At 31.2% G+C, this 72,089-nt stretch overlaps 5 protein-coding genes across 10 annotated transcripts; 3 read left to right on the plus strand and 2 right to left on the minus strand.

Annotated features, from left to right (window-relative positions):
• The first annotated feature begins 16,473 nt into the window (after positions 1-16,473).
• Positions 16,474-20,593, plus strand: LOC148203081 (uncharacterized). Its single transcript, XM_088108695.1, has 9 exons — positions 16,474-16,559; positions 16,952-17,185; positions 17,409-17,640; positions 18,242-18,392; positions 18,685-18,907; positions 18,990-19,081; positions 19,409-19,544; positions 19,739-20,070; positions 20,286-20,593. The coding sequence occupies exons 1-9, from the start codon at positions 16,513-16,515 to the stop codon at positions 20,534-20,536; spliced, it is 1,698 nt and encodes a 565-aa protein (XP_087964821.1). The 5' UTR covers positions 16,474-16,512; the 3' UTR covers positions 20,537-20,593.
• Positions 20,594-21,614: 1,021 nt separating this feature from the next.
• Positions 21,615-25,371, plus strand: LOC124819803 (uncharacterized). 3 transcript variants are annotated; one of them, XM_047291383.2, is made up of 3 exons: positions 21,615-21,771; positions 22,578-23,529; positions 24,427-25,371. In XM_047291383.2, exons 2-3 carry the CDS (start codon positions 22,640-22,642, stop codon positions 24,905-24,907), a joined length of 1,371 nt encoding a protein of 456 aa, XP_047147339.1. In that variant the 5' UTR covers positions 21,615-21,771; positions 22,578-22,639; the 3' UTR covers positions 24,908-25,371. The 3 variants fall into 3 exon arrangements, with proteins under 3 accessions (XP_047147339.1, XP_087964372.1, XP_047147338.1); XM_088108246.1 differs by lacking the exon at positions 21,615-21,771 and adding an exon at positions 21,819-22,212; XM_047291382.2 differs by lacking the exon at positions 21,615-21,771 and adding an exon at positions 22,285-22,475.
• A 1,444-nt stretch (positions 25,372-26,815) lies between these two features.
• On the minus strand, positions 26,816-31,261 carry LOC124819805 (protein ABIL2-like). Of its 4 annotated transcripts, XM_047291389.2 has the most exons (11): positions 31,161-31,261; positions 30,942-31,074; positions 30,151-30,282; positions 29,860-29,942; positions 29,607-29,757; positions 28,206-28,305; positions 27,967-28,059; positions 27,826-27,868; positions 27,648-27,739; positions 27,338-27,483; positions 26,816-27,246 (listed from the first exon to the last, which is right to left on the minus strand). In XM_047291389.2, exons 3-11 carry the CDS (start codon positions 30,253-30,255, stop codon positions 27,076-27,078), a joined length of 984 nt encoding a protein of 327 aa, XP_047147345.1. In that variant the 5' UTR covers positions 30,256-30,282; positions 30,942-31,074; positions 31,161-31,261; the 3' UTR covers positions 26,816-27,075. The 4 variants fall into 4 exon arrangements, with proteins under 4 accessions (XP_047147345.1, XP_047147343.1, XP_047147346.1 ...); XM_047291387.2 differs by having other exon boundaries at positions 30,942-31,226; XM_047291390.2 differs by having other exon boundaries at positions 30,916-31,226.
• Positions 31,262-33,334: 2,073 nt separating this feature from the next.
• LOC148203082 (uncharacterized) lies at positions 33,335-37,838 on the minus strand (the record flags this gene model as incomplete). Its single annotated transcript, XM_088109725.1, has 8 exons — positions 33,335-33,561; positions 33,637-33,747; positions 33,838-33,879; positions 33,978-34,193; positions 35,415-35,474; positions 35,574-35,630; positions 36,887-36,955; positions 37,605-37,838. Coding segments are annotated over 8 exons (843 nt in total), but the record flags the coding sequence as incomplete, so codon positions are not given.
• Positions 37,839-53,922: 16,084 nt separating this feature from the next.
• Positions 53,923-55,611, plus strand: LOC148203083 (protein RKD4-like). The gene is made up of 3 exons (XM_088110666.1): positions 53,923-54,104; positions 54,290-54,815; positions 55,174-55,611. Exons 1-3 carry the CDS (start codon positions 54,007-54,009, stop codon positions 55,336-55,338), a joined length of 789 nt encoding a protein of 262 aa, XP_087966792.1. The 5' UTR covers positions 53,923-54,006; the 3' UTR covers positions 55,339-55,611.
• The last annotated feature ends 16,478 nt before the right edge of the window (positions 55,612-72,089 follow it).

Consider the following 72,089-nt stretch of genomic DNA (forward strand, 5'->3'; position numbering starts at 1 on the left):
ATTACAATGCAATAAATATTCATTCTGTATCAAATTTACTTCCATTGGAGTTACTAAATAAGTCATTAATGGTATATATAGAAGTTTTAGAGAAAAAAAAATCAGAAATAGACAGAAAATATTATAAAACATAATAAATAAATGAATAAGTATCTCTTACTTCTAGAAATAATTACATTATTTATTATTATGATGGAAGGAAAATTATCATTTTCAAAAATAATAAATTAATAAATAAATATATTTATTGAGGAAAGAGATTAGAGTGGGGTAGTTTTCAAAAAAACTAGTTTTATAAGTTTTTGTAAAAAATAAAAAATGTGATAGGCAAAGGAAATCTTAATATTCATACTTATTTAATAAGAGGTGAGAAAACGTTTTTCTAAGACAACTTTCATTTCCCAATCAGATCCACGTGTAAGTCCACATATTAGTAATTTTCATAGTTATTAAAAGGAATTATTTGACTTGGTTTAGCCCAACACTCGATTTGATGGACAACTCATCTACTAATGACTTTCATACAAATGACTTTAGTTTGGCCCAAGATTAATTCTTCTACATTAAGAAAATAAATACTAAATAATATTAACAAAAAAATTCATTAATAAAATAAAATTTATGAACAAATTTTATTGATAAATTTTAAAAAATTTAATTATTGACAAAATATCTATTAATAATAAATTTTTCATTGATAAATTATATTTTATTATTGACAAAAATATTAATCGATAATAGATCCACTACACAATTTGTTGATAAAATTCGTTGATAAAACTATTTGTAATGATTTTTTAAATTATTTGATATTTTTTCTGTAATTAAATGTTTTTTGAAAACTCATTAATAATTTAATTATTTGAAAATTTATGAATAAATTCGTCAATAATTCAATGTTTGTAAACTTGGTCACCATTAAGAATTATATTTTTTAAAAATCTATTGGTATGTAAATTTGTGAGTAAAATGGACATCAAACTTTTTTTGTCAAAGTTTGATTAAATATTTTTTTTAAATTAATTGGATGTGACTAAAAAGAAAAAGAGAAAAAGAATGAGAAGAAAGAAAAAGTGGAAGTAGCAATGATAGTCATGGAGGTGATGACGGTATTAATGACAACGACAATCATGGTGGTGGCAACAATGCAAGATAGCGGGAAGTAACGATGACCAATGACAAATGAGGAGGAGGAGGAAGAAGAAGATGAGAAGGATAAGGAAGAAGAAGAAGATGAGAAGGATAAGGAAGAAGAAGAAGAAGAAAAGGATAAAGAGAAAGAGGAAGAAGAGGAAAAGATTGAGGATTCATTGTCAACATTAACGATGAATGAGATGACGAAGGAAAGGCTGGAAGAGGAAGGGGTAAAGAAAAATAATGTACTTCCCCTCCATCCTATTGGAACAATCAGTACCGATATTACGTAGCGAAAATAATAAAACTCAGAGCACGATTTGGATTGTTAAAAGCAAAGAGCTTGTTCAGTCAATTTAAAAAATGGTTCCTTTAATTTTCTTTTAAACATTTTATCAAACAGTTAATGTGCAGAAAATGTAAAGAGTGTAGGAAGTAGAAAAAATCACACAAATGATTTTTATCCTGGTTTAAATCAAAAGATTTTACGTCCAGTCGTTAAACACTATGAATAGTGATTAACTTTTTCACTAAAAACAGTTTTACATATTACAATATAGTGAATGAAATAAGAATGATAAAATCTTCCTTCGACGAACGAATTGGAAGGAAACTTCCTTCGACAAACAAACCGAAAGCAAGCAACGAACACTTTCCTTCGATAGACGAACCGGAACAGTGCAGCAGAAAATCTTCCTTCGACTAACGAACCAGAAGAAAACAGCTTTGCCAACTTAAAGAGAACTGCTCCGACCTTTGACACACAAAGCGTAAGCTTCTCCTATTTACAAGACTTGACAAGAGCAATGAACTAACACTTGAGAACTTCCTCAGATCACACTGTATTCTCAAATGACTTAGATAAATCCTCTAAGGGTTTTAGACAACTATATATAGCCCAAAGGTATGAATTTAAAAAGACACAATATAACTACCAGTGATAATCAATTATTGTAAGTACTAATCGATTATTCAAGTCTGTTACAGGGTTTTCAAAAAAAAATGATAATCAATTATCCTGAGGAATAATCGATTATCTGCAAGACTTCGGCAATTCTTATCCAGACCAGGATAATCAATTATCTGCGAGAGCAATGGTGTTTCAAAAAGGCTCGTGATAATCGATTATTACATCAAATAATTGATTATATGCGCATATATCCTAAAGACGGGAAATTTCTAAGTGTTTACATGTTCAAAGTTATTCCTAATACATTTTCAGTATACAAAAGTGCTTTTAAATAAATTACAACTTTATTTTTCGAATTGTTCTCTTACAGCATCATCAAAATCATTATTTTTTAAAATACCAATACACCTTATTGATAACACATCCGAGGGGAGAATAATATTAAATAAATATAATATTTTTATAATATCTTGCAATATGTATATATTACAAAATAGCAAACCATAATAATGGAAATACAATTACAAGCAAAATATGTTAGGTCTCTCATTAAATCATTAAATTCATAATTTACATAGGCATATATAAAATCAATGATATTACTAAGGCATAATTTGTAAATCAATGATATTATCAATTAATTACCTTAACTATCTATAACTGGCTATAAATACACTAGTGCAGAATTGGCCTTTAACGTCACCTCGTAGACGTCGGACCACAAAATAACCAACATAAATTATTGACCGGTGGCATTTTCGTAAATAAGTTAGACATATAGACGTGTGTTAGGAGGGGCCCTGACGTCTATAATATTATAGACGTTAGGGCCCCTCCTAACAGACGTCTATATGTCTGATAGGTAGATGAAAAGTTCTTTTTTTCTGCCTTATAGATGTCTGATCCCACCACCCTGGCGTCTATATATGCTTATAGACGTCGGTTCCCCTCGTAACAGTTGTGTATATGTCTGACAGGTAGATGAAAAGTTCTTTTTTTCCGTCATATAGACGTCGAATCCCGCCATCCGACGTCTAAATGGCCTAACAGGGTAGGTGAAAAGTTGTTTTGGACGTCATATTAGTGAGGGCCCCGACGTCTAGGCGAGAATAAACGTCGGTTCCCTAGGTTTCCAACGTCTTGTTTGCTGTTAAATCAGAAATCGAACCCGCGGTTACACGCACTTCATCGTATTCCTTCTTGCCTTTTCTCTCTGCGACATTGCATTTCCATATGCGTTTTGTCTCTTTTGAACCGTTTAAACATACTTTTACTCCGATTAAATTAGTCTTTGATTGATTATCTTCCATTTGAACCGATTAAAATGAGCTTTTGTTGTGTTTTGGTGCAGTTTTTCTCGTGTCTTTGGGTAGCGTAGTAGCACATTCTCCCTTTGCTAGTTTCCTCGTAAGAAAAGCTTGCGTCTTTTGGATGTCTTATAGCGTTTCAACCCAAAACCAACCTTGGATCCTTGCCTAGTTCTCAAGTCACCATATTCGTTTTCATTGCTGGTTGGAATGGAACTAGGCAAGGACCCAGATTCGGTTTTCGGCTGAAATGTCATAAGAGGTCCAAAAGACGCAACCTTTTCTATGACGAAACTAGCAAAGGAAGAAGGTGCTACTATGCTACCCAAAGACACGAGTTCCAGTAGACGTCGGTTAATGTCATGTCTGAAGCCTATAGTGCCCTTAGACGTCGGTTAATGCATGTCCGACATTTATAAAGATGTCGGACCTGTGGAGTCCGACGTCCCATTAACGTCACCCATAAAGACGTCGGATCGGGATCTGATGTTAAAAGCCCAAAATAACAAACGTCTAAAGCCCTTTCTGCACTAGTGATATGACACATTCTCACAGGAAATACTAACTTTCAATCTCATATACTTTTCTATACTCATTTTCTTATGATCTTATTAACTACCCGCGTATATTTATTACCTGCGGATAACGGGTAACAGGTATTTTAATACCTGCTCCTAAACGGGTCGACTGCGGATATTAAACTATCCGTCTCATGGGTACCTTCTACCCGCAAAAATAATAAAAAATATTGATTTTTATTTTTTAAACTAAATTTAATTAAAAATAAAATTAATCTCTATTTTATTATGTTAATTATCCATGTCTGACCCGACTTGTTGTCATTCCTAATCTCTCAATGTCACCTTAGAAGACCTACATTCTTTTCTAGAAAAAAAACAACAAAAAAGAAGAAGGAAAAAACTAAATTATAATATTTATTAACAACCAAAATTCGTCGTTAATTACTAATGGATAATAATTGACGAGTTTTGATTATGGGTTATTATCAATAATACTTATTGCTGAATTTTTTTCATAACCAATTATTGACAAATAAAAAAGTTCATCGATAAAATTTATCGATAAACATTTTAGTAATAAATTTTTTGTTCTCAGTACATCACGATAATTTTTCCTATCATAACTATGCTTATTTATAGTGTTAATGAGTTAAATAAAGTGACTTACTTATATACAAATTAAATTTTTAGTTTCATTTTTTATCTATTTTTTCTAATATAAAATTTGGAGCTAAATTCTAAATACTCAGCCCAAAAATTTAAAAAGTCACTTTTTGACTCAATTTAGACGTCTGATCCCGTCACTCCGACTTCTAAAGTAATTTAGACGTATGTTGTGGGGGGAACCGACTTCTAAATACTCAGCCCAAAAATTTAAAACGTCACTTTTTGACTCAATTTAGACATCTGATCCCGCCACTCTGACTTCTAAAGTCATTTAGACGTCTGTTGTGGGGGAACTGACTTCTAAATATTCATATATGTCGGCTCCCCCGAATGGACGCCAAAAATAAATGAAAAAGTTAAAAAAAATAAATTTTATTCTACTTAGACGTCTGTTATGGGAGGATCCAACTTCTAAATCCATTTAGACATCTGTTGTAGGGGGAACGGACTTCTAAATACTCAGTCCAAAAATTTAAAAAGTCACTTTTTGACTTCATTTAAACGTCTGATCCTGTTACTCCGACTTCTAAAGCCATTCAGACGTCTATTGTGGGGGGGGATGGACTTCTAAATACTCAGTCCAAAAATTTAAAAAGTCACTTTTTGACTCCATTTATACGTCTAATCCCGCCACTCCGACTTCTAAAGTCATTTAGACTTCTGTTATGGGGGGAACCGACTTCTAAATCCTCAACCCAGAAATTTAAAAAAGTCACCTTTTGGCTCCATTTAGACGTATGATCCCGCCACTCCGACTTCTAAAGCCATTTAGACGTCTGTTGTGGGGGGAACAGACTTCTAAATACTTAGTCCAAAAATTTAAAAAGTCACTTTTTGACTCCATTTAGACTTCTGATTTCGCCACTCTCACTTCTAAAGCCATTTAGACGTCTGATATGGGAGAAATTGACTTATAAATGTCTGCATTAAAACACCGCGAACGTGAGGTAGCCATTATGTGCACTTACTGTTCATTATCTTCCTCGCGTTTTCTCTCCACGGGCTACTTTTCAGGTCTTTTTTCTCACTTTTGCATCGTTTTAAATTAATTTTACTCCGATTACATTATTCTTTGATTATTTATCTTTCATTTGAACCTATTAAAATGTGTTTTCGTTGGGTTTTGGTGCAGTTTTGCTCGTGTCCTTGGGCGGCGTTATTGGGCGATGATTTCTTACGTTTTGCACTCCTCTAATTCCCTCCACTACGTTTTTAAAACCATCCAATACAAAAAAAATGTACAGTCCATTCTCTTCAACTAAAATATAAAGTTGTAAACTTGAATCACAATGAGCCAGGAGCAACCCGAGAGGCCTAAAGTAGAGAAAGATCTAATCAAATATGGCGACGTTTTAGACGTCTGATCTGTTCAGGTCTGACATTTATATAGACGTTCGATATGTACAGGTCAAATGTTTATATAGACGTCTGACTAGGGTTCGACGTCCCATCAACGTCACCTGAATAGACGTCAGGTACGAATCAGACGTAAAAAGCCCAAAATAACATACGTCTAAAGCCTTTTATGCACGAGTGTCACTAGCTCACTTAATTACATTTTTTTAAATAAAAAATTGCAATTTGTTTGTAACTCAAATTTAAATAATTTCACTCTAAAATTATGTTAAACTCCAAAGAAGATTCAAAATAAAAAAAATATTTAACATAAAACTCAAATGTAATTCAAAAGCAAACCCAAAAAGTGAATAAATAAGTTTATAATATTGATAATATTTGTGTCACTTATCCATTTATAATATGTTATTCATTTAGAGTCTGAATGGATAAATTTATAATATGTTGCTCTCTTGAAACATCTTTTTCTTTATTCTCATTTACAATACAATAAAAAATATCAATTAATAACATTGAAACACAAAATAATAAATAGATAAATTAAACTAGGTGGGTTGGTGAGTCAACCCGGCTCACCACAGGTTCAACCCGAGTGAGCCTCGTTCGAAGTGAGTCGAGTCGAAAATTGACCCGTATAAAAAAATTTCATTTTTTTCAGACCCAACCCGGCTCACCACAGGTTCAACCCGAGTAAGCCTCGTTCTAAGTGAGCCGGGTTGAAAATTGACCCGTATAAAAAAATTTCATTTTTCAGACCCAACCCGGCTCACCACAGGTTTAACCCGAGTGAGCCTCTTTCTAAGTGAGCCAGGTTGAAAATTGGTCTGTATAAAAAATTTTCATTTTTTTCAAATCCAACCCGGCTCAAACCCATGGTGGACCGGGTTGGCCAACGGATTCTAATCCATTTTGACAGTACTACTTAGACGATCTATTCTTTAGACGATCTAACCTTAACATATGAATGTTTCGCTGTTTATAGTCGTCAATAATTTTGATTTACCAATATTGGTGATTATCAATGGATTTTAACGTCGATAAACTTATTCTTTCGTTGTGATGTGTGTAAAGGAATTTACTTAAGTGATAAGGTAACCTATTTTAAGTATTACGGTATTTAGTTCCATAACCATTATAAGAATTATATAATATCCTAAGTTATATAGATTAAAGTATAAAATCGTGAAAGGTTGATAGAAGTTTCTCCATAACACTTTGTTCAATGTGTACAAGGAGATTCTTTGGTGACATGAACTTTTATGGATATCTAATAAGTTTTCTTTATGGACCAAGTATTAGTTTAAGTTTTTTAAGAAGTAGATTTAAATTTAACTTAATTTTACAAAATTGATTTTTTAAGGTGAAGTTTGCATTCCCTTTTACATACGATAAATATACTTTATTTTTAGTCGATATAAAATTTTCAATATAAACGTAAGATTAGATATATTAATAAATAATCACATAATTATCCATATAGGTTAAAAACGAATAAATATTTATAGGTTAAATTTATATTTTATATTAAACTGTATTTAAAATAAAATCTATTTGTTTTAAATTGTTATAGAAATGTTTTCAAATTTTACATTTACATTTATAATTTTTTTTAACCAACTACATTATTTGTATAAAACTTTACAAATTGTAAAAATATATAATTATTTCAAATATAAATTCAAATAAAAAAATAATATTAAAATATGATATAATAAAATATAAATACAAATAAAATTAAACGTACAATATAAATTTTAAAACCAATTCATATATGACATAGAAAATGACATTTTAAATAACTATTTGTGTATTTGTTCATTAAATAATTAATTATTATAAATAACTATTTGTATTTAAAAAGTATGACATAGAAAATGACATTTTAGAAGTGATAGTGGTTTAAAAATAGGAAAACTCGATTATTTTATATTAAAAGGTTTTATATAAATAGTTTTTTTATAAACGAATTTAATTATTTTAAAACACAATATCTATCTAGAAATCATTGAGTTTTTTTACTTCATTCTAAGAGTTCTTCTCCTTTGCTCATCTAATTGAAGAATCTATGATTGATCCTTTCGGTGAGCTCTTCAATTTGAACAGATCAATTTCTCTCTTCACATAACTTGAGTTTCAACTATTTTTTTTGGCCATTTTCTATTATTTGTTGCATGTGAGCTTTCTTTCACTTGCATGCGCCTTTTAATTCATCTATATGAGTCTTTGTTGATAAGTGGTTTTAATAGGTATCCTGATTGTGTTTATGTTGTTCCTAGGTGTAGATAAGATGCCTTGTAAGCTTGAAAGGGGTTTGAGTTTCTTTTGAGAAAGTTTGTGCCCTTCTTTGATAAGGGAAGCTAATTGCAATTGTTTTTAAGTTATATATATCTTAAAAATTTATTTTGTATGATTGAGTTGTATGATGATGTTTGATATGTTGAATTCAGTTTGTGTTGGATATTTGTTATATTGTTTGTCTTAATTGAATTAGTGTTGATTTAGAAACTTTTAGATCTGATAATTTGAGCCAGTTGGTATGTGCCCTAACATTAAAAGTTTTTTTTTACCAAAGTACTAAAAAAGGAATACCAATTTGATCATTTAAACATGTTCCTTTTTCCCGAAATCACATAAACTTATTGGCCAATGTTTGGTACAACATTGAGCGGTGGTAGGCTGATACTGAATGATAGTTTATTGTGCAGGTCTGGGACATTTTAGCTCCACACCACTGAGCGTAGGAAAATGTGAATGCTTTGGCATTGCGTGGTAGTATGGCACTACTGAACGTCATCTTTCACTGTAGGTCTAGAGCATTTATGTTCTTGGACGCTAAGCAACAAGAAGTTGTTGTTGAGCCTAATTTTTTGTGACAAGAATGGCACTGGGCGTTACCTTTCACAAAAGGTTTGGAGTTGATCTCAAAATTGTCATTGAGTGTTAAGACAAGATCGTCTAGGAATCGTTTATTTTGAAGTTTGACATAATTGTCTATCGAAATAATGTTGATCATATAGACCATTCACGATAACTTACTAAACGTTATATGACTAAACAATATCATAAACGTTATAGTAAACAAACTATCTTAAACACTATAGTAAACAAATTATCCTAAACGTTATGGTAAACATTATACTATTTAGATCCGACGAATAGATCTTTTGTCTGTTGTGTAGTCTCTCTTTGTTTGTGTAGATCCTGTCAAGGACAAAGTGCTTTATTCAAAAGTTGTGTTGATTCAAATAAATGTTAAGAGATATAAAAATATTCTAGGAATGTTTCCTTTCTGCTTTTTGTCTGATTATTTATACAACAACATAGTTTTTCTCTACAAAAGCACATTAGCATATGATAATGTATAAAAGGCTACATCAACTCTATCAAAAGTCAATGCTCTAGTGTAAGAATCTTTATCGAAGTTATCTATAAATTGAAGACTACATGAAGAAAAAAATAACAATAATAATTTATTACACATACTTTTACGCTGCTAAAACTCTCTCTCTCTCTCTCTCTTTCTCTCTTGGTTTGCATTGTCTAGCTTTGAGAAATATTTTGTGTAACAAGTTTTTCATCTCTATGTTGTTTTAATCATATCATCTATAAGAGAGTTATTCATTTGTACTTGGTTTTAAACATACATTTGTTTTTGGGTAATCAGGAGTGATTCAAAATACTCGATTTGTTTAGCTTAGGGGCACTTAAATGGTATTTAGCCAATTGGGCTGTTGTAAACCATGAGTGGTGAAACTTGTTTCTAATTTTTTGAAGTTAGTGGGATCCTTTAAGAGTGCTTAAAGGAGAATTCGACATAACTCACGTTGAGTGAACCAATATAAAACAAGTTTTTATCCCTATCATCTTTTTACTGTGTTTCCAAACGCTTTCAAATATATTTAAGTGTTTAAACACTGTCTCAAATATTTGCAAAAAAATTTCACATTAATCATTTATTCGGATAATTAAGTCTAGTATGAGTTTTCAAATGTGATATGGTTAGTTCTATGAATGAGTGATGTATAATATTTTTGTGTTTGTTTTATCAAAACTCTTTTTGTACATTAGCTTATCTTTTCTTTTGTGTTGTTTTGTTTGTGTTTCTTTCTTTTGCGATGATCACCTTATCGGGGTGAGCATATGAAGGATAGGTGTTGAAGCATATATGATAAAAGACAGTGATGTAACGCAGTTTTCTTCTCGATCGTCTAATGATTATCTTTAATTGTTTTATATATATTTATTATTATGATTATTTCTTTTTAGATAATTGTATTAATACCATATATGTAAGTTTGAGACAAATCTCTTTTGTTTTATCAAAGATAATTGTGATTTTACAGTTATTAAAGATAAAATGGTAAAATAATTATTTTTAATAATAAAATAATTAAATTTAGATTAATGGAATAAGATTACTTAATGAGTAAAATTAAAAAAAAAATGTGTATACCCAATAAATAATCCTCATATATATTTATTTATTTATTTATGTGTATGTATGTTTTTTTAGTTTTAAGTTTCATAATTTTTCTTTTTTTTATTACACACTTTTTCCTCTTCTCTTTTAATTATTTGACTTGTTCTATATCCACAAAAATATATTCACATCTTATTTATATATTTTCTCTTGTCACATTTATCTTTTTATTAATTTTTAATATTTTTATTTATTGTTTAATTTTTTTTCGAATAAAAATATTTACATTGAATTTCAAGTGCATAAATCCTTAATAACTTTGCTCTTGAGTAAGTAATATCTTTGTCGTTCTCAAAGTTAGGATTTTTTATGAAAAAATGTTATAGGATGACCACATCTTTCCCGCTTCATATTGACTTTATTTAATCAAAATTGAGATTTTTTTAATGTTTTCTTTTAATAAAAGGTGATGTCAACCGCAACTTTTATCAGCAATTAATTATAAGTCGTATAGTCTTACAATTAAGACTAGAAAGTAATGCAATAGCCACCCTTGTTATAACCCCAAAATAAGCACATATTGTAACAAGCATGAGTATTTGGACAAAATCCCCCATTCTTGCAAACTGTGTTAGCTGATCCTGAAATCAATTCAATCTCATTACAAATTACTTATATTCAAATCATACTTTGATAGTGAAGATCAAATAGTTTCTATTCGTCATTTCATGAGTTTTACAGAAGAATAAATAAATACTGCGATTATTACCCGAAGCTAAAAGAAGAGCTAAAATAAGTAAAGATGAAGATTGTGTTCTCATGTTTTTTTAGATTAGGAATGTGTATTTGTAGGACTATGGCCTTCGGGAATTGGTAAGAAACAACCTGCGTAAGTCTCAAGCTTTCGTTTAACTGTCATTTATTTCAAATTTAAATCCATATTTATAATTAGAGATTCTCTTTATAATTATTTTTTTTATTCTTTTACAATTTTACTATTTATGTTTTGCAATGGTTCTTTCCATTTTTTTTTTCTTTTTTCCTTGCAAATATAATTCAATTTATTAATTTACGACTTATAGAAAACTACTCACGGTAGCTATCTTATTATAAAATTAAAAGTACCTTAATTATATGATTACAAATTTATTAATACTTACAAATTTAATGTAATATTTATTAATATTTTTATAAGTTTTATTTTTTTTAGGTTTAATAGGTTCGGAGGTCCCTATATTTGTGGGTTTGTTTCAATTGGGCCCTCCAATTTTGAAAGTGATCAATTTGGTCCCTAATTTAACAAAATTGAGTCAATAATACCCTTTCCGTTAAATGTAATGGACGGCGTTAACTTTTTAAACATGTGGTATGTTGAAGCATCCTTCAAATAAAACTGTGCAACCTGCATCCTTCAAATAAAACTGTGCAACCTGCAAGCCACATGTTTAAAAAGTTAACGCCGTCCATTACATTTAACGGAAAGGGTATTATTGACTCAATTTTGTTAAATTAGGGACCAAATTGATCACTTTCAAAATTGGAGGGCCCAATTGAAACAAACCCACAAATATAAGGACCTCCGAACCTATTAAACCTTTTTTTTATTTTAAAAAGAATAGACGTGGGCGCAGTCGCATGTTTCTACTCTTGTGCGTACATTATTATTATTATATACTCTCTCTCCAGTTTTAAGAGTTATATTGGTCATTTAATAATATTGGAGTCTCTTTTCTCAAGAAAATTATACTTAATATATGTCAAAGATATATTAAAATATTATTTTATATGTGTATATATATATATATATTAAAATATTAAATAAAAATAATAAATTAAATAAAACTTCGTTATTTTATTTTATAAAACTTCATGGATGAACTGATTTCTTTATTTCTTCATCACTTTCTTTTTCTTTCTTCTTTTTTTTCTCTTTTAGGTTTAATAATTAAGAGAGTCTTTATTTTTATTTTTAATGACTTTTTTAAATGGAACTCTCACTTATTTTTTATTTTAATTGAATTTTTTTAAAGTTAAAGTAATTAAAATTTCATCATTAATTTCGTATTAACATTGTCAAAAAGAGTGTCACAAGAGTGTCACATTGAAATGTATATTATTTTCTTGAATTTTTTAAATATTTTTTTAATTATTTTTTATTTTGTATATTTCTTTTAATTGACATGTGTCAAACTGATATTGTGTCACTTGACAATCAGTGTAACATGACAATGATAGTGTCACGTGTCATGTTAGATCACGTGTCATTGCATTAGTTTCAATTTAGTTCATGTATTTTTATTTTGTCCCAATTTGGTCCCTATATTTTTATGTTGTCTTAATTTAGTTCTATTTTTTAAAAATTAAATAATTTCATCCCTTTCCAAATTCAAACAAAATTTAATTTGTATATAAATTTTTACAATTTGGTCCCTATATTTATTTAATTATATAAATGTTAATTAATGACATTAAATTTCATTTTCTTAAAATAAAAAATTGGAGAAAATTATGTGAAAATTTTAATTAACGTAGAAGATCATAACAGAAGAAACTACTTTTCCACAAAAATTTTGTCCTAATTTTTATTTTAAAAAATGGGAAATTTCACATATGAAATTTCATTTTCACATCGATAAAGAAATTAATAACATGGAATTTATTTTCTTAAAATAAAAAATTGGAAAAAATTTTGTGAAAATAATGTTTGTGGTCTATTAAAGAACATAATTAAACATTTATATAATTAACTAAATATAAATATAAATAAACTTAATCTTGTTAAAAATATTAAATAAAAATATTTGGTTAAAGATTTATATACAAATTAAATTTTGTTTGAATTTGGGAAGGGATGAAATTATTTAATTTTTAAAAAATTAGACCTAAATTGATAATATAAGAACAAAATTGAGACTAATACAATTACAGGTGTGGTCTAACAATGACACATAACATTATTAATGTCATGTCACATGTCATTGTCACGTGGTAGAGTGTGAGCTTAACATGTGGCAAATTTAAAAATAAAAATAAAAATAGTTAAAAAATATTAAAAATTCAAAAACATCACATACTGACACATGATATCTTCTTTAATGATGTTAGTATGAAACTATATTTGATAAAAATAACTAAAAATAAAGACTTTCTGAATGATTAAACCTTACTTTTATTATTTTAAATTTTATCTTTTTTCTGATTACATTTTTGTAACATTTTGTAATAGTTGAAAGATTCACTAATTGTATAACTTGAATAGTTTTCTTAAAAATTATTGGTATTATGTATTCTTCTTATTTAACTTAGGAGTTGTTTTAGAGTGTTAAATATAAACATTAAATAAGAGAAGTTATCTTAGACAATTGTGGGGATAAATTTTTAATTAGATTCTTTTGTTTGAAGGTTTTGTAGAGAAATAGTGTTAAATATTGAATCTGAATAACTTTTGTCCAGAAAGCTATTCTTCCATCTTTTGTTTGCATGTAAAATCAGAAAAACTTTTGTTACATGTGAGTCCAGTATTCTTCCATCTTGCATAGAATATGAAAATCATGTATTGTGTGTAAGTTGAAAGTTTTTTTTTTTTTTAATTATAGGTAGAGCTTGAACAAATATAAGTGGTATATGTATGATTGGAGTCCTTCGGCATGCTAATTAATAATGGAGTCTTCACTTGCATGTTAATTATCTTTATAAGTTTGCTTCAAAGTATCAATTTCCCTTAGTAGATTAATGTAAAGTAAATTTATTGTTGCGCCTTAAATGATTTTATGATTTGAGATAATTTCATTTTTTGGAAGTTTATAAGTGTTGGTGTAAAAAGTTTCGTAGTGAATGCTTTGTTTAGATCACTTAGTAAGTACTACGTCTTATCATTCAATCAATGAAATTAGATATGTTAAGCAAAAGGTATAATTGGAGTCAATTTACTGGGTGATTCATTTAAATGAATCACTTTAACGAGTGTTTCTTTCAATACCCTCCATCAGACATTCATGCAAGACCCTTACATGGGAATAGGAAGATTTTTTTGTATTTTATTTACAAGGAAATAAGACGAAACATTAAGAGAAGTATTTTTTATATTTTGTTTTAGATTTAAATCCTAATTTGGTTTTATTTTGGTCTAGTTTGTTCAATTTGGTCTTTATTTTATTTTAATGTCCAATCATATCCTAATTACGTGACACTCTAGCTTTTTCATTTTTTCATCACACTCTCACATTTACACATCATCACCTTCATTATATCTCCATCATAAAAACTTCATTCGTTTCCACAATTTTCATATGCAAATTTTAATTTTTGTTTTGCTCCTCAATTTTAATAGTTTTGGATTGTACATTTAGGGCGGAGAGAAGAAATTGGGAAAAATTTAGAAATGCCTAAAAGTTCAAGAAATGTGCATATTCTACTAACATCAAATTATGTTTCTCTAAATCACCCACAATCATAACATTTTATTCAATCACAATGATAGGAAGAGGAAGTGGAAGGTGTGCCCTCGGATTACCCCTCTCAAAGTGTGCCCCTCATTTAGGGTTTTAAGATTGCTCATGTTTCTCTATTCAATCTCTAAATCACTCACTTCCTTACTAGAGTTCCCTAGTGCACTAATTGAAAATGGAGAAAAAATGGAGAAGATAATGACTGGTTAAGTGAAAGGTGTTTAAGAGGATGAAAGTGCATAAATAATTGACAAAAATGGATTATTGAGAGAAAAAATAAGAGAGAAATCTTGCGTGGAGAGATGGAGAGGAAAAAGATAATGGAAGTGAATGGGGTGATAACCGATGAAATGATTAATGATTTAATGACCGAAGTGATAATGGAGGTGAGGAAGATGATAATACATGAAGGTGAGCGTGTGATGAATAAACGAATGAGGTAGAACGTCATATAATAACCATGAGTCATGTTGTACAACACTATACAGTTAATTATTTAGATGATGTTAGTAAAAATGATTAAATTGAACAAAATTAATAGAAATTGAGACTTAATTGACTACTGGAACAAAATGAGAACCAAATTAAACATACTATACCACCAAAATAAGAATCAAATTAATATTTAAGTCTTTGTTTTAATTTCTTTTGCATTCTTCTTATAAATCTCCTTCCATAGACTGATATTTGTCAGTTAAGATGTTAAAAAAAATATTTCTCTTGAACTTTTGTAATAACTCCATCTTCTTGTAACATAGATATTTAATAATTTGGGATCACATCATCTTTCTCCTCTTGAAAAGAATAGCATCTTAATGTATGATGTGTAATTTTGTAGTCACAAATTTGTCAACCATGGATGAATGTAAGTATTAAACAAAGATATATATTATAATAAATATTCTCCGGTTTCACTTGAGATCTAAATCGCATGATTTATGATCGATAGCTTATTCATATGTTAATTGTTGTCGATCTAATAATTACTAGGAAGATATTGAAAACATAAACAAATTTAAAGGGATAGCATAAAAAAGAACATAAAAACATATACTTAACGTTATGATTATTTTACAGAGAAACCCATTCATATGTATATTTATATAACTTAGTGTGTTAACAAATTGAGTTGTTGGACGGACTTTCTATTGAGGTTATTTCTCCTGGTACTTTTTTTAGGGCGATACACCTCACACCATCCAGTTGCTGCTGATTTTCGATTTTCCAAATGTAAAAAAGCATCTGAATTTAGCTTGAATTGTTTGACTTTGGGGTGAAATCTACCTAATATCACTTGTTACTTGCTCAGAATAATTAGACAAATGCTACGAATATTTTGGTGGCCTGAAGGAAGGGTCTGATCTTACTTTATACCCCTAATTTTTTAGGTTTTTTAAATAGTTTTCTTAACAGTGACTTTTTGAAATGTTAACTTAAAAAAAAATTGGAAAGTAATTTCATAAAATGTAATCTCTAAAATTTTAAAATTTTAATTCCGGAAAGTTTTTAATGGAAATTATTTGTTTAAAACTTAGGGAATCAGTTATCTTTAACAGAACAACAACCATTGTACTATGTGAGATAGTGTACATTAATAAAGTTGGGAGGTGTAAACAACAATTTACTTTGAATTTAATATCTAAGTGGAGGCCCAAAAAGTAATAACTAGCCCACAGAAAAAAAAAACATGCGCTTTATCCGTTCTTGGCATTAATTGTTAAGGTTTGATCCCAGGAGGAGGAGGTAGACGATGAAAGGTTCATGTCTTCTTCCTTCGCACTCTTTCAACGGAATCAGGTTTTCTTTCTGCTCTTTCCATGCTTAAGTTGTGTTTGTGCTAATGCTCTGCTTCTCCCAACTATGCTACTTCCGTTCCTTGCCACTTCTTTCTTCGCTGCAATGAATCACCTTAGGATAACAACTTCAACTTTATTAATTGAAACTTGTGCACTTTACTAACTCAAAACATACAATTAATGAAAGAAATTAATATTGTTCAGTGCAGAATGTTGTCTTTTAACAATTCAGGTGAGTTTTCGGCTAGGATACATGTTTAATCTGAGTGCAAATAATGGTTTCTGGTTATTTTATCCTCATTTCTTTGGTTGCCGACTCTTCGTTTTAAGTACATACCAGATTGCACTAGTTTGTGGTGGTTTAGTTTAATGCCTTCTGCTCTCTATTATTAGGACAAGCAAAGAGCTTCCGCATATGCTATCATTGTGTGAGTTGAAAAGCATATCATGCTTCTCAGTTTGTAATCAAAAGCAAAATTACAGTCAAAAGCTTTACATTATTCCAATTAAGACTGCTTCTGCTCGGGTCTGCATCTCAAGATCTTCAGTTGGGTCATTGGAATGTGGTGGGACAGGCCCTCATAGTGATGCTTATTCAGGATTTTCAGCTCCAAATGACCATCAGAGGTGGGTATTGGTTCAAATGATATTGTCTTTTCCCTTTCTTCTACTGTTTATGCTTGTATTTTGAAGTATTTCCAAATTTCAATTTTGTTCCTTAATTTTCTTACCAATACATTGGAAATTTATCGTCTAAGGATACAGCATCTTTGTTCCATCTTTATTACTTTAATTATTCGTTTTTCTAATTGACAATGTCCCTTGGCTTTGGAAATTTCACATTCTACAGGATTGGCAGTTTAGAAAGAGAATTGGAAGAATTATTTGATGAAGTGAAAAGAATGATCAGGATGGGAAATAAAAGTGATGCTATAGACCTGCTAACTGCCAATTACGAAGCAGTCAAAGAGAGCCTGAATGCAGGTACTAAAGGCATAGAAGAAGCTGCAATTTTGGATGTTATAGCACTAGGTTACATGGCTGTTGGAGACTTAAAATTTGTTGGATCTTTGTTGGATATGGTATTTCCCCCTTTCCTTCTGTTCTTGTTCATTCTTGTCATTTTCATAGCTTGTCTAATTAGGTAAACTAAATTATGTCTGCATAGTTGAACTCTCAGATTCAGCATGACTTTTTTAGTGTTCTAGAGCATGACTTCGGCATACCAATTTATGAAGAACTGACACCACCAGATTTTACTATAATGAGATGGTGTAAGAGTACAATGAAGAAGTCAATTGTCGGTTTATTTTTGTTTTCTAACATGAGTTAATTAATTTTTCATGATTTCTGGAGCTAGAATGAATAAATGGTCATTTCTCACCAAAAATGCATGCAGTTAAATTATCTTCTATCACTCTTCTTGGCTGACATTCTTGTATGAGGCTATTTGTTTCCATTAGTGGGGTTAGTGGATACTAATTTTATATTGGTATCACATCTTTGATTCCCTTGTACTGAAATAGTTTCCTGTGTATGTCTTAGTTTGTATATACCCAGATGAAAATCGAAAATAATTAAGTTTCTCATTTCTTCTGAAATGCTAAAGTGTTACGTTTGCACACCTCTTTCTGTTGTTCCCTTTTCTGTGGAGTGCATTCTTATATTTTCATTTATGGCCAGATGAAAGAAATTATTGACAATTTGAAGGATGATGCACCTCGTCTGGATTCAATACTTATGCATATGGGAAGTATGTATGCAACATTGAACATGTTTGAAAAATCATTGGACACATATCAGAGGGCTGTCTACATTATGGAGGGGACCTACGGTGAGAACAATTTTCAGTTAGTAATGTTAGTTTTATATAGTATTAGATTTTATTTACCTGTTGTGAAGGACTCTGACTGTGGTTATGTTGTGTTGATTATCTGTTTGATTAGAAATCTGGAGCTATTTTCTTGAGATATTTTAGTTGTGCGTGTCTAGTTAGAAGTTATTTTTAACCATTTCAATCTCCAGATACCTTAGCAGAAATTATCTTCCGTGAAGCCAACTTTGCTTCTAAATTCGCTTTTGTCAAAATGTTGATATTCTCAATAATATAATGTCTTCTTTTATAGGTAAGGATAGTACTTTACTTATCACACCTTATTTGGGTATGGCAAAAGTTCTTGGCTCTTTCGGAAAAGCAACAAAAGCAATAGAGATTTACCAGCGTGTGATCACTCTTTTGGGATCAAGTAGAGGTGCCCAAAGTAAGGATTTGGTCCTACCTTTACTTAGCCTCGGCAATCTTTTACTCAAAGAAGGGAGAGCCAATGATGCGGAAACTCATTTTACTAGGTTAATTTAGTTTCTCCTTCCATACCCAGTGCATTATTGACTCTGCTTTCTTCTATATTACTTATATTTGTTTGGTTTCTAGAGTTCTCGACATATACACTAAATTATATGGACAAAATGATGGAAGAATTGGAATTGCTATGAGTTCCCTAGCCCGTGTGAAGAGTGCCCAAGGTAACTTTGGAACTTGCACATACAATTTATTTGTTCTTGTATATCCCATTTATATTTATATCCCTTTATTTTGCTTTCTCTCCGTGTCGCACAATCAACTTTGTGTTGATTTGAATTTCTTTCATGTATGGTGTATCCGCAGAAGTGGTGGAAACACCTACATTTAAATTTATTTGGTCTTAAGTTATATATGGAAATTACTTTGTTGATGTTATTTGTTATTTAGATGTAAACGCACGCATGGTCCTTGGTTTATTTTTTTTATTTTGTTTTGGAATTGGAGAGTTGAAACCTATGTGCTTGATGTGAGTACGATAAATTTTGCAGGAAAATCAGATGAAGCAATACAATTGTTTAAACGTGCTATTCAGGTCATGAAGGACTCAAATTACTTGTCACCAGATGACAGTATATTGGAAAAGATGAGAGTGGATCTAGCTGAATTACTTCATGCCGCTGGGAGGTAACCCTATCACCTTTTGTTTCTATATAATGGTTTTGCTATGTCACCCTCCTAAAATCCCCTTCTCTCTAAAAAGCCAAAAAAATAAAAATAAATAAAAAGGAAGCAAGGAAGAAAGCATAAAGGAAAACAAGATTAAAACGTCAAAGCTGGCTGGTTTTGAATTGAAGCTTTTTGTTTTGTTTAATTCAAAGAGGACAAGAAGGTAGAGAGCTATTAGAGGAGTGTTTGTGGATCACTGAGAAGCACAAAGGAAAGGAGCACCCAATCCTGGTGACACACATGATAAATCTTGCAACTTCGTATTCACGGTCAAAGAATTATGCAGATGCCGAGCACCTGTTAAGAAGAAGTTTGCAAATCATGATAAAGCAGAAGGGAACTGATGACCAGTCCATCAGCTTTCCTATGTTACATCTTGCAGTTACACTCTACCATTTGAAAAATGATGAAGAAGCAGAGAAACTTGCCCTGGAGGTTTTACGCATCCGTGAGAAGGCCTTTGGAAAAAATTCCCTTCCTGTTGGTAAGCCTTCCCTTACTTCATTGAAAGCCTGGTCAGGCTCAAATTAATATGATCAAGTTATTCATTATTCAATTCATTCAATTAATTGTGTTGAATTTCACTGATGATCGTAGTAATACAATTCTTGCATCAAAGGGAAAACTGAGGCTTAATTTTCCTAATTATTTTAATCTTTTGGGATGAAATTGATATTTACCATATGTTATGCATGGCAGGGGAGGCTTTGGATTGTTTGGTGTCTATTCAAACCAGACTTGGTAAGGATGACAGTGAATTACTCGGGTTGCTTAGAAGGATCCTGAATATCCAAGAAAGAGAATTTGGATATGAAAGTGAGGAGATTTTGGTTACGCTGAAAAAAATTGTATACTACTTGGATAAATTAGGGAAAAAAGATGAAAAGCTTACCCTTCACAGAAGACTGTCTGTGCTTAGGAAAAAGTATAACCAGATGGTTAATTATTAAGGGGGTATTATGTGATGATTATGATTATTTTTTGTTTATTTTTCCTTCGTGCTTGAAGTATTTTTCCAAGTATTTCCATGTTGCTTTCAGGTGAGAGGAACGTATACGGATGGTTAATCCCTAAGTGCTTCTTTTTGGAGCTTAATCAACATTCACATAATTCAGACTCTCCGAGTTTAACTGAGTAGTGTGAAACAATTTTACTCCATCTAATTACAAATTATTTTTTATATATTAAAGTAATTGATAAGCATGCGTTTGATTTAGAGAACTTAACAGATTTTTTGAAGATGAATTTGACTCGTAAAATGCAAAAAGTAGGTGAGGAGTGTGGAGATAAAGTCCTGAGTGGATATTGTCCTATACGAGAGTGACGTGCAACTAATTAAATGGTTAGGATGCAAATCTAACCATCGTTTTCTTGATTAGGAAAAATGGATAACTGATTAAATAAAATGATTGAAATCAGTGGGTAGGTGATAATGATCCCATTTTCTGAAAAGGAAACAGAAATAAGAAACAAGTAATGACATAAATAATTGTGGTACATTTATAGAGAAAAAGTATTTAATGCCTTAAAATGTAAAATATATTTAATATTTAATTCTTACCATAAAAATATAAAAGTTAAACTAAAAATGTTGAAAAAGGGATTAAAATTATTGACAATAACCACGCAAAATATTTTCAAAGAAGAGTCACAAGGGGCTGCGCAGGTGTCACGGTTAGAAGCCTTTGCAAACTTCGTTGAGAACGATGTTGAGTTTCCGAGAAAATCTGGACACTTGGACACGTGAGAGAATAAAGAAGTTATGCAAAAAAAATACAATTTTTATGTTTTTTAGTTTGATTTAATAATTTTAAAATCAATTATATAATTATAAGAAAATTGAATCATCATAATAGTAGAAAAAGCAAATATATTTATTAAGGGCACACCAATTGATGTTAGAGACGGAGTGGAATAGAAGGATGAGGGAACAATAATTCAAAAAGCATAGGATGGGACTGTGACAAGGGAACAAAAAAGAAAGATATTTAGGAGCATGGTGTAAGTAACACAATTATTGATACTCTTGTTATTTTTCCTTTGACATGGTGGGAATACAAGGACCATGCTTTTACATCAGTATTACTCACAAATGCAAAACACGCACTCTCTTGGACAGGTGTACAAGCAAAGTCTCAGACATGTTTCGGTGTTACAAGGAAGCTCATTTCTGATTATAATCAAGGCAAGTTCTCTCTCTTTCTCTTTCTCTCTGTCCTTAGATCAGTTAACTGAATATTCTTGTCCTTGCTTCTTTGGGATCTCATGTAGTTTGTACTGTCCAGTTTCGCTGGACCTTTTATCTTCTTTTGTTGGGATTTATGCCAGATAGATCTTTTTTGTTTCCCTTTCATGGGGTTTCATAGTTTGGGGGTGTAACTGGCAAGAGAATTCGAGAAAGTTCACATCTACGTGATGTTCTGTCTGAGACACTCAGTTCTTCCTGAAAATTTAAGCGGAATTCTGCACACCCAAAACCAACATGTTCCTTGTCTGTCAATTAACCACCCAAAGTTTTTTTTTTTAACTGTTGCATTGGTTATATTACTTACCAAAAGCTACTTAATGATTGTGGGTTTTCATGACTCCAGTTTAAGGTTCTTGGACAATTAGTTTTCTTGGGAAGGTTTGTTCTTGTTGGATTTCTTTTCCTCTCATAAATTTTTGTTGAGTCATTGACCTTTTGGTTTTCTTGCTTTCCTGCTTGACTGGCGTTTGAAGATGAATGTTCTTTCTCTGTTAATGACAGGGAAATAGAAATATGATTAATAATCAACATTCTATAATGATTTTTGTGGGGATTTTGGCAACGATTTTTAGAGCTGGTGGACCTAGTTTTCCTGTATTTCTTCTGCTTTTACATACCTTTTCAGCTAAATTGAAAGATTGGTAATTTGTTGGTCTCGTACAGTATATATTTAACATTTTTGCAACCTACATAGTTTGTATGTAATGTTGTAATGTTTGGAGTTTGTTTTACTGAATAAACAGATGCTGGATCCCTCAAAAGTTGCCTCTTAAAAAGGTAATCTTTAAGAGACTAGTTGTAAGCAATGGCTTCAGCAGAAGGGAAGGCACCTTATGCCGCTAAGTGTTTTACTCAAGATTTCCGGATTCCCCTAAATACTTCGGACCATCCTTCACCAGTTTCAAAAAAATTAGTATCTGATTGGATTCCTTGTGATTCTACTAATGACCAAATTCATGCCAATTCAGTTTGCATGTCCCATGATCTGAATTCTGATCAACTACCAGAAATGAAATGGTGGCTACATGTGAAGAGTGATGTGGGTGATGAAACAAATTATAATTCCTACGAGTCTGAATTTGGTGCATTCTATGCTGAATTGCTTAATAGAAGTGTCAAGAGTGGGACAGATCAATTGGTCAAAGACTTCGATACTTTGTCTGATTTGGAAAGTGATAATTTATCTGTAGAGCACCCGCGGCATGTCTCTCCTACATGTATGAAAAACAGCAATGCAAGAATGCCAAAATTTGAGGCTTCACTGAATACTGATTTAAATCTTACTCCTAAGAAGAAAGATCAGGGGGAACTATGTTTTTCAGACAGTCGTTTTATGGATTGTGATATTTCCAATTTCTTGGTCTCTGAACAAGTTAAGATGACATCATCTGATATAGAATCACATTTGATGGGAGATGAGGAAACTGGCCCTTGGTGGCGCACTGCTGGAAAAGATGAATTGGCTTCCTTGGTTGCTCGGAAGTCACTTGATCATATTGAGAATTGTGATCTCCCTCATCCCCAAACTAAGCATGTTAGTCAGAGGCCTCCCTACCCTAAAGGTGTTGACCATGATAAGATTCTACCATCATCTTTGAATCGTAAAACCGAGTCTGGTTCTTCTGATGCAGATGGTTATACAACGGGAATATCCACGTCTGACTGCTCATTTCAGGATTCAAGTAAGCTTTCCAGGTAATGGATAGCGGCATACTCTACAATTTTTATTTGTTTTCTGCATTCTTTGCCATGATGGTCAGTCTATTTTGTAAGAAATTTGATGTTTTCTCGTGTTTAAAATATTGAACTTCCTAATTAATTATTAAGTATGACTAGGGTTAAGGATAGTTATTTATAGATGCTAACTACATTGAGGTACCTTGTATGCTTGCTGTTTCCAATGCAATAGGGACTGAAGCTAGTTATCGATTCCAAACTATACATTTTTCATCAAGATAGTACGTATTTCTTTTATATATCAGATAAGGATCACGAAGATGTCATCCCATAATTACTTATGTGGACAGGTTTTAGATTTTTTCTTTTATTCGATGGATGTTTGGCTCTGACTGATTGCCCTTACCGATTTCAAAGTAGTTTTAGTTATCCATCTCATGCTATCGGGTAATTTGATGATATACAAATTTAACTGAATTTAATCCTTTTTTTGCATCTGATAACCAATTAATTGTATGAATGTATAGAGCTACCAACATGGGTAGAAAATATCATACTTTTGTGAATTTAATTCAACAAAAAAAGCAATGATGGTTTTGCCTAAGCTTTTAGAAATATATGTAAATGCTCTCTTTTAAAGCTATATTTCGATCCTTGAGGGACATGTTTTATCTTATGACCTTGAAAGATGTGCACGGACGCTCTATTCTTGGAAATTTAAGATACAATGATAGAACATAATTGTTGTAGTAGATATCTATCGAATTCCTGTTCATGCAACACGGTTTCATTACTAAAACACACACTTGGTGACTTTTTTTTTGGAATTTTTTCTTCCAACTTTTGTACTGCCGAGTTGAAATTTCTTGATTATTCTATGATCAATTTATTAATAATTATGCTTCTTATGTTCAGTTTCATCCAGAGCACAGATTCTAGTTCAAGCAACAAAGGATGGCACACAAATTCTGAGAACAGTAGCATGTCTGAGCTATTGAAAGCTTTGTGTTACTCTCAAACAAGAGCAAGAGAGGCTGAGAAAGCAGCACAGCGAGCTTACAGCGAGAAGGAGCACATCCTGAGTCTCTTTTTTCGACAGGCATCACAACTCTTTGCTTACAAGCAGTGGCTCAACATGCTGCAGCTGGAGAACCTCTGCCTGCAACTCCGAAACAAAAACCAGTCATTGATAAATCTCTTTCCCGCATCCTTACCCTGGTCCCCGTGTAGGGGAATGCTGCTTAAGAAGAGTCATGACAAAGCTGGGAAGCGGAAGAATAGTAACAGAAGATGTGGGATTACAAAGTGTGTTGTTGCTTTTGCGGTGGGAATAGGCCTTGCCGGTGCTGGCTTGCTTCTCGGTTGGACCATGGGATGGATGTTTCCACCGTTATAAATTCCATCTTGGTTAAGTTCATGCTTCTGTTATGATTTTCTGGAATTTGAGTTCTGTTGTGCAGAAAAGATTCACATGAGTGGATATACAATGTTATCCATGGTTTCCATGCCTACATTTGTGTATATTCCTCATACATTTGCGACCACTAGTTGTATATATTCAAGAACATATAGTGTAGAAATATCCACGTCCACCTATTGGGGAAAGGCTTAGTCGTGGCTGTAGTGCAAGAAGAATACGTTTAGTAGATAAGTATAAAGTTTGCTTTTACTACCAAATGTACTTGGTAATTACTTGAAATATGTAAACAGTCAAAATAGTTAGTCAGGTCTGTGGGTCACAGATGGATGTCATTCCCATATTAGGTGCTCGATCTGTTTATCTCTCACTTTTTGTGTATCTCTTCATCCTTTAGCTTTCAATTCTTCTATAGCTCCTCTTATTATTCTTCTGGTTTTTAATTTGTATCTTCCTCTTTTCTTCCAATTCTATTCTTGTATTTGCAAATGCAATACCTTAATTCTTTTTCTGTGATCCGAGAAGAGTCTTTGACTTCTCTTATCAACTTGATCTTCAAGGGGAATTACGGTTATACCCATCGGTATCTTTTCTTACACATGTGAACTGACCAACTAAGATAAACATTTAGAAAACAGTGATCTTCCGGTGATAATAATGTTGTTACCAATGTTGTTAGAGGAGTTTCACTGTACTTTCTGTTACTTGTTGCACCATCACTAATAATATTATATAACACATATTACCACTACACATCACAGATTCTGATGGGGCACGGAAAGGTTTGCCATGTTGCATGAAAGTTTCCCTTTGTCCATGTCTGAAGATCACTCACTATCTTCACAAAATCTTATTTGAAAACTTAAATTTAAAGCAATAATTGGTTAGAAGAAATGTTTATCGAATAACGATGACCATTACAGTGGTCTCGAAATGGACTGTAGATATGAAGAAATGGTTTCATTGTACAAGCATATGCAACCTTACCCGTTGATTAGTAGGTAATTAGTCTGAAATACGATTCAGTTCAATGCTGCAATTGCAACACAACGTAGTGACCGATGCAGGATGAGGTTTTGATGGATGGTGTTGAATGTTCTCGTGAGTAGTGCACCCTTTCATGGTTAACCGCAAAATTTGTCACTATCTTCAACAGGTGAATGTAAAAAGTTGTACAAATTTACTTAATCCACGAGTTAATTTCATTTGATACATAAACTTGATTTTTTTTGTTCTTTTTTTTTTCTAGAAATGTCTAAGAGAAGTGTATTTTAAACAAGAACTGTTACTGGTTGGCAATGGAAGTATCTTTGAGTCGTAAACTGCATTAATGAGCCTAAAGCTATTGCTTAAATGCAACTTCTCTTTTCAGTTGAGCTAAATGAAAGTTGCAAAATATCTTTTGGTGTAAACATTATTTAAAAATAACGATAATTCCTAGATGCATTTATTTAGAAGGAAAATGGTAGTAGGTTTTTAAGTGGTAGTTGGCTGGAACTTCGAATCTGAGTTGACACACATCCACTTTAGTTGCAAGAAATAATGCGCATTGACAAGGACATGATCGCACTTTTTGACATTTTTCAATAATATTTAAGAGCCAAAAACAAACGCAAAACTCCATTAAATTGCATTTAACATACACAAGATTAGTTGTCATAGTGAAAATAATTGACCCACGAAGTTTCCTATCTCTTGAAGGTTTCCTATGAGCAAGGAAAGAAACAAAAACATACAAACTCAACATTACACGTTGTAGAACAAGGACTACAAATCCAATTTCCATTAATTTTGTTGTTTACATCTTAGTTTAGTTTCCATCAGCCATTATGGCTACAAAATTGGAGGAACAGTGGTAAGCCTTGAACTTCAACTTGCTACAAGAAAAGATAAATGATGCCAACTTTACTTGATTATATAACATTCATTGTTCAAAACAACGTTTGAGCTATTATACTATCACACATCATAATTTGGGGTGCTTGGTTACACAAAGTAAAACAAAGACAAAGGAAAAATACCGTATAAATGTTCATTTAAACGACAAAGAAGTGCAGCCTATCAAACTAGCAAGCAAAATTTGACTTGTTTCCAAGATTCTATGACATATTTGAATATTTCCCTTGCTTTCTATAGGTTCTACCGTATCAGTACTCGTCCAAGTATGTATATAGCATGTCATCCTTCTTAGACTTGCGCCTACTTAGTAAGGCCTTCAGGAGACGTTTACTCTTACTGGGGTACTGTTCTACGTCTTTGGCAGGGTCTCTTTCGGCATATAGTCGCATAGAAGATGATTTCCGTGGCTCTGAAGGGTACTGGTGAAAGGATAAACAGAAACAGTTAGATAAACTACTGGGGTTATTGGTGATATGCTGAGTACACAACCATGATTTATGTGTAACTCACCCTTTGTCTTGCATTGGAAGGATTTGGTGTGGTGGGTCTGCTAGGATTTGGTGTGGTCGGTCTACTTATCTTGGGTGTAGTAGGCCTACTTGACCGAGATCCGGTGCGCAGAAGAGGGAACCGGTATGGGGAAACCGATCGCCTCTCTTCAGTGCATGCAACAAGATTGTAAAAATACAGATATAGTGAGATTTATGTCTTCATCTTTTATGTGAACATGGCAAAGAAATACAAAGAACAAACATGGAAGACATTAGCCGTAATAAAAAGAAACTCAAGAATCAAGAAGATATCACTATGTGCATACAACCTAAATCTTTTTTAGGCATGGTTGAAGAAGAAGTGAATGAAAAAGCTCCAGATCTCTGAGGTTGTAAAGAAGATGACGGAGAACGCCCTCTTCTGCATCAAAATAAAGAATTACCTCAGGGTCTTATTGTGACAATGAGCAACTCAATCCTATAATAAGATGTAGAATTTGTAGTTACCTTGCTGTAGAAGGTGGTGTTTCTCTAATTGTAGCTCGAACAGCTTTGGGAAACAAACGCAATAAAAGGAATATGAGCTTATATCTAATGTTGTTAATATCTAGATAAGTGGAATTAAAATATTAGGATACAAAGATATACCATTCCTAAAGTGAGGCCAGTCATCTTCATCATCTAGGTTTAAACCCTCATATTTTGACTTTGTGTAGTTGGCACCATGCATGGTCTCCCCAACTGAACTTGTGAATTTAAGGAATGTGAATATGAGATCATTCCACAAAATCAACATACTTTGTAATAGTAAAAGGAACAAAATATAATACAAATGGAAAAAGGAAACAGCACCATAAGAAGAGAAGATGAAAATGAAAGATACTTGCCTGGCAGGATATAACGCTTGGGATATTTTGGAGTACTAATCACCAATGACTGTTGGGTACGCCCCTCATGATCCATATACTCTTGGCAAGTCTTTATTCTCTGTTATACCACATTAAGCAAACAAATTGTTATTCAAGCTTCAATAATATTAAGGATTAATTGCACATTTAGTCCTTCAATATTTTTAAAATTAACCAATCTTGGTCCACTGTTTTAATAATTGAAATGTTTAATAATAAATTTTAACATGACTATTTAAAAAAATTGGCTAACATTTTCTGTTAACATTCAGTAAATTTAAGCCTAATATCAACAAAGGACAATGTTCAAAGTCACAGCTACAGATGAAAAATTCTGCTTAGAATTGAATGGGGCGTGGTATTTTCAAAGCATGCCTTAATCAAAATTTGAGAATAAAATATAGATAAATTTTAGAAAGGCATAGATTCATTATGGTCATCAATATCAGCCACCGACCACCTATCACGTCCTTGCCAGATACAGTTTTCCAGAGGTAAATTCACCAACTACCATTATCTAATGTAGTTAAATCTTTTTACTCTCAAAACTTTTATTGTACTGGCTTTCTCAAGAGAACAAAAATGAACTTTATCAAGAATGAAGTGATTTGAGACATAATGAGGGACAGAACAAGTAAAACAACATGTACAAGAAGCTGAGTGATAGCATAACTTGTTTTATGAGGTGCTTTATAGTTAATGCACAACAAAAGCATCTTTTGATGGGTACAGTGCAATTATTAGGCTCAGTGGTTGTTATTTGTTGGTATAAGGGAGGTCTAAACAAAGTAGTGGATATTTTTTGCTTTTGGTTGCTGTTTTGCGTAAAAAGTTATGAACTGATTTATTGAGAATTTCGCCCTATGCTACTTCTATTGTTATGTTTCAAACCTCGACCACTTTTTAAATCAAACATGCTACAAATATTTGTAGGAATGCCATCTTTCTGTTTTAACAAATTTAACACACGTCAAGTTCATTACAAAAATACTATTTGCAGTACTTAACAAAACCTTGCTTAGTTTCTTTAAGACCTAAATCTGCTCTGAGATTGTATAAATTGCAGTTTCAACTCTTCTTTGGATAATTGAATTAAAGTTTACAATTAGCATATATGCAGATAACTTATAGTAGAAGTTTCTCTGACAAATACAACACTAAGCACCAAGCAATAAAGACAAATAGATAACTAGATATTTATAAGCGTCCTGGAGGTTATCAGTGAAATAAGAAGAGTTATGCAAGCAATAAAGATCAGTTTAAGTGTGACTAACAAGTCGCGTTGTTCATTCAATATGACAGTGCTATCATTTTTTGATCTTAGAAATTATTTAAGCATTGCTTTAGTGGACTTTCTCCATCTGAAGCTAAATGGTATACCTGTTCAATACAAGATACTCTTAGTTCTGCAACAGAAACTTCAACGACCTTTTCATCCAACAGATCATTTACTTTGTAGGTCACAGAACCTAAATGGTCCACTGTATTTACTAGGGCTTTAATGGCATAATCCTTCAATGTTTCTACCACTCTACGAACATAGAACAGAAAAAGAAATCAACAATAAAGAGAGGATATTAAGGATATGGCAGTATCATCATAAATATGGACCAGCTCTAGCAAAGCAACTCACATTTGCTTTTGGTCATCGTTGGTGTAAGAGAGTTCAAAATATTCAGCTGCTGAATATAATTGTGCTCTCAGATTCTTCAAATCCTAGGAACAGAGATGCAACAATAAAAACAAGTAGCAAAACACTTTATCCCACTTAATTAAGAAGTATATTCTAAATTAAAGCCACAGATGCTTAGACAATGATCTTAAGTAGTAAGATTGAAAACAAGGCCTCTTGAATCCAAAAGCTCTTACAAAAAATGAAACCAATATCCCCAACCAAACAGCAAGTGCAAAATCATAAAAGTACCTTCAAACTATCATCGAAGAGCAAGCTCTGCTGCATAAAAACCTCATCATAATTGGAAGCTTCTTGAGATACAGGTTGGGCTGCAGACGTCGTGATCTTCCCCATAAATGAAAGTAAAGGAAGAAGGACCACCTAGTCCATAAAGGAATGATTAAAAAACAATAGCAACTTCAAAGTCGAGTTGGGAGAGTGAAGAGGATAAAAAAGAAAGGTGTTGCCAAAGGAAAACAGAAACAGATCAAACCAAAATCAGAAAAACCTTTTAGACCAAGACAGTGAAAGCTAAAAGCTCTTGATAGAATACACAATAACAACAACGGAAGCTGAGAAGAAAGATAAAGAAGAAGACAACCTCTTCTGTAACAACTAATAAGATACCAAAAGCTGATTACCTTACAAAGTACAGAGTTGTCTGAAATAGTATGCAAATTACACACAATTCTCTGAGAAATTTTTGAAACAACAGAAGCGAAAATTTTAAACTAAAAGGCAAAATTCCACAATTATTGCCGAATCTTCTGCAACACTCACATTGTATTAAAATCTAAACAAATAAACCCTCAAAAGCAAACCCGACCCAATCCTTAAAAACATCGAAAGTTGCAAAATTCCCGACAAACAAGTCCAACACAACAAGGAAGCAAGCATGGGTAAGTGAAGGTGGTTACTTTTCAAAGCTCAATCAATTTACCCTTCTCCAAACAGCTCCCAAAAACCAATTGCAAGAAACCAAGTTGCTGACTTTAAGCAGTTAAGAAGACAAACCAGACAGCGGGAATGCAGAAACCAACCTAGCAACCCTTTTGAAGGAGCTTCTTGCTGCAGTTACAGTGGTCAAGAGGAACATGGAAAGCGAAAGTTTGAAAACCCAGTTGCCATTGGAAACCAAATGTCAAATAAAAGACACCGTGTGATGACCCTTCACTACAGCACTCACACTAAAACGGTTAGGTGTTGGGATTTTGACTGCAAAAAAAGGAAAGGGACAGGTCAAGTTTTGCAACACATACAGTTGGAGAATAGAGAAGAGAGGGAGAGGAGAGCACGTCGGAACATTGGCCGAGGAATCCACTTAATTTTTAATTATATGTCATTCCCTAATATTTTAAAAAATCAATTTTTTTTGAAAAGAAATGAAAGGGAGAAAGAAAAAATGAGTCTTTGCTGCTTTGGGAAGCAGAAACTGACCAAGACAACCCCACTTCGCATCATTGTAATTCTATGGCCCCAGTTTTTTTTTTTCAATTTCCTTTTGTTTTTTCTCTTTACTCTTTAATTTTGGAAGGGCGTGTTTGGTTTTTCATAAAGGAGTAACAGGTAAACACAAGGTTTTACTTTTATCTTTGCGGGTTTTCTGACTTGTATTTGTCCAAAGTGGATGACATGAGTGACAGGAATAATGCAAAATTTAACACATACCATCATTCCACACGCAACAAGCCGATAACTAGTGTTAAGTATTGTTTGTTACAAAGCACTCTAAAAAGAACCACTTTTTTATTTTAATTAAGACATGCTTCACATTCTAAATTTTTTTAATCCTATGAATGACTTCTTTTTTTATCATTTCTAATAGGTTATGTATTTAACAATTTTATGGATGACTAACTATAATAAATACCTAATTAATCACAAAATTAAAGGAAAAAAACTTCTAACAAAGAAAATACTTCATTTATTTATTTTCTTTAAATGACTATAAGAAAAATTATCAAATTCTATTTAATTTATTAAAAATTCCATGTTAACTAAAAGTAAAATAAATAAATGTAAATTTATTTTACATATTAATTAAATTAAATTATTAATACAGTATTATAATCTAAATTATTATAAAATCAATTTATAATATATAAATAAGTATATCTTATAAGTTTAAAACCCACTTGTTATATAATTAGTTAATCAAACTTTACGAATTCCAGTAAATTTATAATTTTGAAAATATCATATGGAAAAAGAAATGTGAGAGATTTCTTTTAAAAAAAACAAAAAAGTGGTGTTTCCTAATGTAATTTGAAATAAAATTAAAAACAAAATCAAGTTTTAATTTAATCTACATTTTTCTACCCGGTTTTATTTCACATTCATTTAAAAGTGGATTGATGTATTTATTTATGCGTTACCAACGGTCCCTCCTTGACTCCACCGCCACACCCTTCACTCCCACGCAACTGCCACTCTTCTGTCTCGCACCCTATGCTATATTATGATGCACCTATTTTTACTTTTGGTATGTGTCGTACACATACATACATAATGTTAAAATATTAAATACAACTTACTAAATATTTTTAATAACAGGAGAAACTTTACATATAAAAAAAATTGTCTTTATATAATAAATATCATCTTTCTACTTTTTAAATATTATTACTTTTATAATGTTATTTTTTTAATTTGAATTAAGAAATAAAAATAATAATTCAATAAATAGTAAAATAATATCACAATTATCTTTATCGACCCTTTTATGGCATTCAAAATAATTTATAAGTTGGTAGTTATTTAATTGATCTTAAAAAAACACTTAATCTACAAAACATTTTGTATAAGGTGACATGATATCATGTGTCCAAATTATGTAACATTTCTTTCTTAAGTTATTACTTAAGCAAAACTCTAACAATATGGTCCAAAGTAGAATAACTTTATATTGCAAGATCAAAATAATAAACAAAATGAAAAACCAAGAGCTTAATTCAGTAATCATATTGTGGAGTGGATCTAATTTTGTTAGATCATATTCTCTTTACTCACTACAAAATCTGTATTTTTATCGGAGTTTTTTTTAAATATTACCAGCGGTTTTAACCCCCGCAAATCATATTTCCCGCGGTTGGAAAAATCGGTGGGAAAACGTCCGTCGCCAAGCAAGTACCGGCGGTTCTAGAAAAACCGCCGGTATTAGCGGGGGTTCTCAAGAACCGTCGGAATTTCCAGGGGTTATGCAGAAACCGCCGGAATTAGTGGGGGTTTGATGAAAACCGCCGGGAATTGCGGGGCTACTCAAAAACCGCCGGAACTAGCTGGGGTTATCTCAAAACCGCCGCTATTTTTGATGGTTTAGTTTACCGGGGTCTTAAAACCGCCGGGAATTTGATTAGTTCAATTTTTTTTTATTGTAATAAAATTAGATTATAATAAAAATGATTTTATTGACAAAACAAACAATAAATTAATATGAACTAAAATTTAATAGTATTGTATAAAATAAACTACATTGTTCAACCTAATATCATTCATACAACTAATTGTTCATACATAAAAATTAAAAAGAAAGAGGTTCATTACATATGTTCAATATAGATGTTCAATACTAAAAGTATGACTCATAAAAGTATTCAATAACAATATCTAATGTTTTTCTTCATTACATCCATTGTTTGGCCCACTCCCTTGATCAGATACCTACAATATAATATAATAGTTAGTCGATAATATATTTAATAAAAAAATCATACAAATAAATTTAACAATTATTACCGATGATCTTTGAAATATTGCAAATTGTGAAGGCAATGGACCTTGATGATTTTGCAACAAAAGTGTCATGATTGCCTTCATTTCATTGACTTGTGATGTCAATGAAGATACCTATAACAGATAAATTTATTTAAAAAGTTAGAAATATGATACCTAAAAGGTTAATCTTAAAAGGAACAAACCAAGTAAATATTCATTAACCTGAGATTCTAATTTAACATTAGAAGAAGTCAATGAAGATACCTATAACAGAAAAATTTATTTAAAAAGTGAGAAATATGATACCTAACATGTTAATTTTAAAAGGAACAAACCAAATAAATATTTAAATATTCATTAACCTGAGATTGTAATTCAACATTAGAAGGAGTAGATGAAGAAGATCCAATATGAGATCGGGCATGGACTCCAAAGACTTTAGATGGGCAAGGACCCAAACCTAGACCGCGAACACGTCCACAATGCTCTTGGCTTCCTAAAACATGAGCCAATGAATCTAAACTTGATATTTCTTTTGATTGAGACGATGTTGTAGATTCATATGTTTGAATTTTTTCCTACATACAACGTAATCAATGATTCCAACATTAAAAACATTGCATTTATATAAAGAGACAAACTATTGAGTTGGCAACAATATACTTATATTTAAACTTAAGATGTCTGCAAAAACAATAGCAAGAATTGCCAATCAATAATTATATCACTAAAGAAATTATGACAATCCAAAGAAAGAATCTATTTTAGTATTTCCATGTTTATTGATTGTATTTTTTTCGCCTTCTGTATTGATTATTGCAGATTGAATTTGAGCCAGAATATTTGGTGGAGTTTGATAATCCAGATATTGATGAGAAGGAACCAATTCCACTTCGGGATGCACTTGAGAAGATGAAACCATTCTTGATGGCATATGAGGGGATCCAAAGTCAGGAAGAGTGGGAGGTATATTTTGTTGTTAATCTTATCCATTATCCTTGCCTTATATGCCTTAGGATTCTAACCATAACACTAATTGCAAATGTTTCGGGGCACAAGTTTTGATACTGATGTTTGTTGTTGATATATGCAGCTTTCATGTACCAACTAATAAAAGTTAATGCTAGAAACTATAGAATTGTGATGCTAATTTATTTTAGGTCACTAATTTAAGGCAGGTATGATATCATCATGCTTGCAAGAAGTTACTTTTTCCATTCATGAATGATCCAAGTGATATCCATCTAGGTGAAGCAAGAAGGGTGTTAAGAGGTACTTTGAGCTATGGAATAAATTATGTCAAGAAGACTGAAGCAATGTATGTTGGCATTTGTGATACTGATTGGGCTAGATGCATGAATAGTATGAAAAACACTTCACATATATTCTTTCACTCGGCTTAGGTATATTTTCACGTCTACAAAAAGCAGCAAGTTGTATCTCATACTTCTAGAATAGTTGGATATATTTCAACTAGCTTGGCAACCCAACAAGCAATTGCAATTATTTGAAGAGAATACTTGAAGATTTTGGTGAAAATAAGATGTTCTAACTATTGGCTGTGATGACAAAACTACCAGCTTGTCATTCCAATTTCTTAACAACATTTGAAGAAGGAACTTCAGATTTTAAAGAAAGAATATTTTAGGAGAATATTTGAGTGAAATTACATGATAGGAAGTTGCAACACACTCAACCTAGGGACATATGAGCAGAATAATACACAACAAAAAGAAATACAAGTAATTTACAAGAACATTTTTCAAAAATGAGGACAAAGTCGGCATTTTTTGTATTACCACTTGAGAATTTTGTAGCAGAACAGTCTCCAAATCTTGTAACACAGCTAATAGGACTCCCTGGTACACAAGAAGTGAATAAAAAAATGTTGTTATACAATTGATTATGAATTTTTAGATCATCAAAATAAATTAGAATATATAAAAGAATACACTTACTAAAAAGAATGAAATTGATCTCCCAACATAAGTTACACCACTGCTATCTCTACTGTGCTAAAAAAATTCAAAAAATATGAAAAGTTATAATGCTGATTGAACAAAGCAAAGAGAATTAAAAGAATGAACTAAATAATTTAACGAAGGTCAACTTTTTCTTTAACTTTTTAACTAAGTAAATTATACCATTATCCATAGACTATTCCTTTCTTAGTTTTAACTAAGAAAAGTTCATCCCAAGCAGCACATAAATTATTTAGACAGAGATAACACCAAGGCATACATTTTACTCTTCAATGCACACATAAATAAATTGAAGGCAGTGATAGCTAAACCCAATATGATGTGGAATCAGCTTCATGTTTCGATCTACTATTCTATCTAAATAAACATGTCTCTGGAAGATCGAAAGAGACGTTCCTTCAACACTATCTTTTAAACCATTCATTTCCTTCTACCTTTTAATTTCTTCTTTTGGGTTTTCCTGCTAACCACTGCAGCATATAACAATTCAAATCAAGATCTTGGTTTCAAACTAACGGGCTTCTGCATAAAATTTAATGCATCATAAATTATGCATCATAAAATTTAATCCAAGGCCAAAATGCATTTTCATGTTGCCTTCAATCACAAATCTGATTTTTCTTTTGCTTCTATTTGGAAGTTGAAACACAAAACGAACTTGCGTTTTGACTTTTGAGGGGGCCAAAAGTCTTTCTCTTTTCTCTTAATTGCTTTCTCTACAAACAAAACGTTGCACATGTTAAAGGAAGATACACATTCTACTGAATCACATATTGCTATAGATCATATATTCAAGAGCATTTCACCTAAATTATCTTCATATTTATAAGAGACTTCATGGCCATGCAATTCCCAAGTGTATATTTTGAGAAAATGATCTCTCTAGTGGAAGATTTGGTGTACCAGAAAATTATTTTAAACTTTAAGTTTGTCTTCCCACTATCAAACCTCAACCTTTTTACCAAACATTTAAGGTTCCTTCTAAAACTGTAATAAAAGACTGTTGTTAAATGGAACGCGATTAAAAGGAAAAAATAACAGAATATGAATAATGAAAAATACAACATAAATTTCTCATACTTGCTTCAAAGTGCGTTGAATCCAATAAATACTGCTAATTATTTTATATCAAAATTATAACTATTTCAAGTAAAAAAGGTTGAACACATGGTAAGGCATCAGAAGCACATAAAGTTATGTGCAGGTGGCTTAAAGTCTTTGATGAACTTCATACATAGTCATTACCACATCACTCACCGTGACATGAACAATATCAATAGAAGAGATACCTGGTGCTCAGGAATAGAACTATCGTATGGAATGTCAATGCGACTCTGTAACCTCAGCAAGCACTCCTCCTGAGAATTCAAGATACAGCACTGAGAATTTGTCATCCATAATTATAAACAATATTTAATAGAAAAAAGAAGCACAGAGTGGCATATTATTTTCATCTCAGAAGGTATAAATCACAAGCAAACATTTGTTATTTGGTAAATGGAAGATGTTCCAATACAAATTTTTGCTCAATATGTTTCTATAGCTCGTATTAATGCCAAAGCTTAGAACAAGGGAAACGAACAAAGCCAAGCAACCAAATATAACCACAGTGAAGAGTGGGCTTTGCTTTAATCATTATGCTAGCCACTTGAATAGCCACTTGCATAGTTTTAATCATACTGTCACCCACCAGCTTGCTTTATTCACCATTCCCCGCTATTTCTGCACCTAAACAGTTGAACTCAACTTCACACCAGATGAAAAGAGATACAACAATATCTGCACTTTCCAGTATACATAAACAAGCAATAACGCATTTCACGAATGCTAGATCTACGAGAAGATTATCCTAAACAACTTACCAAGCTATTGATCCATAACAAAAAAACACAAAAATTAAACCAGAACACATGGATTTGTAATTTTTCGTGAATGGGATCGAAGTGGTTTGTAAGTAGATGACTTCGAAAACCTAAACTAGAGAGCCAAGATCGAACACAGTCTTACCTTGACGGTCAGTGCGGGAGCACGCCAGAGTACCTCGAACTCGCTCAACCCACAGATGCCTCGACGCCTCCACCTTGATGCTCCACCTCGCAGGAGAAGACGAACACGAAACCAAACAAGAAGAGAAGACGAACACAAAGCCAATCCAAAGAAGACGAATACAAAGCCAAGCAGGAGAAGATTGTGGTGCAGGGTAGGGTTTGGGGAAATTTTTATGAAGACGGGAAGAAGGTTTTAGAGTTCGAAAGTATACCCCAAATTAGAATAGTTCCTAAAATGAATGACCGAAGACAGTGAGAAGGAATATTCGTTCGTAAGTATTATAAAATTAAAAAAAATCATATTTTAGGGACGGTTTTATTAAAACCGCCGGCATTATTCGGGGTTTCTAAAACTGCCAGAAAATAACCCCTCCTAAAATTAATTATTTTTGTAGTGACTTTTATTTTAGCACAAGAATATGTATGCTTTAATAAAATTTTATTTAAATTTTAATTTCTTAAATTTTGAAAAATATTTGTCTTTTCGCGAGTTGAACTATAAATTTTGTGTTAAGCCTGCACATTTTAACATGGTGTGTTATAAAACTTAAATTTTAAAGTCGTGAATTGATTCTTGTATTAAAAATACCCTAAAACAATAAAATTGATATATTAGGAAAACCAATATCATACTTAAATATAATACAACTTAATAAGTTAATTAAAAAAAAAACTTACAATGGATGAATAATTCCAATGTTAGATTTTGCAAAAGAACTCGACCAATTAGATATAGTTAATGTAAGAATTATTTTAAAATTATAATTATAATGTATGATTATCTAGTTGGTTAAACATGCACAAGTACAACCACCACATATTATTCTTAGGGTCAAATGGTTGTGGTCTATAGATTGAAAGATCATCTTATAAAACGATTACCTCTAATACGGATCAATCTAAGACAAAGTATTATTATTATTATTAATTTGGTCATAATTGAAACCTCATTAATTCAAAGTTCATTCTGAAGTTTATAAATACAGGTGAAATAAAGAGATAAGTGATAACATTTCATACACATTAACTATTTGAATAGTTTAATCTTAAATGACTTTGACATAGTATATAAGGTGAGGTAAAGAGATAGATGGTGACATTTAATACATATTAAGTCTATAATATATATCAGTTAAAGAGATAGGTAAGGTAAAGAGATAGGTAAGGTAAAGAGATAGGTGATGACATTTAATACACATTAACTGTTGAATAGTTGAATCTTTAGTGACTTTGATATAGTATATAAATGTAGGTGAGGTAAAAAGATATGTGATGACATTTAATATGCATTAACTGCTTAAATAGTCAAATCTTTACTTACTTTTGCCTAGTGCTATAAAAACGGGTTACCCGGCCCGACTCATCACGGGTTGGTCACTTAATCAGACAACCCAACATGACTCATTTATTAGCGAGCCGAAAAAAATTCAAATCTGGCCCACCTCACCATGAGTTTGGTGGGTTAAACGGGTTGGCTCACTTAATTGCAATTTTTTTTAAAATTCAAACAAATTAAAACGTTTTGTAATTCAAATTTAAATAATTTCACTCTAAAATAATGTTAGTCCAAAGACAATTAAAAAAAAATTAACATACAACTCAAATATAATCCAAAAGCAAACCCACAAAGCGAATAAATAAGTTTATAATATTGATAATTTTTGTGTCACTTATCCATTTATAAGATTAGAGTCTTGAATGGATAAATTTATAATATTTTGTTCTCTTGAAAGATCTTTTTCTTTATTCCCATTTACAATATAATAAAAAAAATGTTAACTAGAGCTGTCAAAACGAGTCACCCGACCTGACCCAACCCGGTCCACCACGGGCTAGTCACTTAGTGAGCCAACCCAACTCGGCTCATTTATTAGCGAGTCAGAAAAAATCGAACCCAGCTCGGCCCACCACGAGTTGGTGGGTAAACGGGTTATTGGCTTACTAGCTCACTTAATTACAATTTTTTTAAAATAAAAAAAAAGTTACAAATTTTCTATAATTCAAATCTAAACAAATTTCACTCCCAAATTTCACTCCCATCATGGGTGTTTAATTAATTTTGAAAATAAGGAACTTAAATAATTTTTTCAAGCAAAAACAAAATAATAAATATTTTTTTATAAAATTAAAATTAAATTTTAATAAAGTCAAATTAGGTAGGTGGGTAGGTGGGTTGGTGGGCCAACTCGGCCCACCACGGGTTCAACCCGCATGAGCCGGATTTAAATGAGTCGGGTTGAAATCTGACTCCAATAAAAAAAAATACAATTTTTTCAAACCCAACCCAGCTCAAACCCATGGTGGGTCGGGTTGGCCCGCTGGTTGTGATCCATTTTGACAACTCTAATGTTAACTGATAATATTGAAACACAAAATAATAAATAATTAAATTAAACTAAGTGGGTTGGTGAGTCAACCTGGCTCACCACAGGTTCAAGCTGAGTGAACAAGGTTGAAAATTGACTCGTATAAAAAAAATTATTTTTTTGAAACCCAACACAACTCGAACCCGTGATGGGCTAAGTTGGCTCACCGATTCTAACCCATTTTAACAACACTTCTTTTGCCTAGTTTATAAATATAGGGGATCTAAAGATAGGTGATGACATTTAATATGCATTAAGTGTTTGAATAATTGAATCTTTAGTGACTTTGAGTAGTCTATAAATATATATGAGGTAAAGAGGTAAGCAATAACATTTAATGCGCATTAACTGCTTAAATGGTCGAATCTTTACTCACTTTGGCATAATCTATAAATATAGGTGGGGTGAAGAAGTAGGTGATGACATTTAACATGCATTAACTATGATTTAGTTTATAAATAGATGTGAGATAAAAAGATAGATAATGATATTTAATACGCATTAAGTGCTTAAATAGTCAAATTTTTACGGACTTTAGTATAATCTACAAGAGCACTGTTACAATGACACGCCCACATGGCAAAAACACTCAAATGACACATTACTATTCAATTTTTCCTTTCAAAATTACCCTTTCATCCTTAATAAATGTTTAAAAAAAGTGGAACCGAGTGTATATGAATGTTTTTTTAATGGTATGTGTCAAAGTAAAATTTTCCAATTTATAAATATAAGTGAGGTAAAATGATATGTAAAGACATTTAATATTTATTAACTATTTGAATAATCTAATGTTTGCTATAATTAGCATGAGAATATCTTTTACATATATAAGTAAACAACAAACTAAGACATAAGAATAAATACTTAAACCTTCGACAACACATGAAACAATAAACCTTTGATTAAACTTTTGACCTAGACAATATACCCGAAAAAAATATATTTAACTATAATCTCAAATTAAAATATTTAATTATGCCATAAACTTTACGTATTGATCGTATAGGCGTCCTATGAGGCAATATTAACTAACAGTTAAACTAATTTAGATATGAATTGGTGGATTTGATAATGAGGTGCGTGATTTGTGGGAATTGGATGGGTCTGCAAAAGCTGCGTGATTTACGGAAAAAGGTGGGTCCAGCAGCAAAAAACACTTTAGTTTTGTTTATGCTGAAGAATAAAAAAGCCTCTTACATTTTCTTCTACCTCTGAACTATATATCTTCATTGTTGGTTTGTAGGTTCATGTTTTCTCCCTTCCTTTTCCAGTCTTTATGCCATCTTCTATTTTTCGTTTCTTTACATTTTAGATCAGACAATCCATATGGTAGACTGCTTCATCCCGAAACAACTTTAAGATATAACAATACCTTGTCGTTTTCTTAAATTTTCGAATACGAAATCCATTTTTTTTTAAGTTTTAAATCACATAATTGTAAGAATCAAAAACACATTTCAGAATATTTATTCTTCCAATATTATGGATTATATGGTTCGGTTTGTGGTTACTGTGGGTCATTATTTTGGATAACTTATTTAAAAGTGTGTAATAATCTTTTAGATTATGTAAATTAGAAATATCTATAATTGATTTAGTTGTAATTTTCTTTAATAGAATTCTAAAGGTTGATAAGTATTGCGTTGTGTACAAATGATGAGATTAGATATTATAAGAAAATTTTTAAATAGTAATTAATTTTTAGAGACTAATAATTAATTATTAAAGTGTTTAATTTAGACACTTGTATATAAACTAAAACTTATTTGTATCTAAAATAATAAAAAATTATAATTAATGACCGATGATAATTTAAATTGGTCACTAGCATTAGTTATTAAGATTTTTGGTTATTAAAAAAATTAGTAAACAAATCTATCACTAATTAATATATTAACCAATTAGATATTAGTTATTGGACTTTAATTATTGGAAAAACCGAAATTTATTAACCTTTAAGCTTCAGTTTTCTTAATAATGGAAGTTGTCAGAACCAGTAAAATCCACGCACGTATTGTTAGTGGAATTCACGTGTCAAGAGGGAGGCTCGACACTCAGATGACGGACGTCAGGTGTCAAGCGAAGGGGATCCGGAAATCAGTTAGTGGAAAACAGGTGTCAACAGATGAGGGGACGTTCGTTTTGAAGTGTGAAGCAAAACTTGGATTTTCAGAAAATCTACCCCACTCTCTACATGCACCCTCTTTTCAAAATTTCTGAAGAATCACATTCTCTCCTCCTTCTCTCTACATCTTCTTCATCTTCTCTCTGAGAAAACACTCATTTTCTCTTCTCCGATCACTGTTCCGGCACCATAGAAGCACTTCCAACGTCAAGAGCTTCCAGATAAACCGTTCGGTTTGTGAAGCTGGGCTGGTAAGTCCTTCTCTTCGCTCTGTCGTTTGTTTTCCTAAACATGCAAACCCAGTTTTGGGTTCGTGTGTTGGTCACCATTCTTAAAATGAGTGGTTCTGATAGTGTCGGGTTGTCACTTGGTGTAGTTTGAATTGTCGAGCGTTGACGGTAGAAGAACCTGTAGTGGTGAAATTGTATTTCTGCGTTTGGGAACGTTCGGTCACGCTCAGAGGTAAGAGAAGCTTATTTAATTTAATTTGTATGCTGTTGTAATGTATAAACGTTCGTTAGTTGAATGAATGAATTGGATGCATGATGATTGATAGGATTTTAGTATATGAACATTCGTTTATTCAATAAGTGTAAATGAAATATGACTGAGTGATGTTATGATGTATGAAATATATGAAATCTCTATGTTTGGAGGGTATGAAATGTGAATGTATAAAGTTGTGAAACTATATGTAATAAATGAGTTGGAATATAAATGATCCTGATATGATTTCCCCTAAGAAAGTGTACGTTCGTTACTGAACGGTCCTTGACCGTTCGGTTTTATAGTGAATTTGGTTAGTAGTGGATTCTTTCATTTGGAAGAATCCTAGTTGAGGAACGAGCATCTACACTTCGAATTACTGTGCTTGAGCGTTCGGACCAAGCATAGTTTGTCTTGATATCCTACTATAAAATATTTTAGTTATTCCTAAATACTACTTCAATAGTATCTTGGCATAATTATCCAGCTTCTTTTATATCAGTTAGTAGCACCTGGTCTTATACCAAGTGTTCGTCCTAAGCAAGTGTTTGGTCTTACACAGGCACTGTCCTATCTCCTTAACGAATTTCCTTATATGAGCGTTCGTTCAAGCCCTCTAGGGTTCGCTCACTATAGTGTTCAGTCTTTGACTGTCACTTGGATTCTTGATACTAAACTCAATTAAACTAAGTATTCACAAGCGTTCGTTTTCTTCATATGAGACAATCCTAAGTATTATTTTTCGTGCATTGAAATATTCTTATTCATGGGTTTCACTCTGGAGTTCTCGTTCTTGGTCTGGTCTTTTGATGTTCAGATGGAGTACTCAAGAGTCGGTTCATCTAAATTGACTTAGCGTTGAAATTTACGTTCGTTCCATTCGTTTCTTGGAATATATTATTGTGCTCGCTATCTTATTAAAAACCGATGTCAACCCTTGGTCTTAATCTATTCTCAAATTTGAAGATCTCTCGGTCTCGCTCTATGTGTTCGGCCTAGTTTTAAGTTTGGGTCGAACGTTCGTTATTTGTAATTATCATGAATCTTTGTTTGAGGTGATTAAATGAGATGTTTATTAATGAAAGATGAAGAAAATGTGATATGGAAATGTTGTGGTTTATGGACGAGCGTTCAGGGGAGGAACGACTCATGTATGAATATTGGAATTGGTAAAGTATGACTGTGGGAATTGCTAAGCTGGCTGTTCATCTGATGTTCCGTGGGTACTCGTCTTCACGTAGAGGAGGGTAGGCCATGTGTGGGAACGCAGGAGGTCCTAGTCCTTAGGGGTACTTTGGATAGATAGGACTAACCTCGGGTGGCAGCCGATGAGAGTATTACAGTTACTACATCACCCGGGTGCACGAACGCTTGTAGCTACACAGATTTCATACAGTCCGGACAGTCAGTCTAGTAATAGGCCTTGCTTGAAACGTATGTTGAAATGTATTTGATGTGTTTGAATATGCGAAATGTATGTGTATACTTGAATTAAATTACATAAGCTTACCTGTGTTTTCCTGTGTTGTCTCGTTTTGTACGTCCGTCCTTGTCGTTCAATGATCATCCATGTGGCTGTGAGCAGAAGGAGACGAGCTGCTGGAAGAGGCGCTAGAAGAAGAAAATTTGGTAGAAGTAGAAGTGAAGACCGAACAATAGGACGTTCGGTCAGTAGTTTAGTATTGATGTAAGGTGGTCACTTTTCCTTTTGAGTTTATTTGACTGCTCGGTAATTCCTTTTGTAAACCGTTCGGTCATGTTTGCTGATTTTGCATAGTTTAATCGTGTAACTCTTTTGTAAAGGCCGTTCGCCAAGATCGTACGCTCTTGTAAATTTTAAGACTGATCTGAATTATGATTAATTGTAATTATTCTATCATATAGTTTATACTGTATTGGAATGTTACAAAAGTTTAATACTTTGAGGTTAGTGACAATTTTGAAATTTTCTTAAATCTTATAGGTCTCCGTTCCTTTAAAATCAAAGCATATTGTTTAGGTCTTAATTTCCCAGTAACCGAAACTTCACGTTTAAATAAAATATTTAAGCTAAAAATGATAATTTTGAGATTTTCACAAATTTATAGGTTTTAATTTTTTTAAAACCAAAATATATAGATTATATAGATGTCAGTTTCCTAGCTACCAAAGTCTAAAAGTTCACAAAATTTTAAAAAAGGATCACTGTGTTTTTATAAAACTAAAACATATAAATCGATTTCAAAAGCTAAAACTACATTAGTGTTTGTAAAAGTATTTCATATGCAAAAATTGTCTATTGAGAAAAACAAGAAAGTAATACATATATTTTGGTAAATTGAAAGATATGGATATTGTAGGTGTTTCTAGAATAAATTACAACTAATTATTAATAGTATTCACAAACATGATTGTCTCTTCTTATTATAAGAAAAATTGATTAAGAAAAGTGGAGGATGAATTTATAAGGTTGGGTATTAAAATTATAATCATTGACGAATACACTAATTATTCATATGTCAACACATTAATAATTAATGAAAATTTATGTTTAATGATATTCAGTGAAGCTTTAAAACATTTTATTTATTTTGAAATAGTACAATAAAAAATAAGTTTATATATTCAAGATGAAAAATATGTCATAAAATCAAATTGCAACATATCTAATAAACTGGTTGGAGCATAACATGTATATTTAATGACATAAATGAGATGATAGTTCAGGAATATTACTAATATTTTTTTATGCACTATAATTGAATTAAATTTGTGTTTAATTAGGGGTAGGCAAAATAAGATGTGTAAAATTGAATTAAAAATTAGTTTAAACTAAATTGAACTATTTTTTATTATATTAAACTGCATTGAATTAGAATTTGTTTTTTATTTTGACACAACATAATTTTGAGACAGGTCAAAATAAGTTAAAGGTCAAGATGGGTCAAGTGAGATCGAAAGTCGAGACAGATTGACTTGATTCGAGTTTCGAAACGGGTTAGGCTGTAGGCTGAACCAAAGGTTGAGACAAGTCGTGCAGGACCAAAGCTTGAGATAGGCTTGATCGGGAGAAAGGTTGAAATAGATCAAGTTTACCAAAATGTTGAGACCAGGTTCATGTCAAAATTTGGCTGAATTCGGTGAAGATGTCCACAATCGAAACTTGATTGAGTCGATCTTTCGGCCGAGTTAATCCCAACTAAAAAATTGGCTAGAACAGCCACGGTCGAAACTTAGTTGAGACGTGTTGACCGAATTCAATCACACTCAAAAACTCATTCGAGTTGGTCCGGACTGAAATTCAATCGAGTCGATCCCGACTATTTTTCACACATTCAAGTCAATCCCAACCAAAATTTGACTAAGTTTGTTTTGACCAAAAATTGGTCAAATTCAATCGAGTCGATAATAGTCAAAACTCAATCGAGTTTGTCCTTACCAAAATTCAACTAAGTTAGTTCTAATCAAAGTTTGGTCGAGTCAATAACAATCAAATTAAACTACAAGTTTAAAAACTCTCAAATAAGAAAAAAATATATAAAAATGAAATAGTTTTAAGTTAATATAGATAATTAAATTAATTTTAAAATTTTAACTTTTTAAAATTAAACTATAAAATAACACAATTCAAATTTTAATTTATATATTTCAATTTTTTATATAATGTAGTACAATTAATTAATAGCTTAGTATACTTCGATTACTAATTACATTATTTCAATAATAACAAATCCATGATGCATTTTCAGATAGATTGTTTTGGAAACTGCCTAGAATATTATCCAAAGTAATCTACAATGTATTCAACATGTTATTAATAGACAAACAACAAATAAGATAAAAAAGAGGAGACCAATAAAGAAAATAACTCACATAAGTCAATTTTTGTCAATCAATAATAATAATAAATAAAGTAAAAAATCAATAGTACATAAAGTCAAAGGTCATCAAATTGATAAAATGGTGCGAGTATTATGTGAATAAGAAAAGAATGATTTTTTTTTCCTATTTAAATAATGAAAGGATATTTTACTAAAGGAAATATTGTGAAATTCTCTAAAGAAAATAAAATACCTGACAACTTATTTTAATCATAGAATACATTGTAATAGTATTTTAAGTTTAAAAATTAAAAATAAATTATTATTTTAAATTATTAAGTGATTTTTTTTTCTGAGTCTCAAAATACCACCAACGTTTACTAAATGTACCACCACATTCATAGGGTGTACAAAGAAATGATAGGTGCAGAAAGAAGGTGCCCTCGTTAATATGGAGAGGGCCCATCATTCTTCATGTTTGCTGTGTTTTGAGTCCATAAACCAAAGACGTGTCCATTCAATCAGTACGAGAAAATGGTAGAACGAAAACACTCTTTTTATTAATTTTCTTCTTCTTCTCAAATGATTATTTAAAGATGTTGAATAATTTTCTTTATATCATAATACGAATATGTTATAATATATTTTTTATTTATTTTAAATAAGAAATTATTCCATTCCAAAATACATTGATAGTTTGAAACCGCCATTATCATTGTTTGTTTATGTCCACATTTCTGACTACGGGTAAAACTGTGCTTTTATAAGCAACATTAAAATATTTTAGGCTTCGTGTACATGGATTAATTAAATTTTTTTATCTTTGGTTTAAGAAGTGGAAATGTGAAAGTAAATTAGAAAATAAAATAGTGAAAGTTTAAATTGTTTATATTAAATAAAAAATTATTGAAAAGTTATTCTTTTTTTCAATCAATTCTCCTTATTCAAAAATGGAAAAAGGTAAGAAATATTATTTTTTTATCCAAATATTTTCTAATCAACAAACTCTACAAGTATTTTTTATATATTGAAATAATTTCAAATTTTTTCAAAATTTCTATTTATTGGATAAATGTTTCAAATAAATCATTCTATTATTCGTTATCTTACTTAGTTTCTATTAATGTAAAATTGATTCAATTGCACTATTTCAATTTCAATAAATAACATTAAGATTGCAGTCACATGACATGCTGACTTTGCAAATCTTAACCATGTGGCACATCCAGAGTATTAGTGATGTGGATTTTATAATTTTGAAATGAAAGAAATTTGGAATTTGATTAAATTCCTAATCTGCAGAAATCCCTAATTAAAAGGGGTGTGTGAGGTGTTGGAAGTTGTTCTTCTTCGATGCGGGTGCCTGAGTGGTGAATGTACTTCTTCTTCTTTGAAGAGGATGTCCAAGGACCATTCATGTGGGTGGCGTAAGGAAAACCCTAGTATTTGTTTTCGTGGTGGTAGAGGTTCTAGGTGTTTAAATGATTCACCGATTTGCCATTATGGACAAAAATATGTGTTGAGAACTATGAAGACTACGAAGAATCGAGACAAACAATTTTAGAGTTGTTCTAAGTATAAGGTAAGATACTTTAAACCTATGTATTTTGTGTTTCTGTTTCTGAGAAAAGACTATTGTCGTTGATTGTTTTGTCTATAGAATGATACTGAAGACGTTGGTTGCAACTACTTCAGATGGTCCACTAATGTTGGGTTTGAGGAAAGGGGTACCTACTTCAAGTGTGAAGGAAAGAATGATACCATGTTGAATAGTGAAGAAAGGGAGACTGGTAGGAAACTGATACTTAATTTGGAGAAATCTGTCTTGATTGTTCAAAAGTGGATGAAGGTGTTGATATGGGTGGTTTCTGTTTTATGTGTAATAAACATAATTTTAATTTCAACGTTGATGAGAATTGGATGATGTGTTCTACCTTTGTTGTACCTTTGTTCTGTTTTAATGAATTGAAAACTTGTTTTGGACTTGTGGATCTTGTTATCTAATTTAACTTTAATCTGAACAGATGGCATGGAAAATACATCCAAAAAATGTTGCTTCTTAGCAAAATACGTTCCTAAATCCCATTTGTAATCAACCATAGTTTTTGGTATGGAAAATGTATCGAACTTCCCATAACTCTCTTCCTCATCGTGCTCTTCATCATGTTTTGCTGCACAGATTTCCAATCATCATCGGACAAACCTCTATTATGATCACTACTTATGTCATCATTCTCACTATTTGACATCTGAGTCCATGGTGGTCTACCATATTATTTGAAACACTTTGCACATAAACTTCCACATTACCACACTAATCTCTGTCTCCTAACTCCTCTTCTATATCACAATCAACATTTATATTAACTAGCCTTTCCATACACTAAATATTAACATCAACATTGCCATCATCACCACTCGAACTCCAATTTCCAACATCAAATTCCTCCTCCACAATTGATGTACGTTCATAATCACCCACAAATTGTGTATCACCAATATCTCCTTCACAAGAAGCCACCTCAACCTATGTTTCAATTTGACCTTCAACGACAATATCATCTTTACCTCTTTCTTCTAACACAACAACATTTTCTTCATAGTCACCTACCTCACCCTATCTTTCACTCTTACCTTTATCAGCACTATCACATTCACCTCTCTGACCTTCAATGTTAGGCACCTCAAATTGTTTTCACTCTTATGTTCACATTGACCATCACCTATACGTACACTCTGATCACATTCAGGCAACACACCTTCAACTTCTACTTTAGGTGTATTATTAAGAACATATTCTAGCAAATGTATCACCTCATGTTCTGGCACTGTGTGAACCACAAATAGATGAACCTGACCATTTAGTCTAGCTAACCATGTGCATGACTCTAATGTCATCACATAGAGGCTCCAACCTGTTATCTAAGATAAAACCCCCTCCTACACAGTACCACAATTCTTTAAACCCATCATATCCCATCCTTTTGACTAGACTTACTATAAGGAAGTAGCTCCACATGTTTGGGTCAAAAGATAACGTTGAAGTTTTCCCCTCATACTTTAGTTTCCCATCATTTAAGAACTTTCCTACGTTATGGAAAACAACTTCAAAATCATCCTCCATGACATACACAACTATAAAAATATTTTTAACCTGTAAAATAATAATATAACTTCAACAACACTTTAAACATGAAAGACCATATTGCAATGAACAAGGAAACATAATTCAACATGGAACATTGTGGGACAACCCCGATATTGACGTTTGCAAAATGGAAAAAGCATAAAACGATAAAATCATCAAACGATAAACTCAAAACCGCATTGACTAACCTTCCACACGAGATTGATCTTGAAGAACTTCGTGATTCCAGTGAACAACGTCTAATAGATGACGCTAAAATCCTCCAACGAAACCCTAATCATCTTGATCGACAACTAATTTGATTGTAAAAATCTCAATTTTTGGAACGAAAATAAAAAACCCACTCAAACCCTACTTTTGCTAATTTCCCTAAGTTATCCCTGATTTAGCACAACACATTTTATTTTAATTTAATTTCACCTTTTTAAATCTTAAAATAATTAAATTTCAGGTAATGGTACCTAATTCTGCCACATGGTTAAGATTTGCAAAGTTAGCATGTAACGTTATTGCAATCTTAACGCCGTTTACTAAAATTAACAACAAAAGTGCAATTGAATTAATTTTACATGAATAGGGACCTAATTAAGATAACGAATAATAAAAAAATTTATTTGAGATGTTTCTGCATAAATAGGAACTTCGAAAATGATTAAATCTTTTTCTATCCAAATATTTTCTAATCAACAAACTCTACAAGTATTTTCTATATATCGAAATAACTTCAATCTTTTTTGTTGCAGAATAGATATAGTTCAAGAGAAAAATTTACGGTAATTTTTCTTAATTTAGTTTTCTACTCATATAATTATGATTGTTTCATTCCATATGATTATTTGGGATAACACTAGTGTTTTTTTCGTTCATAATAATTTACAAAAAGTAATAATATTATAATGTATAAGGAGGTTAAATGTCTCAATTTTTTCTAAATATTTTTCTATGTTGTCATACTCTACCATCACCTTATATACGATAGGAGGTGCATCTTTATATTCTTAGAGTTACTAAAAGATTTTTCAAATAATTCATATTAGATATTATGTTAAATTTAACAGTTGAGTTATGCTAACATAAAAAAAAATCATCAATCATTTTTCATCACAATAAAATTTGTTAAAATAAAAAGAAAAAAATGAATACAAAATATGGATAGACACCAAACCAAATTCATACTGAAATTACATTTTACAGATCAAAGAAATATAATTAAATATATGAAAGTAAAATATTAAACCATTTATAATGGTTTTTATAAAATAAAAATCAAATTAGTTAACTTATCAACACAATAACTTTTTAGAAAAAAACGAGAAACTTTAACTGTATATTTTTACAAAAATGCAAGCATTAATATTATCTTCTTCTATGATTTCAAGGAACTACTCATTGATCCAAGAAATCATAACAAACTAAAATATAATCACTCTTCAACAAAAGTCTCTCCTCCCTCCAAACTTGCTTTAAAGCATAAATGTCTCGTATAAAACTCAACATAAATATAAGTCTGCACCCATAAAATAAATGAGAAACAACTAACATATTCATTTCGAATTCATCCAAAAATATAAGCACAAACAATCTATAATTAGTAGATGGAACTTATCATATTATGGTTTTAAACAATTAAAGACAATATTACTCATATATTTCTTAGATTTATTTTTAGTTATGGATAAACTCCTTAATTTGAAAAGCAACAAAGTAAAACCAATTGGATCCTGAAGTCTACTATTGTTTCTCATCCCTAAATCACCTAGATAACATAACCACTTTAGTCACTTTTTAAAAAGAACTATTATTTTTATAAACTGAACAACCAAATCTAAAAAAAAATGTAAATAATAAAAAGCTCTTTTCAATAATTCTCACGATTGTGAAACAAATAGAGGAAAGACTCAACATTATTCTCACGGACAAAAAAAACACAAAATATATAATCACTTTCTTTTTGAACATTTAAATCAATAGATAAACTGTGATACACTAATTTCTAAAGAACTAAAGTTTTAGTTAATGACAAAACATCGAATCAAATCAAATTATCCACACATTTCAGACCCAAAAAAATAATTTATTTTTTAAAATTTTGATAAAATACATCAATATTATTTAAAATTCCATTAAGTATATCTTCATCCCTATTAACTATTAAAAAAGCAATCATAAAAATTGACAACAAACGAAATTTTTTTTTCAAACGAACTGATTTAACAACATAATATAACCTTAGATTTTGCTAGTAAAGTGTTTTGATTTTTGAAATAGATGAAATAATTTATTTTTGTGTAATATAGCCTAGGTAAGAGTACCGTGGTAAAAATAAAACACACATATTTTTCGGTGATTACATATTATTAATTATTCTTTTCCCAATTAGAGCATTGCAATAAAAACTTATTAAATAAAATATTGCCCCAAAAATATTTATAATCTCTAATAGAAAACAGTAGATTAAATAAGTACCGAAGTACTCCTTTAATTCCATTTTATGTTATGTTAAAGGTTTTCTTAGTATTAAAAACAATAATAAGTTATCCAGTGAATATATTTTTTACTAAAATATTCTTACTTGTTTTTCTATTTTATTTTTTATACATCTTTCGCATTAAAATAAACCATGATTACATATCTCTACCGACACATCTATCTGGATATGATTTTATGAATAATTAAGATACTAAATACTGTTGCTTTAAATATTTCGCTCTTGTTATATAACTAAGTATACTAATTTATGTTGTTCTCTGCATTTATATATATACTAAATATTGTTATATTAATGGTATATTAATTTTTTTAATAAGTTTTAAAATATTAAAATCAGTATTCACTAATTTATTTTGAAGACAACATAGAGATAATATTAAAAGCTCAGCGGAAAATGACATTTTAATAATTTATATTAGTCTTAATGTTCAAATGACAATTCATTTAAAATATATAAGAAAACTTAAATAACTTGAATATCCATTTTATTTATTATACTAAGTTAAGAAAGCTTGTTTATCAACCTGTCACTAAATTAAGTGAACATGTTGAGATTTTGAGTTTAGCCTGATCTGTTTTAATTAAGACAAAAATTGAAAAAATAACTGAGAATTAATTTTTTTATTACATGTTTTGAAGTATAAATATGTTATATTATTATAATTCAAATCAGTTAAGTTGTAACTATTAATAATAATTAAATAATTTAATATATAAATAATAATTTTTAATTTATTGATCTCAAAATATTAATTAATTATTTAAAGACTTAAAATATTATTATAATTAAATATATTTAAAAAAATATATATTTATTTTAAAAGTATAGAATAAAAAATTAAAATTAAAAGGAAAAAAACTGACAAGGTGATGAAGTGGACCAAAAGTTATTCCAAATTTCGAAATTTTGAAATTTTTGAAAATAACCTTAAATGAATTTTGAAATTTATTGAATAAAAAATTCAACACATTTGTTAAAAGATTTTTTTTAACAGATTTCAAAACCATTGAAATTTTGTTCGAAAGCTTCGATAAAATTCAAAATTCATTGAAGAAGGATATTTTTAAAATACGATGATGAAGAAAGAAATATGAGGTGATATAAGAAGAAACACTATATTTGGTGTGTAAAAATACATTAAGAAAATTTCATACACCAATGTGTTAGAAATAAATTCGTTTAAAAGATGAAAATATCATTTTTAAACTTAAAACATTAAGATCTTTAAAGCAATGTGAAACTTGTAATTGACATCAAATTCTTTTTAATTTGTATTTTTTTTTCTCACCCTTCTATACCCTAAGTCAGTGGAAGAATATGGTCACTGCACCACACAACTTTTTTTTTTATGCGTATGCGCTTGGTTTTATTTTATTTTATAATAGTTTCCATGCGTTACTTTAGAAACAGCTATGAACATAGCATCATTTCCTAAAACACTAAACGATGACAAAACACGTATGGAAAAACACGCTTTTACAACTCCTCATACACGTACAGACAAAACAACAATCACAAATCTTCCCACCACTAACATTCTTACTTCCATTACATGATAACAAATATGCCTTTCTTTGTTTTTTTTCTTGCTAATTAATTATCAATTTCTTAAGAAGATTATCACTAACGAGATTATTAATTTGTGATTAAAATGAGATAAACATGCAGATGTAGGGTATGAGTGAGATTGGATGAATAAAGGTGGTTGTGATGACTTGTTTAATTAGTAATTAAGGTTAATGCAAATTCAAATGAATATGAATATGATTATGATGTATCTAAAGTACGTTCAATGTCTCTAAAATTGAACGAAGTTGGTCTGAAAATTGTAACCCCCTCTTTTCCCAAACCACACATTACCTCACATTTATAAATACTGTCTTTTTTCCGCATTCTCCTTAGTCTCTCCAAACCCATTCGCATTCTCCTCTTTCTCTCCGATATGGAATTTGCCTCCGAACATGATTTCCCCAATTTTGAAACCATTCCTCATACCTTCAGCTCATGCTTTTTCTCTGCTCAACTATACCCCACAGACAAGTAAGCTACTCTTTCTTCACTGTCTTTTGCTTAGTATTATTCCTATGGAACAGTTTCTCGTGACTTTCGAGGTTGATTGCAACTTTCTTTCTTTTATTTTGTCTTATACGATAAACAGTACTATATTGTTTTTTTTTGTTCGTGTGTCTGGATGAGTGGTATTTTAATGGTGTGTGTGACTTCAGACCGATGGAGGTTTCGCTTTCACCATTAGAGGGTTTTTCCGGTCACGATTGGACACAGCAGTTGCCGTATTCAAGTAAGCAACTTTGTTTGAATGAGTTCCCAGATTTGGAAAACCTGGACCTCGATTTTAGCCTCCCACCGCTGGGTGAAGATTTGGAGGAGGTGGACCAGAAGCCCTTGAACATTATTGTTGTTCCCGAAGAGGGTAATAGCGGTCGCGAGAAGGGTTTTGGGGATGCTTTATTGGCGATTGAAAATGGGTCTGCGATTTGTGTGAAGAAAGAGGAGGTGCAGAATATCGAGCAGATGACAGTGCCTAGTGCTAGTAGTGGCAGTAAGAAGAAGAAGCCATGTGCTTTGGAATTTGAGGAGATAAAGAAGCATTTTGATGTTCCCATTAATGAAGCTGCGAAGCAAATGAATGTGGGGTTAACCATGTTGAAGAGAAGGTGCAGGGAGCTTAACATCATGAGGTGGCCCCATAGGAAACTCAAGAGCTTGCAATTACTCATCGAGAATGTTAAGGTAATGTACCCAGACATGCTTGTCATGTCCTATGTATGAGTATATCTCTAACATTTAATGAGCATCGACTGAAACAACATTCTCTTTTTATTACCTTATTTCCCGTGTCTTAATTACTCAACCAGTAAATTATTTTGCTTTTATATATTCGCTGAGAAATCCTGAGTTTACAATTGTAGCAGTTGGACCCCACGCGGAATCATAATTAAGAACTTTGTAGTTTGTACTGTTTTGCAATAGTTTGTGCCCCATAAAAGGGCAGTGAAGGTGACAAGAAAACCAACGTGAAAACTCATTAACCACTGATTTTATTACTTTTCTGTGGTCAATGGTTGAAAGTGGTTGGTATGTGGTGCAGGAATTGGGTTTGGCAGACGAGGTTCCCATGTTGGAGAAGCATAAAAGGTTGTTGGAAAAATTACCAGGACTGGAATTATGTGCAAAAGCCAAGAAGCTGAGGCAAGCTTGTTTCAAAGCTAATTACAAGAGGAGAAGGTTTATGGGTATGACACTCCAAGCTTGACCTTCATGGTTATGCCAGGAATTCGTGGATGAACGTGAAAGGAATAGGAGTATATAGAGATTTGAAACATTACATAAAATAGGATGTTGGAGGACTCTACTAGGTAACATAGGTTCATATTGTGAATTAGGAAACTGATTTGACTTCACAACTCATGTAGTTCCTGACCTCTTTACCTCATGTCTTTTAATACTTACAATCTTACTTTTGGAACCTATATCATATGAGTTGCTATTGTGAAGTATTATTGTCCATTAATTCTTGCTATTATTATATGCTTTATTCTTCTGCAACTACCCAGAAACTGCTTAAAACGATTAACTGATTTATCTTCCCAAAATAACTGAGCCACGACTGCTTTAATTAACCAAGTTTAATGTAATTTTTTAACCTCTTTTATGATCCTCTGCAAAAATGTCTGCTTTTAGGAGAGTATCTTATTTCTTAATCTACAAAATTTATGTTTAAAGACAAAATCTTAATCATTTATCAAACTTGTTTAAAATTGGTTTCAGACATTAGGGATAAAATTGTTGGCTGAATTTAGGTGATTTTTTCTGAAGAAAATCTAACTCTTTTTGTTAAAAGAACTTTATTTAGGACAAAAATATTGAGTAGAACTTAATTTTACAACTTCAATACTCATTAAAGTGCTCATAAATTAGTTGTGATATGTTTTACTCCGATCTACATTGATATGATCTAATGCTAACACTTAAAAAGATCATTAAAAAGATCTTAATAATTTCTTTCCAGACCTATTTTTCAAACAACGTGCTCAATGTGTTAGATAAAATGTATATGATATATACGTAACATACATAGATTTATGATTTACTCTTTTTCTTCTTTAGGTTTTACAAAAAAATTAATAAAAAGATGAAGCACTGTTAATTTTTTTATAAAATGTATGATATACGTAGTATATTTAGATTTATTTTTTTACTTATTTTGCCTTTAATCTTTTACATAAAAATAAAACTAAATAAAAGATAAAACACTGTAAATTTTTTATAATATATATTTGTAAATCATTGAGCATGTGAATATAAACGAGTGATTAATATTATTACATGAAAGCCTTGAAGGTAAAATTGTTTTAGGAACTCATTTTTTTTCTTCTAAGAAGCATTTTCCTATAGTATGGAAATTATCACTAAAATGTTAAGGTTATGAAAAAAAGTTTTAAAGTTGATTTGATGAGTTTAGAAAAGGGGTGTATATATAGTTGTGGAAGGGTTTGTGTAGAAGAAAATGTGACAAGAGTACAAGAGTGGTTTTAATTTCATGTGAGTTGTTTAGCATAGGCAGGCATAAATGTGTGGTCAGTTACTGCATGATGGTTCTCTATTTTGATACATTTGAATGTGATTTTTTTGTTTGATAGTTATGATGTTGGATGAAGATGTATTTTGTTGGGACTTGGGAATTATTATAGTGTATCACATGTCATTTGCTCTAAATGCTTGTACCTTATAAACAATCAACTCTTCGTTTTAAAATCAAACCTATATATATATGGAATATTGCCTCAAACAAACAAATTAAAATTTGGTGTTTAGGACTCTCAAATTTATCAGGTCTAATAACAAATTTATAATACAAATAAACTACATCATAAAGTATCTGCGTATTTTTTATGTTTCTTGGTTAAATTTCCTCTATTTTAAAAATAAAAATAACTTATTCAGTACATAAATCTGAGAAATGTATTAATCAGAATTTAATTATATTGCACAAAAAGAGGCAAACTATTTCAGTTTTTTTTTTTTACTTTATATTATTAGTTAACCGATTATTTTACTTTATATATTAATAATGTTATGTAAAAAAAATACATTAATCATGTTGGATAATGTAACATCCTTAAAATTTCAATAAACAAATATATTTACACTTTAACTTGTTAGATAACCTTGACATACACATGTATGTTTCAAAATTATGATAAAGTAAAACATATTAATAGTATAATTTTTTTTAAAAGATAACGGATTGTTTATTCCAAAATCTATAAATACTTCTAATAGAATTAATACCGTCTCCAAGATTCTAATATAGTTTTAAAGTTATTAACCGCATCTGTATTTAATACTCACATATTTAATATACGATCATTATAGAGGAGAAATCCAACACAACAAACCAACAAAACACCGATGAATTAATACATTTATAAGAGGGGTAAAAAAAAGGAATAAAACATATTATAAATGTGTCTTAAAAAGATTTAAATTTCATATGTTAATATGAAGACCAAAAATTTTTTTACAATTAAAATTTTTTACAACTAAACTTTGTATGAAATTAAATTTTTGTACAATTAAAAATTTGTATGATTAAATTTGGTGTGAAATTTATTTTGTTAGAGACATACACAGTCTTCTGAAACTAAATCATAACATAGTTAACTCAAATAACTTCCTAAAAATGATCTTTTTCATATTATATCGTCTACCATCTGGAGATCTTTTGAATCACACCACCTAAGTATCCAATTTTAAGTGAGCGAGATACTAGTTTAGTCAAGAAAGTCTCATCCAAAGTCCACTTCAATACACTTGAACACCCTAAGCAGTAGTATTTTTCTATGAAAATAGCTAGTGGACTCAACCGCACATTATAACTTTAAGCAAAGCTTTAACTTAGTCATTTAATATAAGTTTAGGTCCAAAATGTCTCCTAGTGCAAAGTAGCTACCACCTCGTGCCTTTACCTCTACAAGTATGGCACCCAACAACATACAAGCTACTCAATGATATTCACTAAAAAAGATTTTAAAATTTCATATCTTAAGGCTATCACTTTGTTACAAGATATCAAATTCACTCAAATATATGTATCTACCTTACATGCACACAATTCCATATAAAGTTTCACAAAATCTATTTCAAGCATTTCAACCCACATTTTTAACATTACACCTTTCTTCTCATTATCACAAACTCTTTCTCAACCTCGAATAAAAATGTATTTTCACTAAAATGTTGTCATAGATTCATAACCTTCACAAAATAACTCACAATCACTGACACTTTACAAAATTTACAATCCCATCACTTTATCCTTCCATACCCACATTCAAACACACTTCAAAACTCAAAAACCCCAAATGTATTTTCAAAACAAAGAATAAACACTTCATGAAGAAAATGAACAATGTATTCAAATCAATGTTAAAAGGAAAAATTCTAAATGGTTAATTCTCCTTACCTCAAAAGAAGGAGTCACCAATGTTATTTTTGGGCACACTACACTACCGAGTTTGTACTATATACAACAAAACCTTAATGAAAATTAGACTGGGATTGCATGACTAACAAGGGATGAGGATTCATATGATTCATAACAAATCCATACAATATGTGTGTGTGTGAATTTTGTATGATTCATAACAAATCCTAACAAAAATTCCTAACATCTGATTCCATACAAACCCATAAATTTTGTATGATTCATAACAAATCCTAACAAAAATTGCACTATGTGTGTGTGAATTGTTGGATATATCGAGGAGGAAGTTCCCCTGTGGGTTACACAAATACCAATAACATCTGAGCCAACTATATAAGGGATCGATACCACTCTTTACCCAAAACCTTAAGGCAATGGGTTAATGGATCTTTCATCTTTATATACTGCTCTACTTTCTCATTTCTATCCAATGTGGGACTTGGACTCACATTTGGATTCCCAACATCTCCCCCTCAAGGGTGAGTCCCTTTCACATAGGTATACTCCCCCTCCAGCGGAAGCATTCCCAACTAACCACAATCACTAGTAGCCCTTTTCAATCGCCGTATCTTAACGAAACTTTCTTACCTGAATACCCTTTGCCAGGAAGATTTTTGGTATAGGGATCATTATACTCGTCCGAGCCGGTCATCAAGACAAACCATCGACTCTGATACCACTGATGTGAAAATCTCACAATACACACACTCTGATATTTTCCTGAAATTGAGTCTTACTATTCATTAATAATTGAAAGGCTTTAAATAGCCATAACACTTGCAATATTACGGGGAATAAAAATAAAATATCAACTATCTTAAAAATAAAATTTGTTTAATCTATCATAAAATAATATTGTACCTAGATAAACCGAAAATCATAACTACGTATCCTTATTTTATCTCTATCAAATCAAACTAAATATTACTATACCCAAAAACTAATAAAATAAGATTTAAACAAAATTATTAATAAAACCCTAAAATTTAAGTTTATCCCAACAAACTCCCCCATAAACTTAAATTCTTCCTTTCTTCCTAAAATTTAATGCTTTGACTGACTTTATTATGTACGACTTCTCAATAACCTTAACCAACTCGTTTATGACCTTAGGCGATTTGTCAACCATCTCTGCCGACTTCTTCATCGGGTTCTTCTCAACATCTTCATCTTCCTCTTCGTCTGGTTCAAGAACACTAGATACTTCCTTTTCCTTTTCAAGAGTTGCCTTCTTCAGCTCCTCAAGCTCAACCCTCTATTTATTCATAATTTCATTAGCTTCATCTAAAAGTTACCCTATCCGCTGAATCTCTTCACTTTTTTGTTTGAGTTCTTTCTCCAGGTTTTCCTTCTCCACAATTGTTGCATCCTTTACTAAGATCACTTCATCCATTGTTGGGATTGGGCTCTCCATGTCCATTTCATTCGAGCTCTTTGCCATCAACAAGATTCCACACTCTTCTTCAACATCTTCAGTAACGAGATTCGTCTCCCCTTTTGTCTCAGACTTGCAATACTTTGCAATGTGGCCTACCTTACCACAATTGTAGCACTTGCTTGATCTACACTCATTTGCATAGTGGCCATACTTGCCACACTTAAAACACTCAACTCCTGACCGATCACCTCGGCCTTTTCCTTGTCCTCGGTCACGCCAATTCTGCTGATCGGTTTGCTCTTCACTATCATTCTCAAAATTACCTCGGCCACGTCCAGCTCGTCCTCGTCCTCCTCGCCATCTACCGCTAGGACCTCGACTCTGAGTAATCCGAGATTTATTCAAGTCAAACTGTACCTGTAGTGCTTGATCGTCAGGTTCCCTCTTTTTCTTTTTCTTCCTCAATTCGTGGGATTTTAATGACCCAGCAAACTCCTCCACAGTGAGAGTTAACAAATCCTTTGTCTGTTCAATAGTGACCACAATACTTTCAAAATCATCCGTCAGATTTCTCAAGATCTTTTCCGCAACTCGGTTAGGAGGAACCTCTTCTCCATTCATTCCGAGTTGGTTGGCCATCTTCTGCACTCGTGTTATAGACTCGACAACTCCCTCATTTTCATCTATCTCCATATGTTCAAACTCTCTTATGAGAGCTTGTACTCAGACCTGCATCACGCGAGTATCTCCTTTGTATGTCACCTTCAAAATTTCCCAGGCTTCTTTTGCTAACTTTGCATTAGCTATTTTCTCGAATCCAGATTCATCCACTACATTATACAGAAAGTACAAAGTCGATCTGTCTTTCACTCGTGTCTTTTTCAATGCAGCAATCTGGTTCACTATTTGATGCTCATCATCCGCGAGTTCATTGTACCCGTCCTCCACTATGTCCCATACATCTTGGGATCCAAGAAGAACCTTCATCTACAAAGACCAATTGTCGTAATTGGTATTTTCTGACAATTGTGGCACACTCATCCCATTGACTACCTTTGTCATCTCTCTCACAAAAAAAAAAAATAAAGCACTCACTTTTCTCACGGTGTTTGACTCTCTCCTCTCTCTCTTAATTTCTCTCTCTCGGTACTCAAAGCATAAAGCTCTGATACCACTGATGGGTCTATCGAGGAGGAGGTTCCCTATGGGTTACACAAACACCAATAACATCGAGCCAACTATATAAGGGATCGACACCACTCTTTACCCAAAACCTTAAGGCAATGAGTTAATGGGTCTTTCATCTTTATATATTGCTCTACTTTCTCATTTCTATCCAATGTGTGAATAAGGGTTCTTCCTTTTTGTTTAATTGATGAACCAAGATCAGAGGATTGATACTTGCATGTGATGAGTTGCATGTGAGTCTTGTTTCACATGTACATATCTTTCTAGTCATTTATATGAGTCTCTACTGAATAACCATAATGATATATCCTGATCGTTCTTGTGATATTTCTATGTGAAGATAGAACATCCTACAAGTTGGAAGAGGTTTCCTTGTTAAGGGTCCTGTGAGCTTGAAGGGGTTTAGGTTTCTTTTAAGCAAGTTTGTTCGTCTCTTAGATATGGAAAACTAATTACACTATTTTAAATTTTGTATACTTTTAAATATATAATTGTATGATTATATAGTAAATTGACTGAATGATTGAAGTGTGTGCTGAATATGACTTCTTGAGTTGTGATTTGGCTCGTAAATTTCATGTTTATGTTGTATGATAAACTTTAATGAATTTGACAATGTTGGTTGAAATGTTTTGTTTGTAAATCTATTGGTTTAGATTTGATTTTGTATATTGAGACTTATAATATGAGGAATTGGCCAAGTGGTACAAGTTTTCATATTTAAAATTGTTTTGAACTAATTCACTGAGAAAAGAGTATCCATTTGATCAATTAAACAGATATAAGTTCTCTTCAATAATACAAAATATAAGTCTGATATACGGTATAGAGTTGAGCGACATCAATGTGACATTGAGTGTCTTATTTTACGAGTAGGATAGCGTTGTGTGGTACCAAGATGATGTTGAGCGCCTTGTTTTATGAATTGTTTGCCATTGAGCGGTGTCAGGGTGTTGCTGAGCATCATCCTTGTACTGCAGGTTTGGAACATTTTAAACTCAGGGCGAGCACCATAAAGTGTCGTTGAGCATAACTTTTTGTGAGAGGAATGAAGTTGAGCGCCATGACTAGAACTAAGCGTCATGGCTGTCATTGAGTGTCACCTTTTGTGAGAGAAAATAAAAATACAGAATTAAATTGTGACAAAATAAAAATACATGGACCAAATTGAGACTAATGCAATGACAAGTTACCTAACAATAATACGTGGTACTATTGGTGCCACATCACACTGTTATTGTCGTATGACACAATGTTAGCTTGACATGTGATAATTTTTTATTTCATATAAAAAATTCAAAAAAAAGTTAAAAACAAAAATTAAAATAATTAAAAATATATTTAAAAAATTCAAAAAAACCACGAACTGACACATGATACATTTTTAACAGTGTTAGTATGGAATTAACGACAAGAACCTAATTACTTCACTTTTTAAAAAATAAGGACCAATTGAGACAAAAAATAAGTGAGAGACCTATTTGAGAAAAGTCACCAGAAATAGGGACTATTTGTATGATTAAACCTTCTATATTTGATTTACGAAAACTTTTTTTGCACATTAGCTTATCTTGTTTGTTTTCTGTGGTGCATTCTTGTGTCTATGTTCTCTTTTTTGTGATGATCATCTTATTGATGTGAACATGTGAAAGTGGGTATTGAAGCATATTTGGTGGAAGACATGTTAGGTACAAACAAAGTCTCACATCAGATAAAACAAGAAATGGACATGGGTTTATATACACATAAGATACCTCCATTGGTAAGAGACCTATTAGAATGGTACCAAAAGAAAATTCGTGAGGGCTTGACCCAAAACGGACAATATCTTACTAGTGAGGAGATCTATGTGTGTGTTGAACCTCCCTACAAATGGTATCAGAGCCGATGGTTCAGGTCTGGTGACTAGGACTCAGACGAGTACATCCTTTCATGGTAAAGGTGAAGCCTAAGCAAGTGACCAGTGGCAGATAGCCAGAAAAATCATGGGAGGTGGAGAACAAGAAATGCTCAGTATGTAAGCATGGGAAGCAGACCATGGTGTACTCGAATAAGAAAAAAAGACTTTCGCTGTATGGAAGGTAGGAGAACCATAGTCCTTTGTTTGATGGGAGAATTGTTAGGTACAAACAAAGTCCCACATCAAATAAAACAAGAGATGGACATGGGTTGATATACACATAAGATACGTCCCTTGGTAAGAGGTCTTTGTTTGATGGGAGAATTGTTAGGTACAAACAAAGTCCCACATCAAATAAAACAAGAGATGGACATGGGTTGATATACACATAAGATACGTCCCTTGGTAAGAGACCTTTTGAAGTGGTACCAAAAGCAAATCCGTGAGAGCTTGACCCAAAACGAACAATATCTTATCATTGTGTTTTCTCCTTAATCGTCTAGTAGTTACCGTAATTGTTTTAGAAATATTTTATCATTACTGTTATTTAATTTTGATAACTATATTAATAATATAAATTTTTATATTTGAGACAATGTATTTTCTTTATAAATTTTATAACATTTCATTTTATCATCTTAAAACTGGAAGTTATATATATATATATATATTTTGTCAACATTTATACACAATTTTACTAACTTTTTAGCATTTTAATGACATTACTTAGAGTAAAAATTTATTAAAAAATATAATGTTTGATGCCCAATTTTTCTAATTTTTTTAGTATTTTAAGAGAAAATACTTACAGTAAGAATTTATTATTGTTTTATATAAAATGTATTTTTATTATTATTAATGATAAATAATAAATTGGTTTTGTTTATTGCTATTTTTTAAATATTTTATACCATGTAATTTATTTTAACCGTTATACTTGCAATATTTCATTATTTTAACCGTAGGCTTCAATACACGGATATATTGATAGAAGGTACTTTTTTATTACACTGTTTTCTTAGCCATAATTCTTATTAATATAAAGAAAGCATAATATTTACATAAAAGTGTCTTATTTATTTTATTTTAACTTTGATATTTTAAAGTTTTATTGAGATGAATAAAATACACAAAATATATATGTGTGTATATATATATATATATATGTAGTATATACTTGATAAAAAACCTTAAACCTAAAAAAATTATTAATTAACACGTAATCAAGATAAACAAAAAACTATAAAAGTTAAATTAATTAAACACTAAAACTATAAATATACATAATTTTGTCGACCAAATATAAAATTAAACTATTTATATAAAAATATCATATCAATATATTTATTTTTTCAATTTAAATGTACGTTTACTTTATTATATAATTTTATTTAACATGCATAATTTAGCAATTTAATTTAACTTCTTTCAATAAGTAACTATAATTTTATAGTTTTAATTAGAAACTAAAATACTTATTTTTATGTAAATAGTGTATTGTAGCCTAATGTAAAAATAATAAAAGTTAGACTTACCTAGATAATGTATTAATAATAATATTCACAATATTTTAAAAAAATGACTTCCGTCCATAAATAATAAGTAATATTATTGGGATAAATATTATAAAGGCTGTATAACAGAGAATTTCTTTTTTAGAATTATGTTATTTTAAAAACAAAATCTGCAACGTATCTTCTAATATATTCAATAAAAGGATTGAGCCATTAAATACCTATCAATGATATTTTAGAAGTGGTAGTAGTTTAAAATTACCGAGATTCGATTAATTTAATATTAATTCTTTTAATATAAATAATTTTGTTATAAACGAATTTTATGATTTGAAAACACACAATTTTTTAGAAATCACTTTTTTAGAGTTTTATAACTTTTCTCTAGGAGTTCTGTTTGAATATCAGAGACTAATAATCACAACGACAAAATCTTCAAGTATAATCGATTAGTCCCTCCAAAAGAGTAAGTTAGTTTTTATTATTTTCTTTGGTATGTCTCGTTTTCTTTGCTTGCAAGCCATAGTGTTTGCATGTGTTATATAAGTACTCTATAAGATTATCTACTGATTATAGGTTTTAACGATATACCCTAGTCATGTTTCTGTGAGTTGTAGGTGCATATAGAGTTCCTTGAACTGGTGAAGTCATCTTAGCTCTAGGGCAATTGGTAAGGGAAGCTAAATACCTTATTTTTAAATTTGTAGTAACTTGATAGTTTGAATTGATATGTGACATTGTATGTAACCATTATTGAATTTATGTTGAATTCTTTCATAATGTATTGTATGACATGAAAATGATGGTTTGGTATGGTGAATCTTAGGTGTAGATAGTTTGTTGAATTGAAACTAGTTTGGATGAGATGATGAGAAACTAGTTTTGGATTGGTCTTTTGCTCTTGACTTGTGTTTTGGTAATATGATAGAATGATGGTGAGAAATTGGTTTAAAATTGGCTGATTTTAGGATTCAAATTGTGGGTTTTGATAAGTAAAATTCTAGAGGAGTTGTTTTAGGGAGAAATTAGATGTTTGTGGTTTATTCTTGAGCCATTTAAAACTTATGTAATCATTTAGTTTACAGAAATATGGTTTATGGTGTGTTTAATATGCTGTCATATATATACATACGTAAAGAGCTTTGAAATTGGTTTAAAAGAGAATCTTGATAGGTGAAATTCTAAAGGGTTTAATGTATGAGTAAGCTTGGTGTTTCTAGCCTGTCCTTAGGTGTTTCAAGACTTGTTTAGCATCTTAGTTTACTAGAATATGATAAGAAAGGGGTAAAATATGTTATGAGAGTTTTAGAGTGTTGGTTTATTTCATGAACCTAATTCCTGACCAAAAGAGTAAAATGATATTCAATTGTGGTTGTAAATATTTTTCCGAATCAATTCTAATGTCAATGATGCTAATTTGGTCTTTTGGATGAGTTTTAGATCCTACCAAATCCAAAAATCATGTTGTTGTCAAAAATTGATAGGAATAATAAATGATTAACTATAATGATTGAGCATACAAGAATACAGAGACAACCCTTTCAATGCACTCCTCTCACCACTCAAAATCAAGATAGCAACACAAGAGATGAACACACTCAATCTCTTACAAATACCGAGAGCAATCCCAGCTCTTAAACCTGGTTATCCCCACACAAGTACACAATATAGATTGTTTAAAGAACCTGATCTTGAACACAATCTTCAAAGTGTAGAATTAATCAGAACCAATGTAGTCCAATTGTCTTTAAGAACACCTGTACACAAACTCAGAAGATTTGTCAGTATTTGAAAATGTAAACGTTATGGAAAAAGGTCTCAAGTCACACACACACACACACACACACAGATATATATATGATTTTCAAATCCTATCTCAGTATAATAGATTATGTTATTTATGTAATCTGTTATGCATTCCTTTATGTATTAACAGATTATCCTATGTATGTAATCGATTATTTAAACACTTAAGCTTGTTATTGCTTCATTTAACAATTTTAACAGATTAAGCTATTTATGTAGTGGATTAAACTATCATTTTCGTTTTAATCGATTATTAAACTTATGTAATCGATTATGTAACACTTAACCATATTAGTCATCCATTTTCCATCCTTAACATATTATCTCAATTATATAACAAATTATGGCTTTCTCTCTGTTTTAATCGGTTATGTAACCTGTATAATCAATTATAATAGAGCAGTTTGCCCTTGTTAGCTTTCTAAGTGATCTGACTAAATCTAACAAATTATATACTTTATTTAATCGATTATTTATACCAAAAATGAGATTTTTCATCTGTTTTAAACTTGAATCATTCAACATTAATGGATTCAGTCATCTAACACACACATGTTAAAGATATAAACATTTGCTATGCCATTTTGTTGTGGTTGAAACCATTATTAATCTTTTAACCATTCATAATAAAAAACAAATATATAAAGATACAAAGCTCCCCCTATCAACAATATAGTTTTAATACATATGAATGTTATAGGGATGGTAAATGTAGATTAAGTATGATGTGAAAAGGATTCCATGGGGAAATTGTTATGTTGTGTTATGTATTAAAGTAAGGGCTCTGGGATTGGGTGATGATTCTGACACTCTCAATAACTCATAATCTCAAGTAGAGACGGGTGATTATGTAGTGAAGAGTAACATGATGTTCTAGTCTATGCTCACTAGTTTTGGTCATAGATGTTTGACGGATTAACCTTGGTATATGATAGTTTGATGGAGTGGTATTATGATTGGGGTAAGTTGTTTCACCACACACATGACATGTCCTTCATGACTCCGGCATCAATATATGTATCTGGATGGTCAAGGTCTAAGCTTTGATATGATTATTCTTGTATCGCTTGTTTTATATTATAAGTGTGATATTATTGTTTTACAAATGTATGAAGGTTAGTTTGGTACTTTAGCTTATCATTTTGTCTTTGTTTGTTCTTGTGTGTGCTTGTTTTCTCTTTTACAATGATCACCTTAAATGGTGCGAACTTAGAAGAATATCCTTTGAGTTGATCCAGTGCGGGGTGTGGGCAAAGTAGAGACATAGTTAAGTTTTAGTTTTCAAGATATAACTTTTTAACTTAGAAATCTCAAGTTTCTCGTTAGTTATCATATTTGTAGTACTTATTTTAATAGTTTTATACTTGTAAAATGAGATGTTACATAATCACTTCTAGCCAAGAAAAAAAATATCTTAGACATTTTAATGAAAAAATTTAAACAATATTAATATAATGTTTTATAGTTAAATTTGATACATTTTTACTATGCAAATTAAAATAAATAAAAATATAAGATACAAAAAACTTATACATGTATTTCAATTTTCATATTAAAATAATGTGTATATACATATAATAAATAAATAAATATTCTATTTTATTATATAAATATGTTGCATTATATTTTATATTAAAAATTAAAATAGAAATAAAAATAATTAATAGTAACTATTTATTTAATTTTTAACTTAAAAATGGTATTGCATTTCATTATCTACATAAATAAACTAACATCAAATTCGTACTATTTATTTAATTTTTAATTTAAAAATGGTATTGCTTACCCTAATTAATAATAACTATTTATTTAATTTTTAATTTAAAAATGGTATTGCTTTCCATTATCTAAATAAATAAACTAACATAAAATTTTAGTACTACTGTCCATATCCGTATTTGCATTTTGTAATTGGATGGAATGAGTGGGCTTTAACTTTATAGGCCCCCTCTTTTATTGTTTCCGTTTCAACTTTAGTTGTTTTTTGAATAAGTCTGGACTTATTTTTTTACTTAATTTTGATGTGGTTAGATAGTGTTTATATAAAAAATTCAGCTAGCATGGATAGAAATAACAAATAAATCTAAATTTAACATAAATTTATAACAGTTATTCACAAAGAATAATCTTTTCGTGTATATTTTCAACAAGACTTAATACCATTTTTTATTTTATTTTGGTTAATTTTGTTCAACGATATTTATTTATTTTAGTGTTTTATGTAGTTCTATTTTTTGTAATTTATATTTAATTTAGAGTGTATACATGAGTAATAACTGAATGCTATGTTTTATTTTTTCTGACGTGACTCACCACATCATTTAATTTTCTTCCCAATACTCCTGAAGAATTTGTCACAATCATAATGTAATCAATTGGTACAAAAATCGTGACATTTTGTGGACTTAGTGGATGCTCCTACTTTGATATCTGGATGGCCTCCATCTCTACCTGACATTTTGTGGACTTAGTGCAAATTTCTCATGAACGAAGATGGTGACGAAGGTGGTACGATCTAGGTCTGAATTTTCAGCAGGTTTTGCATGAACAAAGATGGTGAGATGGTGGCATGTCCAAGGATGATGCTGTGGTCGTTGTGTTTTAAAGAGATGGTTGAAGAGACACTCTGATTTGCGGTGGTTGACAATGAAGGAGACCATGGTGGCTGCTTAGGTTTCAGAGTGTGTTGAAGAGATGACATGGTGAGTCATATCAAGAAAAAATGGAAGAGGTCATTCAAACATTACCAACTAGGAAATGCAGATACCCGCAGATAAAATCCATTACGGGTATTTAATACTTGTAGGTAAGAGGTACCCGCGGGTACCGATGCAAAATTATGTAAAAATCCTAGTTAATGTGAAATTTATAAAAAAATAACTAACTGACTGATACTATTGTGTTTTATGATAAATTGGTCATAAATGTGGTTGTAACGATAATTTACTTTATTAAGTGTTATTGAAATGCTAACTTTTATAGTTTGCTCATTCATAATATTTAGGTCAAATGATTTCATTTGTTGTTTAATTTTGTAGAAAAAATTTAAATGAGTTTCTTTATTTTTATTTGTCTCAATATAGTTTTTGTTTTGAAAATTTTAATGCAATTAAGTTATTTTCGATAGGACTGCATAAATAAAAATGTGTTCTATGTTAGTTTGAAATTTTTTTATTTTTCTAATAAAAAATATCAATTTGAATAAATTCTTTTAAAGATTATATACAAATTAAATTTTGTTTAAATTTGAAGAAGAACAAAATTGTTTAATTTTAAAAAAAATAGGACTAAATTAAGACAAAATAAAAATACAAGGACCAAATTGAGACAAAATAAAAATATAGGAACCAAATTGAGATAAATGTAATGACATATCAATGTCACATGGCACAATGTCACTTGACACATGTCAAAATTTTTATTTAAAAAAATAAAAAATACAAATAATTAAAAAAAATATTTAAAAATTCAAAAAAACTATGAGGTGACACGTGGTAGATCTTTAACGGTGTTAGTGCGAAACTAACGACAATGACTTAATTGCTTTAATTTTTCAAAAATAAGAACCCAATTGAAACCAGGAAAAAGTGAAAGACCTATTTGAGAAAAGTCACCTAGAGATTATCTTAATGTTTAAACCTATAATCTATATATAGTTATTTATTTAAAATCCTTACATCGATTCTTATTTTTTTTTGTATTATTTTAACATCATCCTTTTATACTTCAAATAAATATATATAAAATAATAAAAATAAAGTTAAAGTAAATATTTTATTTAGTTAATGAATTGGATAAAAAATAATTATTTTTTTTATTCTTATTTTAGTACTTGTTATACTTATTTGGATGATGTATAGATTATTGTTTAAGAAAAAATGACATATGTTAATAATTATGTGATGTTTAAAAGTATCCGAAAGTATGTTAACAGAGAAAAACTAATAGTTTGGTTTCAATGATTTTGGTATAACATGAAATGGAAGTAAAGACCATGATGAGGTCTAAGGAAGTATTTACCTTGTAAGTGAATATTTGGATAATTCATAATAACATTTTGGTCTAAGATATTTATTGACCGAATTTCAAATTATCTAATACCTTCTTAATATTGTTCATGTTAAGTAGTGAGTATATATCTCTTTTTATGGACCAATAAATGACTCAATGTTGCAAGTTCAACCCTTAAAGTAACCTTCACTTAAAACTTATAACTTCTCAAGCACGAAACTTAACCTTCAAACTTATCTCAAAAACTCCTCATATTCCAAACTTTTCCCTACTAAAAGCCCTAACCTATGGAACTATTACTTTTGATGAACAAGTGGTTGTCTCTTTCGAAGAGGTATACTCATATGCCAAGAGAGTTAATTTGATCAATTCCACTATGAGCAAACCCATCAAATTGTTCTTGGAGAATTGGATGGATTTGAAAGAACTATGTTCATATGACTTCAATGTTCATATCGATATTCATCATTGTTAAAGTACTTCGAGTGGGATACACATGTTCTCCCAAAGCTAGTTCTGCACCAATGTTGAATTACACAATAGTCTAACCTCCAAAGTGATTGGAAAGGAGGGGAAAGTGAATATAAAAACCATCGCACCAGCCATTGGTGGGGAAAGATACAACAACTTCTTCTACAAAGGGTGGGACGATCTCTGTGCCCACGAAGGGACTGCAGAACGACTCTTGTACCACATCAACTTCTTTAGAGATCTTTTATAGGAAAGGATATCATTTATCGACAAATACGCCCTACTACAAGGTGTTCAAGTTATAGCAAAAGGGACCACATCACTAAGCTTGTTAGATACGCCTTCTACCACTTGGTGACTGATGTGCCTTTCAACCTTCTACACCTCATCTACATCAACTTGATAAGGTCTATCGAGAACCTTCACAAAGATGTCTACTAATGCTACTATTAGTCTTTGATCCAGAGGATGGTTTCAAATCAAGGGAGTTTTGAGCACATGTTATTTGTTGATGTTCCTCTACAAGTAAGAAACAATATTGTGTTGTATAAAGTATACAAAGGTTAACACTTTGGCGTCACTAACCTCAAGTTGATGCACCTTTATGTTGATTTCAATAGGCTCTTATCCATTCCTCCTTTTGACGTTGTGAAGATTTTAAAGAAAAGAAAAGACAAACTTGCCCCTCCTCATATGAACGAAATGTTGAAAGAGATGCTAAGGTTGAAGAACTTTAGCTCAACACTGAAGGCCATCAACATAGAGATCATCATGCGTCAATGCTTGAAAAGTCATGAAGGAAAGATGCTCGAAGCAAAGGTGATAACGTCTACTGTTGATTTTGTTATGCCTAAGCTTGACGCAACGTCTAAATGCTCAAGCTCCTTGATGTTGAAGAACCAAGCCAAGAAGACCAAGGTGTCTTCTCCTATTGTACGCCTTGAAGAGTCCCAAGACTCTAATGATGGACTCGTTTTTAAGTGTCCTCGACAATCCATTAAAGCTGTTATTGTTGAACCTACTCCCAAGAAATTGAAAATAATCATTAGACACTATTTCTGAACAACGTCTAAGGTCGTATCGTCGAGCTCAACTCATGTTCAAGTTGTTATTCATATTAGCTGTAATGACAACCTAGCTTTGCAAGCTCAACCCTCACTTTCACCCTATTAAACAACTCCACCTAGACAATCCTTACTACCTCCACAATCGTCACGTACGAGAACACCTTCTCGTCAAACCACATCAC

Source organism: Vigna umbellata, chromosome 3 (genome assembly GCF_029865625.1).
Source record: "Vigna umbellata cultivar VRB3 chromosome 3, Vumbellata_1.0, whole genome shotgun sequence".
NCBI classification, from domain to species: domain Eukaryota; kingdom Viridiplantae; phylum Streptophyta; class Magnoliopsida; order Fabales; family Fabaceae; genus Vigna; species Vigna umbellata.

What these genes read in the sequence shown, in the direction of transcription:
- LOC148203083 (XM_088110666.1), top strand. Translation starts at nt 54,007, where the DNA reads ATGGAATTTGCCTCCGAACATGATTTCCCCAATTTTGAAACCATTCCT. An exon ending in CAACTATACCCCACAGACAA is followed by an intron (nt 54,105 to 54,289) that starts GTAAGCTACTCT and finishes GTGTGACTTCAG; the next exon opens with ACCGATGGAGGTTTCGCTTT. An exon ending in TACTCATCGAGAATGTTAAG is followed by an intron (nt 54,816 to 55,173) that starts GTAATGTACCCA and finishes TATGTGGTGCAG; the next exon opens with GAATTGGGTTTGGCAGACGA.
- LOC124819805 (XM_047291389.2), bottom strand. Translation starts at nt 30,255, where the DNA reads ATGGGGAAGATCACGACGTCTGCAGCCCAACCTGTATCTCAAGAAGCT. An exon ending in CAAGCGTTATATCCTGCCAG is followed by an intron (nt 28,060 to 28,205) that starts GCAAGTATCTTT and finishes TCACAAGTTCAG; the next exon opens with TTGGGGAGACCATGCATGGT. An exon ending in CTGGCCTCACTTTAGGAATG is followed by an intron (nt 27,869 to 27,966) that starts GTATATCTTTGT and finishes TGTTTCCCAAAG; the next exon opens with CTGTTCGAGCTACAATTAGA.
- LOC148203081 (XM_088108695.1), top strand. Translation starts at nt 16,513, where the DNA reads ATGAAAGGTTCATGTCTTCTTCCTTCGCACTCTTTCAACGGAATCAG. An exon ending in CATTATGGAGGGGACCTACG is followed by an intron (nt 18,393 to 18,684) that starts GTGAGAACAATT and finishes CTTCTTTTATAG; the next exon opens with GTAAGGATAGTACTTTACTT. An exon ending in GCGGAAACTCATTTTACTAG is followed by an intron (nt 18,908 to 18,989) that starts GTTAATTTAGTT and finishes TTTGGTTTCTAG; the next exon opens with AGTTCTCGACATATACACTA.
- LOC124819803 (XM_047291383.2), top strand. Translation starts at nt 22,640, where the DNA reads ATGGCTTCAGCAGAAGGGAAGGCACCTTATGCCGCTAAGTGTTTTACT. An exon ending in GATTCAAGTAAGCTTTCCAG is followed by an intron (nt 23,530 to 24,426) that starts GTAATGGATAGC and finishes TCTTATGTTCAG; the next exon opens with TTTCATCCAGAGCACAGATT.